This window comes from Silene latifolia, chromosome 2 (genome assembly GCF_048544455.1).
Source record: "Silene latifolia isolate original U9 population chromosome 2, ASM4854445v1, whole genome shotgun sequence".
Lineage (NCBI taxonomy): Eukaryota > Viridiplantae > Streptophyta > Magnoliopsida > Caryophyllales > Caryophyllaceae > Silene > Silene latifolia.
Genome location: NC_133527.1, coordinates 27,461,838 through 27,533,926, shown reverse-complemented (window position 1 = coordinate 27,533,926; position 72,089 = coordinate 27,461,838). Strand labels below are relative to the sequence as shown.

The 72,089-nt window shown below is 38.5% G+C and overlaps 1 protein-coding gene and 1 pseudogene across 1 annotated transcript; one reads left to right on the top strand and one right to left on the bottom strand.

The window, feature by feature from the left end:
• Window positions 1-42,601: 42,601 nt before the first annotated feature.
• On the bottom strand, window positions 42,602-46,640 carry LOC141642524 (inositol diphosphatase DSP4-like). The gene is made up of 5 exons (XM_074451359.1): window positions 46,139-46,640; window positions 45,943-46,036; window positions 43,497-43,554; window positions 43,350-43,393; window positions 42,602-43,115 (listed from the first exon to the last, which is right to left on the bottom strand). The coding sequence occupies exons 1-5, from the start codon at window positions 46,354-46,356 to the stop codon at window positions 42,927-42,929; spliced, it is 603 nt and encodes a 200-aa protein (XP_074307460.1). The 5' UTR covers window positions 46,357-46,640; the 3' UTR covers window positions 42,602-42,926.
• Window positions 46,641-61,802: 15,162 nt separating this feature from the next.
• Window positions 61,803-66,510, top strand: LOC141642523 (uncharacterized; annotated as a pseudogene).
• The last annotated feature ends 5,579 nt before the right edge of the window (window positions 66,511-72,089 follow it).

The following is a 72,089-nucleotide window of genomic DNA, read 5'->3' as shown; positions in this document are numbered from 1 at the left end:
CAAAGACATCGTCTTCCTTGGAGTCGGACATTCCCCAAATGGCTGACATTACATGTGTATTACAAATTATCCAAACTAAAACTCAATATAAAAGTATTACAACTCGCAGCGGAAATAAATAAAGTGATTAACTAATTCATATGATCTTGACTTCTAGGTATACTAGTCGAGTCCTCATGCATCCCATAAGCTCCCAAGTCAGCTAATCTTAAGTACCTGTCAAAACTGCTCCCCAGTTACGGTACGGTTCATCACAGGTGTTCACGAATATACTGTCAACCACGAGGTTTAGTAGGAATAAACACTAACAACAAGAACATACAATAGACAATCAAATTCCATACACATGGGACTACTCCCTTAACAACGTGCTCTTTTTCATGACATAGCACACGTCCCTTAACAACGTGCTCATATCACCATGGTACCCCTCCCTTAACAACATACCGCCATTTTGTAATAGTACCCCTCCCTCACAACGTACGTATTACCGTTCACCATGGATTACAACTCCCTTAACAATGTACATCTGACTACAATACCTCCTATCACAATTCCATATTCATAATCAACAATAACAATTAAACTCACCTCGTCATAATTATGCATCCACAACAATATTAATTGTTAGACCACACTTGGTTGATGATGCAAAGTTTCTTTGTCATTTAATGGTTTGCTTCTTACTTATTATTACTAGCATTTGAAGCTTACAATTACTCCTCAAGATGGTGCAAGAATGATCAAGATGAAGAAGAGCCCTAAGCCTAAGTCAAATGTTGTAATCGAGTTAGTGTAACATTCTCAATTTGTCAAGTGTTAGCAAAACCATGCAACAATGTAACGCATTGTGGTTTCTGTTACAACGTATGGAGAAATTTTCAAAGGAAATAAATTTCGAAAAAACATGCAAAGCTTAAACTTTCATCAGACTTCTTGTTTTCAAAAGATACCATTTTATAAATTTGAAGCACAAAAAGAATATGCTTTCTAGTTGATTCAAAAGATACCAATCTTGTTCTTACAAGTTGATTTTAATTCAAAAAATGGATCTTTTGCTTTTCTACTTTTAGCAAAATTGAGAGTTCCCATGAGAAATTATAGAGAACACTCCATGCATTGAAAATGAATATTACTTGAGCCTTGTAAACTGATTGTTCTATATAAGCATTTCTTTAATGAGAATGAATCTTATTAATCTTGGATAATAGAGTGAAGAAGTGCTTTTAGGATCCAATTGGCAAGAAATTCTCTTGTTTTCAAACGGAAACTCCGCATATAAGAACATCCGTGTACAGGTTAGTTAATACTAGAATTTAATTTTTCATGTCTCCACTATTCTATTTTACGGATAGATTTAGTTTAGAATTTGTTGACTATGATGTCGTTCTACTTACTTTTTTTGTATAGGTGTAACCTGAAAATCGGCTTTGAGGATGAAAGCTCCACTATCAAACTCACTCTTTTTCATGAACTTGCCGAAAAGGTCTTAAAACGAACAACAACCCAGATTTCCTGTCTTTCACAAGAGGTTTATTTTTTTCTTTCTTTTTGGAAAAAAAAAGTAAAAAAAAAAAAGTCTTGAGCACCTTTTTTGTGATTATAAACTCTGCATTTTCTATTTTTTTTTTACGCAGGAACAACTTTCGTTTGTAAAAGATTTTGTTGACAGTATTTGTGCTCGACTGTTTACCATTAAGTTATTGGCAATACAGTTTGGAGATTCCAAGAAACAAATCAAATTTAGTGTCCAGCATGTAGAAGAAGTAGCAGAATAGAAGATATTACTACTACATGTTATGTTGTTGTAATGTACATATTTGTATATAGCCATCGATAAAAAAATAGCTTGATTAACAACTCATTCATTGTATGTACCTTGTCTGTTGTGTTTGGTTTTGAATTTAGGTGTGTGTTGTGTTTGAGTTTGTATTTCGCTGGATTACCTTAGCTAAGTGTTACATATATCAATAAAAAATTGCGGTTTTTATTCATTTTTCATGTATCTTTTATGCGCAACTTTTATATTAAGGGGGTGTTTGGTTGGAACTTTTGGAATGGATTGGAATGAATTCTATGCATTCCAGTGTTTGGTTGGAAGGTTTTGGAATGGAGTTAGATAACCAATGGATTCTAACTCCATTCCAACCCCTTGGAATCCCATACCCATGTATAAACTCAAGTATCTAAATCCATTCCACCCTATTACTATACTCAATCCATTCCAAGATCGAACCAAACACTTGTGAGCAAGTATGGGGTTCTAATTCCATACCTCTATGGTATCACAATCCATTTCAATCCATTCTGATACTTTGAACCAAACGATCCCTGAATGTTGTTTTGCATTACTCTTTTATGGAAGCACTTTTTCGAATTGACATTTCATTCTCGAACGCGTCTTGTACTCCAGATGTTTCTATAATTTCAACCGTTTACTAGTTGTGTGCATGTAATGCAGGTTTTACAAGCATGTTTCAAGTTTTGGCGACATTTTTGACTGTTTTACTAAAGCAATTCACATGTGGGGAAAAAAAGGGAAAAAAAGATTTAGAATGAATATCGAGCAAAAAATTAGGTATGTTACCCTTTACAATAGCCACTTCTTATTCCTTACGGCTACAGAGTACTGCATCGATACATTTACAAGTATTCTACTTCACATGTCATAGATAGGCGTTTCCTACATTTCCTATAAACGAAGTTCTTGAAGTTCTGATATTGTAGTTGATATGGCAACCCAGAAATAATAAGATATTTCGCTTAAAAAAAATAGTATTGTCTTATATCTTTGCGATGTGTCGATATAAGGTAGGATAGTTTCCTACTTTATCTAATAAGTTATTTATTTTGTCTGTACGTGTATCTCAATGTATACATATTATATATCAAAAGTATACTATACTCTTACGTACGTGTGTACTTATATAATTTTATTTGTGCTATTATTGTTTTATATTGCGGAACGAAATTTGTTATGTTAGATGGATTTTGACTTTCATTTTTTGAATTAGCTATTAATTCCTGCTATACATAATACAATAATTACTGTACTTATATAATTTTATGTGTACTATTAATTTTTTTATATTGTGGATCAAAATTTGTTATGTTAGTGATAGCGGGTAGAGGTCGTCGTACCCAATCAAACAAATTCTCAACTAATATAGTAGGGTAGTCGAGGTCGAACCACAAGGAGATCAAGGTCGAGTACTAGTTTGGTCTTAAATTACAAGTTAGCTACGCGAATCATGAAACTGGTTGATATTAAACTAAGAAACTAAATTAATAACTAACTAAGACAACTAAAATAATAAAGCAAGTAATAGAAATAATAATGGTCTAAGCAATAAAGAAAGGCCTAGGATCCAATTTTCTCCACTAACATGTTCATTTACTATCATAAATCCGTCAATTAATTGTCAAGGAAACGTGTTAAGGGGAAACGCCTCTAATTCGCCTACTAACTCCCTCTCGGGCTCGTAATAGGACACTAGTCACCCGAACCTACCTCCCTCTCGGGTTCGTAAGTCGGACTCCCTAATTCAATACCAAAATATCCGAGTATTGATCAAGGTTATTAAACCCGCGTTGGTTCCAAGTCATCCCACTCCCTCTCTCGAGGGTCGATTTCAAACTCAATATTTAAGGGACCCTCCCTCAGTTCTCCCTCTCTGGTTCAACCTAGGTCGACAACTAGTCCAAATGAGGTGGTCTCACTCCCAACCTAATTGGTTCTCACCAATGTTCAAGGGTCAAAAGTCAATCACCAACAAATAAGACTATAACAAATGAAATCCTTCAATCTTCCCTAACCAACACTCCAACAACTAATTAAAATGCAATTTAATCAAGTAACTTATACATGTCGGGGTTAAATCGAATCCTAGTGAAAATATTACTCACTACTCATTATTATTCTAACACAAGACACATTAAAAACTACTCTAAACATAATATTAAGCATAATTTAATAATAAAGTTTGCAACTTTAAAGCTAATCTAATAACCTAACATGAATGAATTAAGACTAAACATACTACCCACTACTCTAATTATAACATTAAACATGATAAAGACAATAAAGATTAAAACTTTAACTAAATAATTGCATAAATAAGGTAATTAAGAACTTAAAATGAATGAAGTAAAAGAGAGAGAGGATTAGTTACCGAACTTGAAATTAAAGGAAATAAGATGGTAGATCTTCATACAAATCTTGTAATTAAAATATTAAACTAAATTTAGACTAAGAAATGTAAAGAAATGAGGGTTTTTGTTTGTTTGGAAAACTAGATCTAGCTACACTACTCCTACCCTATTCCCCTTTCTCGTCTTCTCTGCTTCTCCCCAGCCCTCTGCCGAGACTAATACCCAAAAATGAAGGCTGCTTCCCTCTTTTCCATTCTGTGCTGCGCTTTCCTTTACTCGGTTACATATGGGCCTTTTTTTTTACTCAAGTAATTGAGTCCAACTTTCAAAACAAGTTACCATGGTCCACTAATAATTGTTTTATTCATGTGATGCCATAATGCTAACTCAAAGAGCATGGGAGTCACGTGCTACTAGTTGCAATTTGTAAAGCATTAAAATAGGTTACTCCAAATCATCCGCAAATAAAAAAAGCACGGGTCTCATTGTTTTGACCCGCTTCTCTTCAATCATCTCGACCCTTTCCGGTACCTACAATACCAAATTAACCGAAGCAGTACCGAAATTCCAACACCTATACTAACTTAAGCTATTTATTATGACTAAATAAGAGGTAAAATATGGGTTTAAAGTACGTAAAATATTGCGTTATCAGTTAGATGGATTGCACTTTCATTTTTTTTAATAATACTTTCTGCTATACATGATACGATAAGTGAAAAAACAATTTTTATTTATCATTATATACAATGAGGAATACTATAGTATTTTTTTTTTTTTGATTTTTTTCAACTATTTTAAGACACTGTAATAGAAAAAAAAGTCTCGAAATCGATGCGAAATGAATATATATCTTCTAAATCCGATAAGAATCAGTTTATTAGGGATAGTTTATGAGTCATTCGACACAAAATTCCAAACACACTACTGTTTGACATGTACTACCTACGTGTGTTAAATAGATACTCATTACAATTGACCTGCACATAATGGGTATATCTATAATATTTTATTTTAATTTTTTTCATATGTGTCTGTTTTTTTAACATATAACATTAACTAACGACTGAATTGCTTTGTTTTTTTTTGTTTCTAGAATCGATGGATACATCTCGAGTTTGTGTTGAAGTTAATCTTAAAACCGTGTTGAATGCTATTTTGAATCAGATCACATTAGCACCTGCAGAATATGGAATACACGCTGTCACACATGACGAGATAAAAGCTTATGTTCAGATACATGGAATCGGAAATCCTCCCAAATGTGCTAAATTTATTGGCAGCCCATCAAGACTTATTGGTTGATCAGAGTAAAATTGCACTCGAAAAGCAATGAAATTTTTTTGCGATATGTATGAAATCGATGTTCTTGATTTCAACTTCTATGATCTACAATATGTTAAACATAATTATCATATGTTAAAGCAAAAATACAATAAGCTGAAACGTCAGATGACCTATGAAACAGCCGAGGCAGTGGCTACTTCGAGCGACGAATTTACTGTTTAGTGTACTTTACTAAAAAGCGTTGTCGGAATAAAAGCATATGTATAATTAAAAATTACAAAGCGTGTAATTATACTCCGTATATTACTAAGAGTGTTTGAATAAAGCATGCGTTTATAGTATATAACGTCTTTCACTGGTTTTATCGAACTGTGAATATTATTCAGTTGTTTACCGCAGCGTGCGTTGTATGCGAGCTTCTCATATTACTTTTTATCTTTTTTTTATAAAATCTACATGTTGTCGGATGACTCGGCAACTTGGTTACTGTAATTTATATATTTATTAACAATTCATTCAGAGTGATTGAGTAAGACAACTTTTTACCTTACCCATAAAATTCAGATCAAACTAATACCATATGAATCCATTTTCAATAATACGTTTCGATTGCGTCCCATTTTGAATATTTTCTTTGTACTTTTCACATTATCAAAAAATAAATCGAGGAAATAACATCATAACATAAGAAGATCTGTTACCAACTTTATGTTGCACATAATCAAAAAAGTTGGATGTCACGTGTGTAGCACGTGACGTTCCAACTAGTTAGATGAAAAGGCGGGAACTTGGGGGCATAAAACTCGTTCCACTAGTTCCAGAATAAACCACATGGAACTACTTGTGGAACGCCCAAAAAATATACTACTGTTCACAATAAAGTAGGAATTGATGCAATTTTGATGCATGGAATATGACACACAACATTTTCCATTGATTCATTTTCTACCCACTTGCACTATCCACTCTCATTTTGTGAAAGAGACACTATCTGTCTACAGATTTAGACGGGATTGTCCGTCTAAAATTAGAATTTCTGTTATACATAATGATCATCTCACAGTATGAGACCTTGTTACGAAATAACTACTACTCCCAGTTATTCACTCATTTCTTCCCTCTTTCCGTTTTCATGATAGTCGGATTTTTTTTCCTCTTTTCCTTTTTGGAAGGTTTTGTGTGGTCCAAAATCAATTGTATGTGGGGTATAGTATTTTGTATGGTCCAAAATTATTTTCTTATTTCTTGTGTAAAGTGGAAGGGGAAGAAATGAGTGAATATGAGGAAGTATTATTTATAAGTTGTTTATTTATTTATAAGTTATTCACGTTTTTTTATATTCTAGTATCATGTTGTACTTCTTTTCAAGATAATTGTTTGTTTAAGTTTCTATGTAATCGTTAATTAATACGAAGATATTTTATTTAATAAAACCGTGTTTTTTTTTTCTATTTTTTATCTAGAAAAATTAATTTATATTATTAACCGTAAATACATTTATAATTATTAACCGTAAATACATTTTTTATCTAGAAAAAATAGAAACTAGGTCTGAGTAGGGCTTGATAACATAACAAAAATAGGAACTAGGTCTTGTAAATAGGTTAAGTTATACAAGTATATATTAGTATTTTAATGCAGAAACTAGGTCTAAATAGGGTTGCAGGAACAGCTGATAAACATGGTCTTATATAGAGGTTTTGTTTCTAATTATTATTTAAATGAATTATGAACTAATTAAGAGAACTTAGTAAAGTTATTAAATGTGTTTTATGAATTTTTTTCTTTAACATAAAACTAAGGATTACAAATAATAATTTTTTCTCAAATTATGTTAATGATTTTTTAACGAAGCTAATAATACTAGTTTAATGTTTTGGTTTATACAAAATGTGTCAAGTCATTCTCTAATATGTAATAATACATAACAAAAACTTAGAAATTTACAGTTTATAAATTATAGTGAATTTAGCTTATTTGAATTAAAATATTATAATTTAGATTTTGAAGAACATATTATTATTTGATTAAAATATTATATTTTGATGAAATGATAATAACTTAAAGAAATAATTCTTTTTGTTTATTTATTTAGTTGATGCCTTTTGGACGAAAAATTTTAGAGAGTTTTATTCTCTTGGTATATAGGAGGAGGAGGATGTGATGTGAAATTAATTTTTTTGGTCATATGTGAACTTTTCTAAATATAGTATTTTTTTTATAGAAAGCTATAATAATATTAAGAAAGTAACATATATTGTCAATATTTACAAGTTCAATAGTATTTACGTAGAGTTTTATTACTTAAAACTCGAAACACGTGACAGATACGTTGTACACTGCGCTAATAAAGTATTATTAGGTTGCTCCATTAAAAAAAATCACTTAATTATAGACACATATACACGAGCATTGCTTCTGAAGAAATGGGGTGTTTAGCTTTCAACAAGATATTTTTTTTCTACTGTTGATATACACACCATTTATACCCCGTGTTTTGCACAAGATTTATGCACCACTATTACTGGAATTGTAACGAAGCAAAAATGGACAAAAACAAAGAAACTTTATTGAAAATTTATTGGAACAGAAGGTTGCAGTGTCGTGGTATGGTAGCCACTAACTTGAAAACTATATGGGCACGAGCGTGTTGGTAATAGTCTGGCGCTGGTAGTTTCCCAAGGTTTATACCGCGACACTCGTGTATGAGAGCCTTGGAATGTACATAAACAATATCCAAATATATTCAGTAACAGACTAACAGAAAGGGAGAAGAAAATATTTAAGAGCGAGATCAAAATGTATTGTGTGATTCTAAAATGAGAACGTTGCTATATTTATAGCATAAATATAGCAGTTATCAAGCCAAAACGCTCCAGAGCCAAACACAATTAAGGGCATATTAATAGCCCTTACTCGTAGAGTCTTAGACCATAACAATAATATTTGACCGACTATTAAAAAACAAATAGATAAAGTGAATGTGGACAGCTCACTTCACACATGCCCTAAAGGATAAAAGATAAGCACAGTTCGTGCCGCTTAGGGCATGCCAAAACGCGTGTGTTTGGATCCTAAACCACAAGCTCAACACTTTCAACCAGACTCCTTGTCAAAACTCTTAACCCAGGGGATAAAAAAAAAAGTAATATAAAATCAAGAAAAGAAAAGATAAGAGAAACCCACCCATGAGGAGACAAACAAAAGATGCAAAGTTTGCCTTTTTAATCAAAACGAGATTTTTCTCTTTCTTGAGCATTATTTTGAAAAAAAAAATTCGTGAGAAGATCGGTGAATTGCAACTTCTACTCAATATCTAATGAAGTATCGAATTTAACCGTCTGAGTTTCAGCATTTATTCCTACATTTATGCTTTTGGTATTTTCAGTCACCGAGCTTCTCGTTTCTCTAGCTATCCATCTAAGGCTTTCAAAACTTCTTTGAGCACTTATATTTGATTTTCGTGATTGTCATCATTGCCCAATTTAGTCGTATTGCAATTTGGCAATCATAAAGCTCACAGAGTCGTAAATGAAAAGAGGTGTATATATTTAACTCAACAATTCTCTGAGTGCCAGAGATATTCTTCATTGTATTTTAATAAGTTTTCAACACAAGTGACAATCAATAACAATTAAACTAAGCTTAAGAGTCAAAGTTAGTAAGTTTGTATTCAGTTACCATAGTGTTACCTTGTAACTACTGTTCACTATATAGTCTCCAAAAGTGTATATTCAAACCATTGTAAGTTTCAATTAATTATCAAAAAAACAAAAATCTCCATATTGATCTTGTTTTTCAAATATTCCTTGTCCATTATTATTTGAACATTTTTCATATTTTCTATCTTCGTTTTTACCAGCTCTTATCTCCCAGGAAAAACTTCTGGTATCAGAGCATCAGAAGTAGTAGTAGTTTAAACTGCATTCTTTATTAAAGTGTTGGCAAAGTGTTGATCAGCCTACTAAGTCTGTTGGTAATCTCAAGTTGGTGTTCCCAGTTAAGTGATCCCACTATTCCCATCTTCTTATATACTGCATATTAAGGTATGATCATTTGATAACTGCATGATAGTTCAAAGTTCATAAATTCATGTTCCTGTAGACTTCTCGAACTCGAACATTCCAAAAAAAATCCAAATCTCATATATCATATAACACCCCCTAGATTTCAAAACTGCATTTTCAATTCAAATTTATGAAGAAACAAGAAGCATACAAAATGAAACAAAAACAATAAATCTATTATCTCATACTAGCATCAAAAATATATATTCCAAATAAATATAAATTTAGGGACTTTGGTCTAGTTCAAATAGCAATCAAACAATTGGTTCTTAAATGAATCGACTGTCCTTTTACAAAAACACAAATGATAAACTCAAATCAAATAAATATTCTTTATTAGATGTTGTTAAAACAAATGTATGTAATGGACCAATTTATTTCAAGTGTTATCCTGACTTTACACTTGATCTTTTAGATCCACTAATTTATGATACTTTAATTCCAGATATCCATATTTTAGATAACAAATTCAAAAATTTAGCAAGAAATTTTGCAGTTGTATTCGTAGTCTAGTTTAGACTTATGCCTTCCACTGTCAATCCTACATTCATTCATGAACCTTCTTCAAAACAAGAAACCATATTCTTAGAAGTTCTTATATAAGATAATAATAACAAATCTTGGTCACTATTGCTAAAAATTTATCTTGGGATAAAATTACCATCCTAGACATACTTCAAATTTCAAAATCATTACTTTATATCCTAATTTACTTAGGAAAGACTATTAGAAATTATAAAAGATGATAAAAAGTTCATTTTAAGGTATGGTTCTTTCAGACAAGGATCTTCTCATTCATCAAATTTCTCAAGATTTTCTTATAATTAATCCTCCTAAAAGATCTTTTTTCATACTCAAAATCTATGCCATAACATTTCGAAAATAACTTTAAAATATATTTAAATCTCCAATCCAAGAATATGAGACTCCTATATCTCCTTCTCAATCACCTCAATTTTCAACTGCATCACAGACGCAAAATTTCACTTCAATTAATCAATATCTGAAAATGAAGTTAATATAAAAAAGGAATATCTCCGAAAATATTTTTATTCCCCTCAAAATGAACAAAGAAACTTGGGATGAGTGTGATGTTATAAAGGAACGTATACAGTAGACAAGCATGTGAGATGAGAGAGAGAGTGCATGAGAATCAGTGGTGAAACTTGAGGAAAGGAGAGAGTGGGGCGAACTTCGGGGACGAAGTTCATTTTAAGGGGGAAGACTATAATGCCCCATATTTTATAATTATATAAATAATATTATATTGTATTTTACGAGTTAAGTATGAGACAGAATAATAATAATAATATTATACGATACGCGTATATGTATATGTATACTACACTCACCTCATATACTACTCCACCCCCACCCAACACCCTTATCCTTTCATAATCCAACAAAATCCACCAAAACATGAGAGAAGAAAGAAAGAGAATAAAAGAGACGATTTCGTCCCTCCGCTTCGAGATCGTAAGGTAAATTCGTCTCACACTAGTTTACATATTATTTTAATTAACCCGCCTCGACCTTGACCCACCATAAAACCGCCGTTGACCACCCCTAGACCCGGTTGATCACCCAAATCTTGGTTTGACCGTGTGTTTTTAAGGTGTATTGTTGTTGTTATGTGACCGTCATAAGACGGATTTTTAACCCACATATCATGACTGAAATGGGTTGGTTTTAGGGTGGTTGTGTTGAGAGTTGAATTGGGGTTGTAGTGATTGTAATGGGTGGTGAAATGGGTGGTGCTAGGTGGTCGAAAATGGGTGTCAAAGAGGGGCTTACACAGGTTGGTTTATGGGTGTTGTGTTTGTTGTTGTTATTGTTGTGTCGGCTGCTTGGGGGTGGCTGTCACGGTTGTGAGCTAGTGGTTGGGTCTACCGTGGTTAGGGGAGGCCACTGTGGTGGTGGTGGTGGTGGTCACGACAATGGTGTTTTGTATGTGGGTATTGTTGGAGTAGTGTCCTCCACAATAAGTGCGTTTACATATTAAATCTCGTTAAAGGAATATCAGGGATTTATTTATTTATTTGTCAGCTGGTCATCGTTAATCGGTAATGATTGGCTGACTAAAGTTTGACATTACTGTCGTATGACGGCGGTGATCAGCTGATCCCTTTAGGTCACACCTATAGGATGATGCCCAAATGGAAAAACTAATTATTTGTATGAGATACAAATTAATTAAATCCTTGTAATAATTGACTTTTAATAAGTCAAGTGAATGTATTATTTGATGACGAGTTACGAACCCAGGCCAAATGGATTTATTATTTAGTTATTTGATAATTAATTAATAAATATTAATTGAAATTTAATAATTAATAGTTAATTAATTAAATTTATACCATATGTGTATATGTTTTGAGGTAAAGGTTATTAGCTATTTAAATTTACAAGAGGTTGTAAAATTAGCTAAATGGGGTAGTATTGACATATTGTATGTTGATAAAATGGTCTCATGATTACTTAATAGTTAAGAAGTCATTGGTAGTTAATTTGTATTATTTAAGTGTTAAATATAACTAAATTAATGTTATGTAAGATAATTAAATATAAGACTTATAAGCATTTGTGGGGCAAATGTCGAAAATCGAAATGGACCTATATAAGTCCATTTGACCGATTTTTTAGAGGACACCAAGTGTCCTTTTTAAGTGGAAAATTCCACTTAGATTTGTCTCCCATATTTGGCTATAAATACCCAACTATTCACACCATTTTATAAGTTGGAAAAATTTGAAGAAAAATTGGTCTTTGGTTGAGCACTTGGCCGGTCCATCTTCATCATCAAGAGACCATTTTTTTCTTCTCATTTTATTCATCTTGTTCATCTTAAAAACACATATATAAATTAACTAATAATATTATCAAAGTAATATAGTACATCAAATATACAAAGTACAAGGTTACTACTACTACTACTACTACTACTACTACTACTACTACTACTACTACTACTACTACTACTAACTAGTTATTAATCTTAGTAGTATTTTGGGTTAATCTTGGGTGTCACCTTAGGAGATTACCTATCTTAGTAATTTTGGTGTATTTGGAGGATCATTCACATTTGTATAAGCTCAAGAACAACATCAAGGAAGGAGTCCTTGAGTTGTGCCCATATTTTACCATCAACAATGTAAGGACATTTTGTCTTAAGATGGTTTATACCATCTCTTTTATATTTTTCTATGCATGCATGTAGATTTAGACCACCTAAAATTAATTTGTAATTTTGATATCATTAGATGAGTATTAATTTGGTTTAAATTACTAACAAGTGGTATCGGAACATTGTTACATACATGAATGTTGTCTTAGACGATTTTACTAATTTATGAGATAAATTAATAAAATTGATATTATGTTACTAAAATTAGTTTTATCACATAATATGGTTTTACATGTATATAATCTGGTCTTAGATTGATATGGGACGAAAATTTGATTTTTGTTATATTTTTCCACTTTTTATAAATTAAAATGGCATAAAATTGAGTAAAAATGCATTAAAATTAATTAAGAGTTAATTAAATTGGATTGCATGTTAATTTTATGCATATTTATTTAGAAATAACCACATTCATGTTCTATTTATGAGATAAGTAGATACTTTAAGTTAATGTGATTAATTTAGATAGTTTATTGATTTTTATTTGATAAATATTGGTAAATAATGGTTATTTTGCAAATAAATATTGATTTAATTTTTGGGCTCGAAATTTTTGAATTTTTAGCTCCTGGAAATTGTTCCAAAATACACAAAATTTTAATTTTAAGTTATTTCAATTTTTATGGTTTGATTTAGAATTAAATCGTAAAAATTGTCGTTTTACCGATTAAATTATAAAATCGTTTTAAATAAATTTTAAAACCAAAAATTTTCAATTGCATGTCATTTTTGGAGTAATACAAGAATGTTCATGGCTTTGAAATTTATTTTTCCATAAATTTTATAATTAAATAGAATTTTTCCATAATAATTGTGAATTATTATGTCTTTTTGTCATAATTTGTGTTTTAATCCCATACAAATTCAAGATAATTAGTGAGAATAATTATTTTGATATTAGATCATATTAGTATCATTAGCATATCTAAATTTTTTTTTAAGAATTGATTATGAATTTTTATTGGTAAAAATTCCGTCAAAACAAGCTCAATTGATTGTTGTTGTTAAGTTAGACGATTTGGCATGTCATTTTTCATAATGCATTTTATTATTCATTTAAATTAATGGTTTTTAGCATTATAATTATGTAATTTTCCTAATATGGCCATAGGTAGAAGTTGGTATTTTCCGAAATGTAAGGGAATATCGACTTGTTTTGTAATTAATTGCGATTTCGTATCGTCTAATTTGTAGTTAATTAATAGTTTTTATTTTAATTTTATTAAAAAATGTATAATTGGGTATTTTTATGTAATTTAATTATTAGTAATTAAATTAAGCATCTAAAGACGGAGTTTTTCATGAAGACGGTGTTTTCGGAAAGGTGTTCCGAAATCCTAAAGAAGGAGGCCATTTTTATGAAGATTCTAGGGACCAAGGAGTTGGTTTCCAACGTGTAATAATTTTAGTTAATTAGATTAACTAGGTGGCCATATTAGGACTTGTTTGTTTAATTATGCATTCATGTCAAATCGTCACTACATGTTTTTTATTCTTTGTTGTTATCGATTTGATTGTCAAGCATTCACCAATTTCGTTCACTTAAAAGTGATAGACAATTAAATTGATAAGATCTCTCACATTTGTTGAAAATTGAGATTAGCCTTACCAAATAATAGCACCTATGAATCCCTTCTTCATTAGAGGTAGGTTCGGATCATCGAGGTACACTCTTTTTAAGGTGGGTAAGTAGGGTAATAAAAGTTATTACACGTGAAAATTGGTTGGACTCAACGGGATAAATATGGGTTGAATCGGTCCACCGTGCCCATATTTATTTCTGGGGCTTAAAGATAGATTTTAAGAAAATCCGTCAACCAAAAGTTATAGTAGTAGAATCAGTCAAAATGTTGACTCACCAAATTTATATAAATATGGGTTGAATCGGTCCACCGTGCCCGTGTTTATATAAAATTGGATATTGGAATCGTTTATATAATTCAGTAGGAGATCATTATATAAATGGGAACTTGTTAAAAAGGTTTCACAAGTTAAAATATTTAAAACGATAAATGTTAATCTTTCCTTTATTTCCTTTGTAGTAATCACGATGGCTTCTACTAGTCAAACCGTCACTATAGCTAGAGATTCATGGCTACGTTCATTCATGGACAAATATGTTTTAAAAGCCGGCGGTAGTAATTTTAAAGATTGGGAAGAACAACTACAATTAGTTGTTGCAGGTGATGGGAAATTACGCTACCTTGTCGATCCCTCTCCCCCTTCGCCTAGTACTAGGGCCACTGCCGATGTAAGGGAGACTTTTTCAAATTATCAAAAAGAATCCGCTGCAATTAAAAATGTTTTGATTTTTTCAATGGATCCTGCTTTACAAAGGCAATGTGTCAAGTTTCGTGATGCACATGAAGTATTCTCGAGGCTTTCAACTATGTTTTCTCAATCCCCGAGAATAATTCAATATGACACCGCAGTTCGTTTCTTTGAGGCTAACCTCAAAGATGGTCAACCTGTAAGTTCACACGTACTTAAATTGATTGAGTACGTGGAAACTTTAGAGAGGTTAGGATGTAAGATCCCCGACGAACTTGTGGTGGACCGAGTGCTCCACTCTCTCTCTCACGTTAAAGGATTTACCCAATTTAGGGTAAATTATAATATGACGAACATGATAAAGAGTTTACATGAGCTCCATTCTCTGCTTGTACAAGCAGAGAAGGACATGGGATTGAGTGGGAGTACAAGGAAAGATGTGCTTGCGATTAACGTGAAGGGGAAGAAGCAGTTTAAGAGGAACGCGGGTAAGAAGCCCGTTCAGGTGGAGGGCAAAGGTAAAGCAATTGCGAATTGCTCTACCAAGCCTAAACCTATAAAGGGTAATCCTCTTAAAGATACTTGTAATTAATGTAATAACAAGGGACATTGGAGGCGTAATTGTACGAAATACCTGGATGACATTAAAGCTGGCATTATGAAGCCACCATGTAATTTCTCAACCGAATCTTTTATGATAGACATAAATTATGCTTCAAATACAACTTGGGTATTAGATACTGGTTATGGTTCTCACTTGTGCAATCATTTACAGGGCCTAAAAAGCATAAGAAAGCTAAACAAGGGTGATGTTGATCTCCGAATGGGTAACGGGTCTAAGGTAGCTGCCGTCTCAGTAGGAACTTATGTACTTAGTTTAGCTTCGGGGTTGCAGTTGTATCTTAATAATTGTTATTTTGTACCAACGTTATCTATAAATATAATATCCGTATCTGTGTTAGACACAGAAGGGTTTACTTTTGTAATTAAAGACAAGTGTTGTAATTTTTCCCTTAATGGGATTGTATATAGCTAAGCTATTTCGATCAATGGTATTTATATTCTAGACACTTGCAACGATGTTTATCATTTAGATAATAAAAGGCTCAAAACTGGTGATACCGTCTATCTTATTTATGGCATTGTCGATTAGAACACATTAACGAGAAGCGCATTAAAAGACTAGTGTCGACTGGTGTTATTAAACCTTTTGATTTCGATCATTTGGTACATGCGAATCTTGTCTTCTTGGCAAGATGACTCGTTCACCTTTTCTGGGAAAAGGATCTCGAGCTAGTGAGTTGTTGAGTTTAATACACACCGATGTGTGTGGTCCAATGACAGTCACTGCTAGAGGTAATTATGACTATTTCATTACTTTTACTGATGACATGAGTAGATATGGGTATATCTACTTAATGAGGTATAAAAGTGAAGCGTTTTTATAAGTTCAAAGAGTTTCAGAATGAAGTAGAAAACCAATTAAATAAGAAGATTAAATCATTACGATCAGATCGTGGTGGGGAATATTTAAGCAATGACTTTAAAGATCACCTTAAAAACTGCGGTATTGTATCTCAGTTAACTCCTCCTGGCACCCCACAATTAAATGGTGTGGCTGAAAGAAGGAATAGAACTTTATTAGATATGGTCCGATCGATGATGAGTCAAGCTGAGTTACCTAAGTCATTTTGGGGTTTTGCCATTTTATCTGAATCGGTTATTCACAAACTGATGTGACAGTACATGAAGATGTTCCTTCTACGTCTGAATCGATTATTGTTCCTTCTGAACCTAGGAGGTCAGAAAGGGTTAGTCGCCAGCCTAATAGATACCTTGGTGTTATTGAGGAAGATGGTGACTATCAGGTTTTAATTTTGGAAAGTGATGACCCTAAGACTTACAAAGCAACTATTACGAGTTCTGACTCTAAGCTATGGCTCAAGGCCATGCAATCCGAAATGGATTCCATGTACGATAATCAGGTATGGGACCTGGTTGACTTACCTAAAGATGTTCGACCTCTTCAGTGTAAGTGGATATTCAAGATTAAAATCGGCATGGATGGACATAAAGATGTCTACAAAGCTAGATTGGTGGCAAAAGGTTTCACCCAGGTTCATGGTTTACACTATGACGAAACTTTTGCACCAGTTGCTATGTTTAGATCTGTTCGGATAATGTTAGCGATTGCTGCATTTCATGATTATGAGATATAGCAAATGGATGTCAAAACCGCTTTCCTGAACGGGTTTCTGGAAGAGGAAGTGTTCATGACACAACCTGAGGGTTTTATAGATCCTAAAAATCCTAACAAAGTATGCAAACTTAAGAGATCCATTTATGGTCTTAAGCAAGCGTCAAGGAGTTGGAATCATCGTTTTGATCATGTTATTAAACAGAATGGTTTTTCTCGAAGTGTTGAGGAACCATGTTTATACATGAAGTTTAGTGGGAGTAAAGTTGTTTTCTTACTTCTTTATATGGACGACATATTACTCATTGGGAATGACGTAGATATGCTTGCTTCTGTCAAGAAGTGGTTAGAAAATCACTTCCAAATGAAAGATTTGGGAGAATCTCAGCGCATCTTGGGTATCCGGATCTATAGGGACAGATCCAAAAGGATATTAGCATTGAGTCAAGAAGCCTATATCGATAAGATTCTTGACCGATTCAATATGAAAAACTCCAAGAGAGGTTTTCTACCTATAGGTAGTGGGATTACTTTGAGCAAGTCACAGTGTCCTATTGAGCCTAAGGATATTGAACGCATGAAATCGATTCCCTATGCTTCCGCTATTGGATCGATCATGTATGCTATAATGTGTTCTCGTCCTGACGTCTCGTATGCCTTGAGTATGACGAGTCGTTTTCAGAAAACTCTAGGTGAGAGTCACTGGATAACCGTCAAGAATATTCTAAAGTACTTGAGAAGGACTAAAGATTCATTCTTAGTGTTTGGAGGAGAATCTGAATTACGTATAAGAGGTTATACGGATGCCAGTTTCCAAACCGATAGGGATAATTTGAAATCCCAGGCTGGTTTTATCTTTTTGTTGAACGGAGGGGCGGTCTGCTGGAGAAGTTTCAAAGAGTCCGTGACTGCTGATTCTACAACGGAAGCTGAGTACATTGCAGCCTCTAAAGCTTCAAAGGAAGCTGTTTGGATTAGGCAATTCTTAGAGGGACTGAAAGTAGTTCCGACCGCCGAGGATCCTATCACTTTGTATTGTGATAACAGTGGGGCAATTTTTCAAGCAAAAGAGCTCAAGTCTAGTAACAAGTCTAGACACGTACTTAGGAAATTTCATGTAATTAGAGATTTAATCTAAAGGAAAGAAATTACAGTCTGTAAGGTTGGGACAACTGACAACATCGCTGATCCTTTAACCAAGCCATTGTCTCAAGCTAAACATGATAGTCATGTAGTTTCGATGGGATTGAGACGAATGCCCGAACTGTTGTAAATTATATGATATGTATTAATCAAAATATTGTATTTATTATTTCATATATGATAATTGCATTTATCGTTATATTCAATTTTATGTCTGAATTTTATATACTTTGTTTTCTCCAAATAGGTTGTAGTGACAATGTCAAACCCTATTAAAGTGAACTGGATTAACATTGTCTTTTGTCCCTAGTTACTTAATGGGGTGACGTCTTGGAGTGACTAGATTATAAGGCGATAGATGACAAGTTCGACTGTCATATGGTCACAGTGATGACTGGTCGATTATATAGGCAAATTGTGAGACGATTTGTGGGACAGTAAGAGTTCTTTTGTTGCTGGGTCGTGGCGAGGATTTCTATTTATTCCTTCGAGTCAATTCTTTAGACTGGTGACCATTTGTCTGAGTTGGTGAGGTTTTCTGGTGGCTTTGGTTTTTGTTCTAGGTCGCGCCGTAAAAGGAGGCCGATGAGCATTTACTGGGTCATTGTGATCTGTATCGAACGAAGAAAATAGGTCAACGAGTGTCCATTTAAGTCATATTTTATCTCAAGGCCACTCGAGGAGAGGTGACTGTAAATGCGTGGCCACACACGGATGAGATCTATAGTAGATTATCCGGTCATACAGTCATTCTCCTGATCGAGAAAACCACTTTATGATATGATCACGTGCAAGAACGACCTGAAAGACATCTTGCATTGAGTGGGAGATTTTATTGGACAAGAGAATTGATAACGCATAATTGTGTCGGACAAGTGGGAGATTGTTGGAGTAGTGTCCTCCACAATAAGTGCGTTTACATATTCAATCTTGTTAAAGAAATTTAAAGGGATTTATTTATTTATTTGTCAGCTGGTCATCGTTAATCGGTAATGATTGGCTGACTAGAGTTTGACATTACTGTCGTGTGACGGCGGTGATCAGCTGATCCCTTTAGGTCACACCTATAGGATGATGCCTAAATGGAAAAACTAATTATTTGTATGAGATACAAATTAATTAAATCTTTGTATTAATTGACTTTTAATAAGTCAAGTGAATGTATTATTTGATGACGAGTTACGAACTCGGGCCAAAGGGATTTATTATTTAGTTATTTGATAATTAATTAATAAATATTAATTGAAATTTAATAATTAATAGTTAATTAATTAAATTTATACGATATGTGTATAAGTTTTGAGGTAAAGGTTATTAGCTATTTAAATTTACAAGAGGTTGTAAAATTAGCTAAATGGGGTAGTATTGACACATTGTATGTTGATAAAATGATCTCATGATTACTTAATAGTTAAGTAGTAATTGGTAGTTAATTTATATTATTTAAGTGTTAAATAATTAAATTAATATTTAATTATGTAAGATAATTAAATATAAGACTTATAAGTATTTGTGGGGCAAATGTCGAATACCGGAATGGACCCATATAAGTCCATTTGACCGATTTTTTAGAGGACACCAGGTGTCCTTTTAAGTGGCAAATTCCACTTAGATTTGTCTCCCATATATGGCTATAAATACCCAACTATTAACACCATTTTATAAGTTGGAAAAATTTGAAGAAAAATTGGTCTTTGGTTGAGCACTTGGCCAGTCCATCTTCATCATCAAGAGACCATTTTTTTCTTCTCATTTTATTCATCTTGTTCATCTTAAAAACACATATATAAATTAACTAATAATATTATCAAAGTAATAATATTATTTTGTACATCAAATATACAAAGTACAAGGTTACTACTACTATTAACTAGTTATTAATCTTAGTAGTATTTTAGGTTAATCTTGGGTGCCACCTTAGGAGATTACCTATCTTGGTAATTTTGGTGTATTTGGAGGATCATCCACATTTGTATAATCTCAAGAACAACATCAAGGAAGGAGTCCTTGAGTTGTGCCCATATTTTACCATCAACAATGTAAGGACATTTTGTCTTAAGATGGTTTTATACCATCTCTTTTATATTTTTCTATGCATGCATGTAGATTTAGAACACCTAAAATTAATTTGTAATTTTGATATAATAAGATGAGTATTAATTTGGTCTAAATTACTAACAGGTATGTGTGTTGATTATGTGTTGGTGTTGTCGTGAGAGGGGTAGCCCGTGGGGCCTGTGGTGTTGGTCCACGGTGGCAGCGGGAGTGGCGGTTGTAAGGAGGGAGTCGGGTGTGAGTACAAGTCGGGATTTTAAATAGATTTAGATGAGTTTTTATTTAATTAATTGAATTCGTATTTTATTTAATTAGATTAGTTAATAATTTAGTATATTTAATTATTATAATTAGGTGACGGTTTTTCTGGAAGATTATTATTAGCCGGATTTCTTACGAAGTATGCTAAAAGGTAGGTAAATCCTACTTAGTTTTAATATATTGTATGGTCATGTGAGTCGTGTTTTAGTAGTTAGCGCATTATAACATGTTGTCGTGAATTCATATGTTACGGGAAATGCAATATAACATGATATTGGCTAAGATGATTTGATGAGTCAGTAATTGGCAAATTGTGTGGTATCTGGCATTTATTGTGTTTGTCCTGTGTATTGGAGGGCATGACGGTTTATGTTGGTTACTTGTTGTTGAGGAGACGTGAGGCGGTTGGGAGACCGTCTCACGCTCGGGTCGCGTCTTGAAGCTTACCACTCCAAGAGGGATATTCACATTAATGACTTGAGTGCGGAGGGACTCGTGTGGTTGAGACACGAAGTCTGGCAGACCCGGTACGTTTGGGCGTGTCCCGGTACCTATTTGTGGTTATCGATAGGTCTGGGTGTGTCCCGGTACTGTGATGGTTGTGGATACGTCTGGGCGTGTCCTGGTATCGGAGTGGTGGTTGTTTGATAGCGTTTCATTCGTATTATAGTCATGTTCCATACTCACACACTTTGAGTTGTGTCACACTTTATTTATTGAAACTGACGTTTATGTGTCTGTGTAATTGTCACCTATTTCCGGGGTGGCATGTGTTGATCCATATGATATTTCCGATCATATGGGGAGTAGGTTAAGTACAAGTTTTGCTTTTCGACGCGATCACGATTTGGGTCGCGCCTTGGACTCGAAGTCGAGTAGCGTAGCATAGATGACAGTCGACTTGTAATTTGTATAATTCACTTTATTCATTAGTTTATGTTTCTAATAACTAAACTTGTTAATTGTAATTCCGATTTCACTGCCTCGGGAAACCGAGACGGTAGCATTCCGGCATTCCCTAATTACCTTGGTTGGGTAAGAAGGGGGTGTTACAGTCCAAGTTGGGTTGGATAAGGGGTACGGCTGGTTGACTTTAGTGGTTTACATCACATCAGTCATGCTTCTGTATATTTGTCTTTTGTTTTCCTTATTATCCAAAATAATAAGTTATAATAAGAATAAGGACGGGATGAGTTTGTGTCTGGTCTGTGTTGGCTGCATTCTAGGATGGTTTCATATGGTGTTTATGTCTAGGCGTTTGGTTGAGGAGCAATTTGTATATTGGTTTGTCTGCTAGCGTAGATACTTGGGATATTGTTGTTTGGTCTATCTGCTTTCAACAATTCATTTCTACGTCTTTGTGACATAACTGCATCTTGTTCCCGTCTCTCGTTTGAGCAAATGTCTCTATGGTTATTGGGAGTCCCGTGCTATGTATGTCGTGCATGATGAAGCTCGGGCTCAAGCTATCACACTCCACCAAAATATAACAGTTACCCGACATCTTATCTACCATAGTCAGTTAATAGGAAATCGTACTTTCATTTTATATAATGTAATATGAATAGTTCGTGGACCATACAATTGGATGTACAATGCTATTTTTTTTTTGAAAAGACCAAAAGCGGGTTTAGTAGCTTTCATATAAATCAGCAGCGGCAATATCAACAATACGACTCGGAATAGTCGAATCATCGAAAAGCAAACTACCCCCAAACTTACAAAAATGCGCTAGTTCATGAGCAACAGTATTATATTTCTTACTCCTAAAAGACCAATTAATAGAATTAAAATAATGACATAAAGACAAAAGCTCTTCGATAACTGCGTGGAACTCGCTCCGCCCTATATGACGATGTTGAAGAGCTTCAATGAGTTCTTTACAATCGCCCTCCATACAGACATCTCGCACCATCTTCCTTCTCGCCATTTGTAAGCCAACAAGCATGGCCTCTGCTTCCGCCACTCGAATATGTACAATGTTATTGTACATCCAAGGTTATTTTAGTTTTTTTTCAATTACTTTTGCAAAAAAAAAAAAAAAAAAATGTATCTAATTTTCAATCTAATCTCCCTTCTCTCTACAACTGCTTCCATATTTTTCTAACTCCTCTGCATCTTCTTCCATCTGTGGATATGGGCCACCCTCGCCGCGCGCACCCGCGCGTTGTGTTGTTTAAGGCGGCGGCACTTCTCCCACGGAACCTTGGATAGCCAAAGCACGTGATAGGCCGTTACCGATTTGTGAGGCATTGAAACCGGTGAAAGGTTGAATAAGCCTGCATTTCTGGAGTCGCCACCAATTTTTATGGAAAATTGGAACCATTCGAATACCTCGTGTCATGTCAAGACACAAAGTAGTGACATGAACACTAAGAACTCGTTACCCTTAGCATTCTATGTCTAGAATTACTCTCGTGGATGCCAATGAACATGGATGTTCACAGAGATCTCGAGTAAGGGGTGAGGGTACGTATTAGGAAGTCCTGTTACTGAACACCTAATCCCGCCCGCCTCGATAGCGGCCTCTACTAATGATTAGGAAAATTGTTCATATTTGATATGTCGTCGATTATATGCATGCAATGCAACATCCACAAATTAATCCTAGCATGTGAATTAAACTATGTCGGTGAACAAATAATTTAGCAATTATTAATGTCGAGTTGAGATTTAGAATTGATTATGTGTGAAAGACAAGTAAATAAATCATACATAAATAAACATGATAAATAAATAGCGATAATTGAAATTACAATTAATTACAATGGTTTATTGATTTACGTCAAAAGTACATTTAAGACGGAATTTTGAAGATGAAAAAGAGAAAAAATAAAAGGTTAGAAATTATAGTAACAAAATAGGTCAGATTAAGGGTGATAATACGATTATTAGTTAATTAAACACGTAACTAAAGGCTACGTCAAAGCGAGAAATGAAGTTCAGGGACAGAAATCATCTCAGAACAGGCGCAACATCTGCTGCGTCCCTTGGAAGAGGCGCAGCTATTCCTGCATCTGTTCTTGAGCTGAGCTCTGGCTGTGAAGTCGGAACCGCTATCTGTTAATGTTCGTTGGTATATTTACGATTAATTATCGATGTTAGACTCAAGTGGAAGTGATTTAGCATATTAATTACATCTGGAACCGTCATAAAAGCGATAAACACAGATTAAAACGAGTTAGAAAGAGTTAGAACGAATTAGAACGAATTAGATTTATTTACGGGGTCAGAGTTACGAAAGGAACGAACTTGAAAATCGAAAAGAATTTGATAAACTGAAACCAAACAAAGGAAAATATGTATCAAAGACGAATCCCAGAAACTTGATATGGACAAATCGAGTTTCTACAATCCGGGTTTGATTTGATGACTAAAACCCGCAAATATCGAGTTATAAGAGATTTAAGTCGAAAATAAAAAGTTTTTTTATTGAAAAGGAATATTAAGACATGATTTATGTACTGAAGAATGGAAGAAAAAAGAAAAATAAGACGAAAAGGAACAAAACAACAGAAACCCGAGGAAGAAGAAGAAGAAGAGCAGGAGCAACGACAGCCTCTAGAAAAGGCGCAGCATATGCTGCGACCCTTCGAAGAGGCGCAGCTGCTGCTGCGTTTCTTCTCGACGTCTGGTATCCGCTGTTACGTAAAAACAGTTTTATAAAAAAAGTTTTTTAAGTCGGTTTTAAATATACTTTTGACATAAACCTTACATTAATTGGTGCAAAAATAAAATACAATAAATAAAGATGGGATTTACAACCTCAGACTTACATGTTTGACGAAACGACATTGACTAAGTTAACGTTAGTGATTGCTCGACTCGAATGTATGTAGAAAGTGCCCTCGTTGGAGGATTTTAGATTAATTGATTGATGTGTAGTGGTCAAATTGGTCGGTCATGCAACGTGACTGGTACTCAGAATGATTTGAGCTTATGTGGTCGATTGATCAAGCACGTAGGCGTCAAAAGCTTAAAGCAAGGTCTAGAATGCAAATAGAGAAGAGAAGGGTGGACACTCGTGTGAAAAATATGGAGACCGAAGGTCTCTATTTATACAAAAAAATGTGAAGAGTTTTGGAATGACACAAACTTTGGAAAGAAATCACGGAAATATTCCGTAAACAGCAAAAACGGGCTGGAGAAGAGGCGGAGCAGCTACTGCGGTCCTTTCAAGAGGCGCAGCACCTGCTGCGTCATTTCCCCAGAGGTTTCCTTCTGCGGAAAAAAGATTTCCGCGTTTCTATTATGGAATTGCGGTAGATCTCTACTTCCTTATTCCATAAAATATGATAGATGGGATATATTTTACCAAAAGATATAAAATTTAATTTAGGAATAAATATCTAGAACATCCTAGAACATTCCGACTCGGCATTTTAAACGGTTTCTTAGAAATGAAGCGGTATTTGACCCGGACTCCAAATGAACTCTAATTACTGTCAAAACGACCGTATCGGTGCGTAGATGACGACCAAGGGGTAGAAACAAGTGTCTGATCTATCACCTGACGATAAACTTACGGACTATCATAAATCATTCTGCGTACCAAACATGCGGCCCAATCATCACTGGGTGGTTGGCGGAAGGTATAGAAATGAGGTATCTAAAGAGCCCCCACTTTCACTGAGGCTTGGACAAAGCAAAATTAAAAGTATAGCCATCAGGTCAATCGAAGATTACAACCTGACGACTATGGCGACGCAAGGCGGCTCAAGGGGTCTGAACCAAGGACCTGTTGTCGGGAAAATTTTAGAGTCTGACGACTATCGGGGAGGGTCGTTTAAAGTCCATTACACTATGTAAGGAAGCTCGCCAGCCATAAGAAAAAATCATACCCGAGAATTTGCCTTGGTGAAACGGGACTGAAGGCGTTTCGGCGAAACTCTTTGGGTCTGAAGATAACTTGATGTCTGAAGGCTAAGAATTACCTGAAAGATCTGAAGGATCATCTGAGAGATAAAAGATTATCTGAAAGTACTGAAGGATTTGAAGGGATCAGCAGGACGTCGTGAGAGAACTGCTGTAGAATATGCTTGCGTCGGTCTTCAAGGGAACTCTGCTTCTGAGAAATTCGTGGATTGTGAATAGCAACGAAATCTCGCTTGGGAAAACATATAATGTCTTGATTGTCAATAACAACACTGCAAAATATTGCTGGAGAAGCATATATCGACGACTAGGAACATCTTGGTCGTCATGAGCAACACTGCAAAATATTGCTGGGAAAATATGGATGACTCTATCTGGATTGAGTCATCCCCAGGAGATCTGCTTGTATCTGCTTTCAAACAAACTCCGCTTCTTGAGAAGTACATTGGCTATAATGAACTCTCGCTGGGAATATAAATGTATTGATAAAGGTGTGTATTAACACCATTGAGGAAAACGAAGAGGCTTGACAGATAGTGGCGCGTCTTAAGCACCGTTGGAAATTCGCTCGGTTGTTGCAAGCGAAATCCAGATAAATATGGATGAGCTCGTGAACTGCGTTCAAAAGATCCTTACTGGGAAACAAAATATGACGGCTCTGCAGTCCGTTCAGAAAGAATACGAGTCTGGACGATAAGAATGCCCAAAAGAACCAAATGTATGATATAAGACGTCGGAGAAAAGGCGCACAAAACTGGGGCCCACAAATAACAAATTTATAACGAATTTTCAAATTTTGAGCTGGAATGTCGTTGGGGAATAGGCGCAGCAGAAGCTGCGGCTTTTGGAAAGGGCGCAGCTAGTGCTGCTTCTTTTCTTGGGCTTGTCTCTGTCTGGGTAAAAACCCGACTAAAACCGTGTTCTATTTCATAATTACAAAACACAAATTCTTCTTAACCCCTCTCAAATTATAAGCAAAACCAGTGAAAACTTGATCAATTCGTGCCATAAATCATGACCAATCGAGGTATGTATCTTATCCTTGCCTTAAATTCGTGTTTGTGCTTGAATTTGAGTCGAAAAATTAGGGTTCTTCCCCATTTATGTCGAAAATTTGGGGGTTTTGCCTCAAATGAATTTGCTTGATAAAATTGACATTATAAATGGATAATTGGCAATGTTAGGAACATAACCATGTATTTTTTTGAATTTTCGCCAAGTATTGAGCATTTGGGCGAAAAATGAGACGATTTCTCTGCTGTTTAGAAAATTGCTTCAAAAATGATCTTAGGATTGTCTATTTGTGATGAAACTTGGTGTTTTGGAACCCTTGTATAATGGGTAAACTTGCTATCATGTCGAATTTTCGATTTGTGACAACTCTTTCAGGACACTTTTTAGGGCATAAACGCCATTGTAGCGAAATGCTGCCGAAATTTCGACTCAAACCCGCAACTAGGCTTGAACTTAGACTTGACTTACCCTAACCTTCAACATGTGTGTCGGGTTTTGAAAGAAATAGCCAAAGATAGCGAGAAAACCACTCTTTAATGCTTGAAAATGCTTGAAACGACCTCAAGGAGGCTTGTGATGGCTTGACACGGCCTTGTTTATCTTAACTTTGCAGGTGACGTGCCTTCTACGTCGGGGAGGAACCCCATGGATGTGTACTTCGACCTTTCTCGTGCTCTTGTGGGGGAAGAGAGGCAGGAGGAGATCGAGGAGGAGGTTAAGGAGGTCCCGAGGAGGGCTAACGTGGGACGAGGTGGTCGCCAGCTCTTGGGTGCACCTGAGTGGGCCGAGAAATGGGATGGTAGGCATCTCATTTGGGTGGCAGAGATCCACCTGTCTTACAGGACGGCGAGGAGTTTGGTAAGTTTTGAGCTTGTCATTTTCCATTACCTTTCCTATTCGTCTATTGTTTCATATTTCTCATTCGTTTTATGCTAAAGATAGCTTTTGCTTTTGAAATGATACAGAAGGCCGAGAACATGAGGTCCTTTTCCGGTTACACGACGATGATGGATGCCTTCGGGAGGCTGTCGGAGGAGGAGAAGGCCATCATCGAGTTGGGAGCCTTCGGGGCTTTGGTGGGAGCTTGGAGGGCGATTAGGGAAAGGAAGATTCGGGCTAACCTTAGCCTGATTCGAGCTTTCCTTTATCGGTACTGGGACACGACTTCGACTTTCCATATGCCTTTTGGAGAGTTCGGGGTCACTTTGGAGGACTACAACATGATCTCAGGTCTGCCGTGCGGAGATGAGACTTTGGCGTGGCCGTTGACGGCCATGAGAGTTGACTCGGCCGAGGCAAGGAGGCTGATTGGCTGGAACCTGGCGACAGGTGCTGCCAGCGTTCCCGGGTTGGTGCCGAGTTCTAACATCAGGGACTAATTTGCAGGTAGGACCCCGGCGACGGTGACGATGGATGGGAGGAAGGTGCCTCATCCTCCTTGTACTGCTGAGCATAGGGCTCGTCTGTAGCTGTGGTGGTTCTTGTCTTTGATTTACCTCAGAGACAAGAGGGAGAGGTTATCGACGAAGCTTCTTCCTTTTGTTGCTGACCTGAGTAGCCTAGGTCATTGGGACTGGGTTACCCCTGGCTTTGCGGTGCTCACTCGTTACATGAGGGCTATGGTATGTCAAGAGTTGATGGAGAAGGGGACTTCTCCTGCCACTATCGGTCCTGGACTTCTGTTAGAGGGATGAACCTTTCCTTTGAATTATGAAAGATCATTATTTCTTCATTTTCTTTATTGCCAAAAAATAAATGATTATCTTGTCTGCATGCGTGGGTGTACTCCTACTTTCCCAGCTTCACGCCCAAGAGGACGGAGCCTGAGCCGATGGCGTACCCTGTGATAAGGGACTAGGTGGTGTGCCATAGGAAGAGCGAACGCTCTTCTTACGACGTTTGTCGGAGGGGCATGAATGCTTTGACGTTGGACAGCGAAAGTGCCTTCGATTCTTATTTGACTACTTTTCTTTTCCTGTCTTTTATTTAGAAGTGAATCATAGGAATGACCCATTTCCCATTTAGAGTCGATCATAGGAATGACCCCTCATTTTCTTATTTTAGTGGGTGCCTAGACCTTGGGAGAGCTACCCTGAGGCTCCAGCTTTCGTGGCTGAGGTCCTTCTCCTAGGAGCTCGAGTCGGCTGTTGCTGAGGACGCCCATGGGACCTGTGTGGTACTTGAGCGAGCGTTTGACTCGGCAGTGCTCTCGTGACACCTTTACGGTTCCCATTGATCCTCCACAGACGATGTTTAGGGAGCCTTTTGAGGCCGAGAGAGAGGCTGACTTGGCCAACGCGGGTGGTGACGCCCTCCTTCTTCCTGGCGAGGAGTACTCTGAGTTCGTTCACCGGAGGTTGGCGTACTGGCCGATCATGGTAAGCATTTTAACTTTGCTACTTGTTTTTGAATTGATTTGACAAATGATGAACGATCGTCAAATAAAGAGCCATTTGAACCTTGTAAGAGATCAAGGTGGCAGGCGTTGAGCCCCCAGCTTACCCCGAGGTGTTAGAGTACACTGACGCGGCGGGCATGAAGATGATCTCAGAGCTCCGCGACTTTGGCGAGGAGGTGACCGACACTGGTCTGGACGAGTGGCAGCACGTCGTGAGGAGGGTAAGCCCCCAGCTTTGGTTGTCCTTATTATTTTATTGCATAGGAATGCTTTCATTCCTTTGAACCTTCTTTGTATTCGAATGCAGGTGGCACCGTCTCGGTACGTGGCGTTGTGGAGAGTGGCCAACCGGCTGCGGTCTACGGCCATCGAGGCACTCGTAGGTGGTCGAGGACGACAGGTTTAAACCTCCCATTCCCTATTTTATTTATTTCATAACATTTCAAATTTCGTTGCAACGAAATGTTTCTTCACTTTATCGAAATGATTGAAATGAAGCATTTCTCCATTTGTATGAAGAGAGAGCGTGACCTAGAGCGCGAGCTGGCACAGTCCCGGGAGGAGACGGCTCGTTTGTCGAGGGAGCTTGAGGTCAGAGACGCCGAGGTCGCTGCTCTCGAGACGACCGTAGCTGAGTTGAGGGGCCACCAGGACTAGTTGTCCTTCTTTTTTGTTGTTGTCTTGTATATATCTTGTACATTTTGGACTTTTTCGGACTCTGTCTCGGGCGAGAGCCCCCAGTTTGATGTATATACTGTCTTTGGTTGTGCACATAATGGCCTAAGTGCCTTTGCTGCTGGGTGTTTGATGTTCGTGCAGGTTAGCTTAAAAACAGGTTTGGTAGGTGACGGTTTGTGCCGTCATGCTGCCGAAATTTACATAGAATTTACACATAAAAAATATAGCATATAGGTGGCCTAAATTGGCGTAAAATGAAAAAAAAAGTAAAAAAGTGCCCGAAAATGAGCGAAAATGACAAAAATGTCCAAAAATCAGCAAAAATGCGCAAAAATGCCCAGGATGACCGAACAGTAGGGAGGGATACCCCCTAAAAAAATTAAAAAGAAATGTCTAAGTGTGAAATGTATTGAAAAAAGAGGAGTGAAATGATTCCCTTAAAAAAGAAAAGAAATAAAAATGAGTATGTGTGCGCGTTTGGCGAGAATGTCGATTTTGTCTCGAAAAGTGAACCCGAAAAGATTTAGGAAAGAAAAACTTGGTAATTTTGACGAAATTACCAAATTAAGATCTTATAGGAACAGGAAATCAAAGCTAAAAGGAAAATAGGAAAGATCCATGGCTGAAAACACGGAAAAGTACATGGGGAAGAGGCGCAGCAAGAGCTGCGACTCTTCGAAGAGGCGCAGCAGATGCTGCGTCATTTCTCCAGTTTGTCAGTCCTCGACATAATTTAGGAAATAGCGAATAGTATAAATAGAGACGTCGGTTGAGCTTTTATTCACACAATTCCTTCTCCTTTCTTCAGTTTATTACATAAAAACTCACATATCCTCTCAAAATAATTTCCAAAATTATGGATGCCTTTGAAAACCTTCTGAATGAATGGACAAATTAGTTTACAAACATTGAGAAACACGACATGGGTGCTTTCAATTTAAGATCGATCTTGAGTCTCAAATTAGTGAAAGTGGTGAAACCCTTCTTGGATGCTTGTCTTGAGTATTGGGACCCAAATTTTCACGTATTTGCCTTTCCAGGAGGCGAAATTTGTCCTTTTCCTGAAGAAATAACTGCTGTTGGAGGATGGGATCCAGAAAATGTACCAGCTATACCCCCTAGCTCTCAAGGATATAAAAGTAAATTTACGGACTTGCTTGGGTTGACCAAAGCTGAGGTGGACCGTCTTGTGACCTCGAAGGGTGTTCGTTTGTTTGACTTTATTGATCGATTTATAAATAGGGAGGACCCTACTATTTCCTATGTTACGAGGCGCAGGGCTTTCAGGTTTTGTCTACTTCATTGCTATGTCCTCCGAGGGCATGTTGATGAGGATATGAGAGGTGGTCCTCGTTTTCTGAGCCTAGTGGAACAAATGGAGGTGCGCAAGAGCCCATCATGCCTTTGCTTAGGGGAAACCATTCTTGGTTTGGATAATAGAAAGGCTAACGCGAGCTTCCTTATTTGGGGAGTCCCGTCATCCTGCAGGTAAGAACCCATACTTTCCTTTTTTTCGTTTTTCTTTTTTTTTTCTTTTTTTTTCCTCTTCTTTTTTTTTTCTTTTTTTTGGCCGGCATATGGGTATTAATTCCCGTCCTTTCTTTTTTGCAGGTTTGGCTGATGGAACGGATGCGGTTGATCAAGCCCACAGGTAATGTGCGACGATATCATGATCGATCAATTGCAATGAGAACTAGGCTATACATGGTGGACTTCACTCGGGTATGCAACTACTGGGAAAATAAGTTGAAGAGTGAAGGTGGTCCCTTGATTCGATGGATTGTGCCATGGTGGCCTCTCAGGTCAGTCACTGGAGTCTCATCTTTGGATCTGACACGGTCAGTTCGTGTCCCCGGCTTGGAATTCATGGTTTGCATCTTTCCGGAGAGATTGATGAGGCAAGTGGGCCTTAGGCAGAAAATTCCGAAGTTGGATACCGTTCCGCAAACTGCCTTGGCACATACTTCGGAGTCTTGTCGGGAATGGGTAATCCGGTGGGCTCAGAGAAACATGTGGTTCATACCAGTTCCTATTGGCTCCTTATGGGTATCTGACTCATATTTGCAGTGGAGGAAGTCTGGTACTCCTGAAGAATGTGAGAAGCTGAGGAAGCACGAACCTGTGGATTATAAGATCCGCGAAGTAGTAAAGGAGAACCAATAGTACTTGACTAAAGAGGAAGAAGAGACCAGATTCCTAGTTACTCGTCCGTCGAAGAAGCCGAGAGCTGCTCCTGCTGTAGAGATAGTGATGGATCGAAATGGCAAGGCTAGACCGCGAGAACGACCGTTGGTGATTGGAGACAACGCAAGAGCGCCCGACTTGTGGTCGAGACAAGAAATATGACAAGGGTGACAAAGGCAAAGGGAAAATGGAAGAATAGCCTTAGTCATGTATTATAGTATTATTTATTATTATTTAAGTTGTAATAAATGGCGGGGTTTTTAGAATCCTAGCCTAGCATTTATTTTCAGCATTACTATTTTTATGTATTTGGCATACTATTACTATTTATGGAACAATGAATAAAAGATTTATTAGTTAAGAAACTGTTATGATTTTCTTTTATTATTCTTGTCGAATTTCAAATGCAAATGTCCTTCTATTTACATTTTTTTTAATAATGGGTTGTATCCTGTGAAGGATTGCCTACGTATTCATTAGAAAAAATGAAATCAAACCCTGTGCGTAGTTCGAGTAAATGTAAAAGAATAATTGTTCGAAGCAAGAGCTTGTAATGAACTTTAGAAAAATGAGCATGTGTTTTACTTACTCCTAAGGGAAGTACAATTCAATTTATTTGATGATATGAGGATGTCGAAATGTCAAAATACAAGAGCATAGTGACGTAAGATTTAGCTAGCCAGGGGCCGGTTTTATTTCGTTTCGCATGAGCGACACGTGAGTTACGCGAGGCGCATTTTTCTGTCCCATGCTAAAGATAGTATCGTTTCATTGGTCTAGGTTGGTAGGATCATAAAATTCATTCCCATCTAGGTCTGTAATCTTAACCGCACCCCCCAAGAGTATGGACTTGACTAAGAAAGGTCTGGCCCAGTTAGGATTAAACTTTCCTTGTGGATCGACAGGTAGGAGAGCTCTGACTGATTTGACCACCAAATCCTCTTCTTTTATGTTCCTAGGCTTAACCCGTTTATTAGAGGCTCATTTGATACGCGCCTGATATGTCTGCACATTATGCAATGCGCGCAACCTTCTATGATCCAAGAGGATGAGTTCCTCATATCGATCCCTATTCCATTCAGCTTCTGGGATTTGACTTTCGAGCAAAATGCGTAGGGATGGAATTTATAATTTAACTGGTTGCACATCTTCCATGCCGTAAGTCAGAAAGAAAGGAGTAGCCCCAGTGGGCGTCCTAACTGATGTGCGATAACCCCATAGCGCAAAAGGTATTTTGCTAAGCCAATCTCGATAATTGTCGATCATTTTCTTGAGGATCATGACGACATTTTTGTTAGATGCCTACACAGCGCCGTTAGTTTGGGGTCTATAAGGCGAGGAATGGTGGTGCTTGATTTTGTATTTGGCTAGAAATTGTGCAGCTTCGGCCTGGAAATGTGACCCGTTGTCGCTGATGATCTCATGTGAGCAACCATATCGACAGATGATATTGGTTTGTATGAACTTGGCCACATGTTTAGCTGTAAGAGCAGTGTAGGATGCTGCTTCGACCCATTTGGTAAAATATTCGATAGCTACTAAAATGAAACAGTGACCTCCCATTCCGGCTGGAGTGATATTCCCAATGACGTCTATTCCCCAAGCAGAAAATGACCAAGGAGATGTCATGGTGTAAACTGTAAAGCATTGAGGGAGGGACATATTCCACATTCCCGAAGATCTGGCAATTATGGCAATGTCTGACGTATTTAATACAATCTGACTCCATTGTCGTCCAGTAATATCCTAGACGCGTGATTTTCTTTGCCATCATGGGTCCGCTCATGTGAGGACCGCATTCTCCATCGTGAATTTCTTCCATCACTTTCTCTGCTTGTGAATGATCAAGGCAACGCAAGACGACACCAAGAGGTGGTCTTTTGTACAGTTCTCCCTGCATGAGGAGGTATTGAGAGGCTAGTAAGCGTATGGCGCGTTGTCCCCTCTTATCCATATCCGGTAGGTAGGTACCATTAAGTTTGAAGTTTAGAATGGCTTGGAACCAAGGTTCCTCTGGCCTTTCTTCTTCATCTGTAAGGAGGTGTACATAGGATGGTTCTAATCGCCGTTCGATGCATAAAGGCATTTCAACCATGTTGTCTGGCATACTAATCAAGGCTTCAAGTTTTGCAAGAGCCTCTGCAAATTGATTCTCCTCACGAGGTAGGTGTAAATAAGTGACCTGATCGAAGAATTGAGCAACTTGATTTATCCTAGCCTGATAGGGTGCTAGACTTTCACTTCGGATCTTCCAAGATCCTGTAACTTGGTTAATGATCAAGGATGAGTCTCCGTGAACTCGAAGATTCTTAATGCCTAGGCTTACTGCTGCTTGTAGACCAATAAGGCAAGCTTCATATTCTGCTGCGTTATTGTTCACCTCGAAGTCGAGTTTGACAGAAAGTGGTGTATGCTCGCCTTCAGGTGAAATGAGCAACACTCATATTCCAAACCCTCTTAAATTCAATGCCCCTTCAAAATAAAGATCCCAAGAGTCTATGTTGGTCTGTAGGATGTCTTCCTCTGGAAATGACCATGTGTCTATTGCTTGGGTATCGTTGATAGGATTATCTGTGAAGAACTCGGCAACGGTGCGCCCTTTTATGACTTTCAAAGGTACGTACTTGAGATCAAACTCTGAGAGCATTAAGGTCCACCTTGCCAAACGTCCGTTGAGAATGGGTTTCTCGAATAGTTATTTGACGGGATTCATTTTAGAATACACCTTGACAGAGTAGCTAAGCAGGTAGTGGCGTAGCTTCTTTATTGCCCACACTAAAGCAAGGCATGTCTTTTCGAGCGGTGTGTACTTACACTCGTATTCTAAGAACTTCTTACTAAGGTAGTAGATAGCTCTTTCTTCTTTTCCAACAGTCTGTGCGAGCATAGCCCCCATGGCTGTTTCGGTGACTGTGAGATATAAACCAAGAGGTTGATCTCATTGGGGAGGCATTAGCACTGGTGGCTTAGCCTGTATCTCCTTAATCCTGTCAAACGCCTTTCGACAGCCGTCATTCCATATGGTATGATCTGTTTTCTTGAGCTTTTTGAAAATAGGTTCGCAGATCATAGTGAGCTTTGATATAAAACGGCTTATATACTATACTTTGCCTAGAAATCCTATAACCTCCTTCTCTGTTTGGGGTTGCGGCATTTCAATTAAAGCTTTGATCTTGGATGGATCAATTTCTATCCCCCTCTGGCTGACGATGTATCCCAGAAGCTTGCCTGACGTTACTCCGAATGCACATTTCTGAAGATTGAGCCTCATGTTGTACTTGCGCAGCCTTAGGAAGAATTTGCGAAGGTTATCGATATGCTCTTTCTTATCTTTGGATTTGACAATCATATCATCCACGTACACTTATACTTCTTTATGCATCATGGCATGTAGCAATGTGGTCGCGGTGCGCTGATATATAGCTCCAGCATTTATTAGGCCGAATGACATAACAGTGTAACAATATGTGCCCCACTGAGTGACGAAGGCTGTCTTATGCATATCTTTTATGGCCATTTTGATCTGATTATATCCTGCATATCCGTCCATGAAGGATAACAACGCGTGATCTGATGTATTATCTACCAATATGTCGATGTGTGGTAGAGGGAAGTCGTCTTTGGGACTCGCTTTGTTCAAGTCTCTGAAATCAACACAAACCCGGATTCGGCCATCCTTTTGGGTACGGGGACTATATTAGCCACCCAGTCTGAATACTCGGAAACTTTGATGAACCCGGCTTTGAATTGTTTATCGACTTCTTCTTTGATCTTAAGAGCCCAGTCACTCCTCATCCGATGAAGCGTCTATTTTACAGGTTTGAAACCTAGTTTGATTGGAATTCGATGTTCTGCAATATCCCTGTCGATCCCTGGCATGTCCTTGTAAGACCAAGCGAAAACGTCTTTAAACTCGTGTAGGATGTCGATGAAATTTGCCCTTTCAGTTGGGTTAAGGTCGTCCCTATCCTAAGTTCTTGGAGTTCTAGTTCGGTTCCTACGTTGATGGGTTCTATGTTCTCTATAACTGGTGCCCCTTCCCCCTCTTTTATTATCTCTTTAGTTATATAGGGAGGTAATTCGACTGAGTCTGGGTTAGGATCATCCTCATTATTATCATAAATAGAATTGCATTCAGGAAAACACAAAGAGTAAGCAGAATCTGATTTATTCATATTAAATTTTGAAAAGAGCTGAAACAAAGAAGCCATCTATTCAGTAGTCAGTGGCGGTAAAGGGACAGCTGCTGGGACATTTCCCAAGCTGATGTTACTATGCGATGTTATGCTAGGAGAAACAACGGGATGGGGAGTGACGACAGAAGAAAACTCTCTAGCGACTTCTCTGGACTCAGACTCTGATTCCGACTCCGACTCTGACTCTGACTCGAATTCGTTGTCTTCAGGTTCTCCTTTGAACATCTCTCCTTCTCCAATAGTGACCTTGAAGAGCTTTCCTTGGTTGTTAGTCCATTTGATCGACTTTCTCCATCCTTTCTGCTGGTTTGAGCTAGTGTCGGTAATTAGCGTTGTTGGGTTGAAATGGTCATCTTGAAGTATCATGGTAATAATCTTATCCTGCGTTGCTCTGACAAATCGGTCTTCTCCAAACAGAAGGCTAACATATTCTAGTGCATTGACCTCATCTTCAGCTAGAGAAATGAGGTGCGAACAATCCAGGGTGGATTCCTCATCTGTGATCATCAGAACTCCAAGAGGATTCTGAGTATTGTTAGGCTTGCTTGCGGGAGGTATGGGTAGACGACCATCTTGAATCATATCCTGGATGACATGTTTCAATTTGAAGCATTTCTCCGTGTCGTGTCCCTTGCCTCTATGATATTCGCAGTATGCATTCTCATTCCGGAATTTAGACTTCTTCTATGGGTCAGGTTTAGGTCCTATGGGTTGGAGCTTACCTTGTTTCATGAGCCTTTTCAGAGCAGTGGAGTATGATTCACCAACATAGGTAAATTTTATCTGTGGGTTATTCTTCTTAGCAGATGATTCGACTAGGTTAACCTCATCGGTTTTGCTAGTGGAGCCATAAGAACGACTCCTTGAACCCTGATATCCGCGACCTACCGTTTTGGACAAGAGCCCCTTTCGAATGTCGTCTTCAATTCTCGTTCCTAGAACAGTCAAGTCTTTGAAAGACTTTATGTTTTGGTACCTCAAATGGTTTGCATAAATAGGTCTCAAATTATCCACGAACTTTTCCACAAGAGTGGCTTCGTCTGGGCATTCAACAAGTTGCGTGCTAGTCTTTCTCCACCTACTTAGGAAGTCGGTGAAGCCTTCTTTCTCATTTTGGGTAAGTACCTCTAGAGTGCGCATATTGACTTGGATTTCAGCATTATCCGCATATTGTTTAGTGAACTCAATTGCGGCATCATCCCAAGTGGCAATTTTCTTGTGCTCTAAAGAGTAAAACCATTGCTTTGGAATAGTATCGAGAGATGAAGGAAAGATCCTTAAGAACATCTCTGGTTTAATGCCTTTGATAAACATGTAATCTTTGAAGACACGAATGTGGTTCAAAGGGTTTTCATGCCCCTTGAACTTTGGAATGCCAGTCATGTTGAAGTTGGTTGGCAGTTGAGCATTTACCGCCTCATACTTGCGATTATTTTACCTGTAAATATCATCTCCCTTAAGGTACATTAGTTGCTCCTCCAAATATTGGAGTCGCTTTTCAGCTTCAGTAGGACCTGGTGGAAGGTTGACTTCTGGTTGTCCAAGAAAAGGTGGGAGGTTATCATGCACGCTCATGTCGGAAATATTATTCTCTGCAGGAGGAAGTCTAGTTTCTACAGCGACTATCCGGTCTTCAATAGCATTGAGGCGAGCATAAGCTTGGTCTTGGCTTGTTTGGAGACGGACGAGCGCATCTAGGATTAGATCATTACCATTTTCGGGCTGTCCATTAACGCTTGCGTGACTAGTTCCGGGCATCTTGGAAACTGGGGATAAAAGATCGACGGCGAATCAAAACACGATCGACCATTTTAGCACACTTACTCAAAAAGAAGACTTGACTCGTGAAGTGGGAGTGTGCCACTATGTCAAGTGAGGTTTGAAAATGACAAATTTTGAAATGTTTATCCTAGGCAACTGTAGTGTAGCTGTAGGAGTGCTGACTCGAAGTGAGGTTTTAAAAATGGGTTTTGAGGCCCGAACTTTGACTGGACATTTGGACAGAGTTTCGACTCATTTTGCGCTATTTTAGGCCACTTTTGAAATATTTACATTTTGAAAAGGATTTTATTTTACAAAATTTCGTCATAGTTTTGTTTACAAAAGGTGATCACGTATATGATACAAATATTCATACAGGCATTATAACGGTATGCTGAGTGTATTTAAAGGGTTTTGGCTTAAAAGGTGGGTTGTCATACCAAGCAATCAAACCCTGGTCTGTGGAGAGGTCCGTGCCAAACATGAGTAAGGTTGGTTCCTAATCCATTTCCTCGAGTAGTGAAAGCCCTTGATACAAACAAGAGTATGCACCACGGTATGGTTGACGTCAATCGTTATCTATCCTTAGGCCCAGATAAGAATTTAGACCGTCCAGACGGAAAGATTGGCGAATGGGTTGGGTTGAGCCTAGGAAGGCCGAATAAAACGACCTAAGAAGGTCTAGTAATGAAAACCGACAACTGTCTCATATAAACTATTGCCTAACCTCGTTCAAGTTTCACCCTGGGTAACACGTAAGTGTATCATCCCCAGCGGAGTCGCCAAACTGTGGACATGGGCCACCCGCGCTGCGCGCACCCGCGCGTTGTGTTGTATTAGGCTTGATTATGCACTCCTCCCACGGAACCTTGGATAGCCAAAGCACGTCATAGGTCGTTACCGATTTGTGAGGCATTGAAACCGGTGAAAGGTTGAATAAGCCTGCATTTGTGGAGTCGCCACCAATTTTTATGGAAAATTGGGTCGTTTGAATACCTCGTGTCATGTCAAGACACAAAGTAGTGACATATATACTAAGAACTCGTTACCTTAGCATTCTATTTCTAGAATTACTCTCGTGGATGTCAATGAATACGGATGTTCACAGAGATCTGGAGTAAGGGGTGAGGGTACGTATTAGGAAGTCCTGTTACTGAACACCTAATCCCGCCCGCCTCGATAGCGGCATGTACTAATGATTAGGGAAATCGTTCATATTTGATATGTCGTCGATTATATGCATGCAATGCAACATCCACAAATTAATCCTAGCATGTGAATTAAATTATGTCGGTGAACAAATAATTTAGCAATTATTAATGTCGAGTTGGGATTTAGAATTGATTATGTGCGAAAGACAAGTAAACAAATCATACATAAATAAACATGATAAATAAATAGCGATAATTGAAATTACAATTAATTACAATGGTTTATTGATTTACGTCAAAAGTACATTTAAGACGGAATTTTGAAGATGAAAAAGAGAAAAAATAAAAGGTTAGAAATTAAAGTAACAAAATAGGTCAGATTAACGGTGATATTACGATTATTAGTTAATTAAACACGTAATTAAAGGCTACGTCAAAGCGAGAAAAGAAGTTCGGGGACAAGAATCATCTCAGAACAGGCGCAGCATCTGCTGCGTCCCTTGGAAGAGGCGCAGCTATTCCTGCATCTGTTCTTGAGTTGAGCTCTGGCTGTGAAGTCAGAACCGCTATCTGTTAATGTTCGTTGGTATATTTACGATTAATTATCGATGTCAGACTCAAGTGGAAGTGATTTAGCATATTAATTACATCTGGAACCGTCATAAAAGCGATAAACACAGATTAAAACGAGTTAGAACGAATTAGATTTATTTACGGGGTCGGAGTTACGAAAGGAACGAACTTGAAAATCGAAAAGAATTTGATAAACCGAAACTAAACAAAGGATAATATGTATCAAAGACGAATCCCAGAAACTTGATATGGACAAATCGAGTTTCTACAATCCAGGTTTGATTTGATGACTAAAACCCGCAAATATCGAGTTATAAGGGATTTAAGTCGAAAATAAAACGTTGTTTGTTGAAAAGGAATATTAAGACATGGTTTATGTACTGAAGAATGAAAGAAAAAAGAAAAATAAGACGAAAAGGAACGAAACAACAGAAACCCGAGGAAGAAGAAGAAGAGCAGGAGCAGCGACAGCCTCTGGAAGAGGCGCAACACCTACTGCGTCATTTCCCCAGAGGTTTCCTCCTGCGGAAGAAAGATTTCCGCATTTCTATTATGGAATTGTGGTAGATCTCTACTTCCTTATTCCGTAAAATATGATATATGAGATATATTTTACCAAAAGATATAAAATTTAATCTAGGAATAAATATCTAGAACATCCTAGAACATTTCGACTCGGCATTTTAAACGGTTTATTAGAAAATGAAGCGATTTTTAACCCGGACTCCAAATGAACTCTAATACTATCAAAACGACCGTATCGGTGCGTAGATGATGACCAAGGGGTAGACACAAGTGTTTGAGCTATCACCTGACGATAAACTTATGGACTGTCATAAATCGTTCTGCGTACCAAACATGCGGCCCAATCATCGCTGGGTTGTTGGCGGAAGGTGTAGAAATGAGGTATCTACACCATCGTCCAGTTAATGAATCATCTTCTCTCTTAAATTATTATAATTAATTGACTATGCGGAAGAAATCATATGACGTGACTCGTGAGCATCATCTTAAAGGAATTTTCTTATCCAAAATTTCTAATACATGAAAATGGTTGAAGCTCGTATTATTTTTACATTAGCTCGTATTCTTTTACATAAATTCGTATTCTTATCTTAAGAGCTCGTATTCTTATGTGCTCATATTTTAAAGCTCGTGATCCTTTTAAGCTCGTATTCTGTTTACATCAGCTTGTATTCTTATCTTAATAGTTCATGTTCTTTTTACATTAGCTAGCTTGTATTCTTATTTTAATAGCTCGTATTCTTATGTGTTCGTATTTTTAAGTTCATGTTTCTTTTAAACTCGTATTCCTTTTACATTAGCTCGTATTCTTATCTTAATAGCTCGTATTCTTATGTGCTCGTATTTTTTAGCTCGTATTTTTTTAATAATAGCTTGTATGATTGGTGTAGAAATTTACCTCAAAGTATTTATATATGCATTTTTCTTTCTTGATGATGATGTAAATTGTTTCTCGTTCACCGAAATATTGTTAGATACGTTTTTCCTCATTGATGATGATATCAATTGCTTTTCTTTCACCATTTTAGAATCAGAATTAGGGAGAATGGAGGTTTGCCAACTATCGTTTAAGAGAAAACTAGAGAAGGGAAAGAGGAGAGGAGGGTTTGTCGATTGAAGAGAAATAAGAATTAGGGAAAAATGAGAGGTATAGATTTTATTTTTATTTTTATTGGCCTTTAAATGGTTTGATATAGAATATATGAGCCTGTTGTGTAAGTAGAGCTGATCATCTTTGGGCTGGCCCGTCCAGCTCGGCCCGTCCGGCCCGCTACTTAAGCGGGTTTGGTCACATAATTTTTTTTAGAAAAATGGTTAATGGACAAGGAAAACTCGGCCCGCTAAGTTAATGGGCGAGTATGGACTAGATAAAAATGTTCGTGGACAGCCCGCTAGGCCCACTAAGCTTATAATGTAATTTTTACTTCATTAAAACCATTTACCAAACTAATTAATTAACTAAGTCCATGTAATAATCCAATACCCAATTAAATTAATGAAGAAAAATGACCTTGAAATCTAGAATTACCCAAACCCACGTACTGAATGACGTGAATGTTGACCCGATGTACACTTAATTTGTGCATTTGTTATGCCTCTTGGTGTTAGTATGAGGACGTATTTCCGTTTGCGCAAAGATGCACTCTAGTACTCCTGCTTATTTTCAAGGGAAAATGCAGTGCCCTTGAAGTTTCGATTTTTGCCCGAAATACCCAATTTTATGTTCCGGAAATCTTTAAGAGCTATAATTCGTGTCTACGAGTTCAGAAAATGATAATTTTTTTTTTTCAAATCGATTATCTTTTCGAGAATTACGATTTGAAAAAAAAAATTATCGTATTTTGATCCTGTGGCTAGGAGTTTTTGTACGTCAAATTTTTTTTTAATGAACAAACTTTGAGTGACCATATCTCTCGCTCACGAATTCCAAACTCGACAATTTTTTTTTTCAAGTCGTAGTTCTCGAAATGATAATCAATTTGAAAAAAAAAAAATCATCACTTTCTAAGTTCGTAAACACGAGTTATAGTCTCTTAAAGTTCTCTAGATCAAAAAATTGGGTATTTCGGGCAAAACATCAAAGTTGAAGGGCACCGCGTGCATTTTCCCTATTTTCAATGCTATGTCGTCGTGAATTGTAACGAGATATTGCACTGCTAAGTTCTTGTAAATTGTTTACGCAAAGAGACTCTCTTAAACGAAGATGACTGTTGTACAGCACCAAGACTCCAAATGTAGTCAAAGACCTACTCCGTTAATAATTTGGTGTTTAATGTGGCTGTCATTTCTTGAGTGGCTGGACATTGGAACTAGCATGCCCTCCTCGAACACAAGTGACCCTGGTCGGCAAGGTGTTGATCAGAATTCTGCCTAGGATTTCTCCGACTTGTCCGAGATATGGCAATAGCTAATCCAGATGGCAATGTAAGCCAGAAGATATCAGGCTTAGTGATCTCGTTTCCCTGGATCCCATCCCACGTATTTTTGAACTAAAACATCTGAACTAAATTGAATTATAGTTAACTCATAATACATGTACTGAATTGATCAATTGTCAACCAAACAGTAAAACCTGAACGGAACTGCGTGAACTAAAATTAAATCCAAACGAACATGGCATTAGTCTCTTGCAATACACCCAAATAATAATATTACCCAAATAATAATATACTTGACCATTCTAATGGAATAGGTTGTTTACATGAATGCAGTTCATTGTTAGAGAAAACAATGAGCCCTACAAAATAAGCAACTTTAACTATCGTTACATTTCCCAGGGCAACATAAAAATGCAGATACCAAATCTACGCAAGTATTATACCGCTAAGTTATTGCAATTAGTAAATAGCACCTATTACGGAAACTTGTTTACTTGACAAGCCTTTGAGCATATGTTAAACATCTCTATGAGCAACTTCGAACTATGAATTGTACGAAAATGTAGATATATTTGATCATCTCTTCTTTGAGCATGAAAATTGGAGTGAGGTGTTCTTCAAGCTCGATATGTCAAACATCTCTATGAACCTCTGATCTGATATCCTAGCTTTCACACCAGCAAATCGTTGGTACTCGTCAAAGATCGATGATAGGCACCATTTTTGCAACTTTCTTAAGCATCCTACAAGACACCCGGTTCGATGCTGCATATATATAACCAAGTGTTCAATACCATATAACTAAGAATCGGAAAACAAGCACAGATAAACATTTGCTCCATTCATTTAAATTCACCACCTTTCCACATATTTTTCATCTCCCTAGAATTGTGGTCACCTATTTTCCCTCATATATTTTTCATTTCCTAAACATTGGTCCAAAAGCAAATGTAGTGAATTTAACTAAACAAAGCGAGTAATACTGCTGAGAAAGCATACCTTTCCGCCTTTGCAGTGTATCAGGACAGGGTGGTTTCTTGTATCTGTTGTTACATAAGTTCAGGAAAAGATGGTAAGATTTCAGAATCACGCAGCACCTAAATAACATGATTAGCAATCAGTATTGCACAAATTCAAATAACTTACCGAGAGTTATCTTCATGGCTTCACGAATCATATCTGGAGGAATGTTAACAAACGGCTCCTGCATACAGCCAAATCACACCCATGGTAATCAAACTAATCATGATTCTGAAACTGAGGAGCTGAGATGAACATGTTATAGTAAAGCGTCCTAAGCCCGACAAAGCATTGTGTTTCCGTTGTTTACTATTACAGTCTACAAGTCTATAACATTGGAGCCTTAATCACAGGTCTAATGTTCCAACTTCTACATTTACGTCTTCGTCAATCAGCATGCAGTTGTACTCATAGTCCTTCGTTTTAAGGATAGGAAAAGATCATAGCATAGTCTGTGGCTCTTGATGCAAAGGGTACTAATCCTTCCTAGTTACTCCCTCTATTTTAATCGTATTTGTTTTTTCTGGCCTCGCAAAAAAAAATCAAATGGACTTATTCACTGAAATAGAGGGAGTACTACATTACATTTTGATCACTGATATCATCATATGAGGTATATCAGCAACAATGAGTACCAGACTACGCAATTCCGGGTTCGGATGTGGTGGACAAGTTGAAGCTTTTACAGACCATTAGAAATAGCAAACTTTACGCCGCGTAGAGGTGCACTACACCACAAGTAGAAAAGATAAACAAAAGGAAGCAAACAATTGTTTGAAAGATTCTCTTCACTTTCCACTTTATTTTATCTTTCGAGTTTCCTTTACTCGGAAAACATAACGCACCTAAACACGTACGACTCGAGTGATGAAAACATTCATTCAAAAGAATCTCCATTCATAAGCATCTGCCGCATTATGCGGATACAAATCCAAGTTAGGTTATATGTGGTGTAAGGCGGGGAAAAAGAGGAAAGAAGAAGATTAAGGTGGGGAAAAAGAGGAAAGAAAAAGATTTTGGACCCCAGATGGAAAGGTGATAAAAAGAGAATATATGAGGCATGGCTAACACAGCAGAACAATGAAGTATCAACAAAGATTTTGCAGTCAATATTACAAAGGCTTGAAAGCCCTTTGATGAAAGACATGGACATTAGACTCTTGACTCTTCAAGTACACCAAGTCACAACGCACAAAGTTAGTATGCAACTTCATGAAGGCTTTGCGATGGCAAGCAGCCAGCTATTCATAATCCAAATGGAGTATCATGTTTTCGACTACCCACTGAAATGTCATAATAAAGCGACATCAGATCAGAATTAACATTGGAACCTAGAGGATCCATTTACACAAGTCAAAACCATTTATATGCAACTTCGGGAAGTTCACATCTTTTGCTAAGCAGAGTTCTCTATTCATCAACCACTTTCATGATCCACAAGCTCAGAGATGAAGCTTGCAGATAAAGAAAAAATTACAAGAATCAGGGTACCAGTCTCGATTCCCGACCAAGGTCATGCCTATAATACCGAGGCCCATACCATACCATCATTCGAGTAACAAATTATACTTAGTTACTTACTCTACTAACATTTACAAAGTATTCATAAACAAAATTGTAGGGGAGGCCCCCCTGCTCACACCTACTAAGATCAGACAATATACAACTAGACAAGCTCGTATATTTGAAACAACAACATTACTACCGTGCCTCAAGGGAACCCGCAATTACAGAACAAAGAAGTTAGACTGAGTTTATTTCAAGTCCTACATTTTTCTGAATCGACAATTGTTTAATTTAATCAACGAGAACAGAATAACAAAGTGAACGACTAATCTTTTATTGTCTAAAGACTACACATTAGACATTTAAAACCAGTAGGCAGTAGCATTTAGCTATTCACATTTCCGTATTTTATCCGTATCCTTTTAGATTCCCGATAATAATATGATTTCCCCCTTTTATAATCAACTTTATCCAACAAAGTCATGTAATCTACGAATATAAGATGAATAACCATGCAGACGAGGAGTGATAACACCACTCGAAAATCAATCGTGCCACTCAATACATATGAGAGTGGGATTAAAATAGCTTAAATTTCAAGGAATAAATAGAGTGAAAGAAGCATTTTGCGAGTGGCGTTATGTGTTAATGTGTACCCATACAGAGTAGAGACTACTCACATTCCCATAATTTTCTACAATATTTTACTATACAAGAATTTCTCACTACAACGCAAAATCGCCACTAAATTTCAATAAACCAAATGCTCAAAAAAAGAAACTCGTTCAGTTTTTTGGGCGTAAACCAGGGTATTCACCGCCGACAACTCAAAAGTTATACTCCCTGTGCCGGTCAATTGTTGTCCTTTGTTTTTGGCACAAAGACCAAATTGCTCATCAAGTTCATTCTTAAAATAGAAAGGACAACAATTCACTGAGACCCAAAAATAGAAAAGGACAACAAATGCCCGGGACAAGAGGAAGTAAATGACAGTTCCTATGATAAGTCCAAACTCCAAAACGCATAAATACAGAAATACTCAAAAAAATTCAAAAAATATGCAAACCTTGCACATCTCAATGGCGTACTGGAAGAGATGAACTCCATTAGCTTCTAAAAACTCCGTAATCGCTTTCGGATACGGCTCCGGACACAAATATCTACACATTTTCACCATTTTTTCGCACATGAGGTAGTAATTACGTCAAAATCACAACAATTACAATAATAATAAATGAATTAAAAGTAGAATGATGAATTACATGACTGATCGAAGGCCTAGGGTTTGAAGGAAGGGTAAATTAGTAAGATCAGGAAAACCAGACCGGAAAATACCGTTATCAACCATCGCGAAATTGAACGGCGGCACGTAATACACCTCTTCAATTAAGCCGCCGGAGACGGCGACAGTGACGGTGGTAGACGGATGAGATACGGCGGCAGTACAGGTGTCGTCATCGGTTGAATTTTCCAGTTTCATTATTTGTGGCGCCAAGTGGAAGGGAATTGACCAAATAAAGTAGTTAGGGAATGAGATGGGAATTTAATTGATTAAAAAAATAGGGTGGTGAAAATAAAATATTGGGAGTGAAATGTGAATCGCAGAGGATATTGGGTTACTGTTTGTGGATCACTGGTGGGTTGGAGTAGTTGATTATATAAAGGACTCCGAGAAGAGGGAGATGACAATATCTCGGGTTGTTCATAGGTTTTTCCGGTCTATTGAATTTGATTCGCCATGCTCGTCAAATAAACGGGTATGAATAAAGCATTTTTAAAAAATTACAAAAGTCTGATCCACTAAGCCATACTAAACCCGCTTGTCCATTGGCCATATTTTTTATGGATACAAGGTATTTAAATCAAACTGAAACCTCTTTTTTATTGGATTTAATTTTTGTTCAAGTCAGTTCAATTTTATAAGTTTAGTTTATTTCAACCTTACTAATTTCAAGGAGTCTTGCTTATCACGGTATCTTCAAAGAGACCTCTCACATCCCCTCCTCATTTGCGCTTTGTCCTGTTTTGTTCTTTACTTCAAATTCGTTCGTACTTCAGTTTACTATAATTCATGTTCTGCTCAGTTCAAATAGTTTTGGGCTAAATATTGGTAACATGTGTGTTAACTTCAAATGAATCGTGATTGTCACGTACTAGTAGGGCTTTGATTTAGAGAAAGGCTAACTATGTTGACATTCTTAAATGAGTGATGTTCATGGGATGCTTTTCCAGATGTAGATAAATGATGCAAACAAAAATTGATAGTACAGGAAATATCATCCTTTAAATGAACGATACCACCATCAACGGTCGCCTACATCTCTGTCTATGACGACGTTTGAATTTGTTTAATATTCTCCTGAAACTCCAATGGTATAGGTAGCTTTGAAAACTTAAATTCATTTTTGTGTACATATGAGATTTAAACTTCAAAATTTAAGATCTCATTAAAAATTGGTGTCACGGGGGTGCTGGTTGCAGGCGTTCATGACGGTGGTTAAAAGGCAGATTTGGTCGACGGATCAAATGGTGGCCATAACTTTGAGAGAAAAGCAGATGGTGGTCCGAGGTGTAACACGGTGGTCTGGGAGAGGTGGGAGAGTGGTTTGGGAAAGTTGGTTAACACAGGTTCTAATCATTTGATAATGTGGTGTTTAAGTTTTTATTGAATAATTTAGATTTAAACATAATTTTTTTCTGAATTTTTTCTGAACTGAATTTATAGTATTTGAAGTTTTGAACTGAACTTATAGAATCTGAACTGAATTTATAGAAATTAAGATTTGAACTGAACTTAAAAGAAAGTAATTTTAAGTCCAAAAAAACAGGAATTAATAGTGAATGAAAGAGTACACAGAAATCACAAATATGCAATTATACACTAAAAGTTGTGGTGTTGTTATTGTGTTAAGGAGTGATATGACATTGACACTGAATGTGATACTCCTATGAGTATTTCGTGTAGGTAAAGATGAATGTACGTGAAAAGCTAGATGCTGATTTCCCAAATTGGCAAAACCACATGTTGAAATCATAGTCGCACATTAAAGGGTTGGCCAAAAACCCTTGAGTACCATCGACCAACAAACAACATTTACGCCAAGCATCAAGCATGTGTATTACGACGCTTTCATTGATTTTTGATACTATATTTGTTCCGTATGGGCTTAGGCCGTTGTTCTTTCATTGAGTCTCTATAAAACTGATAAGTTTGACCCAACCCGAATCCTACTCGAAGGATCTCATTATCAGCTCTTAAGACTAATTTTAACCTTGTTTATACTCACCTTCACCATCCATAGTGGGTAAAATTTTTAGACAAGTATTCGTCCCACCTAGACCTGTCAAACGGGTCAAACGGGCGTGTTACAAGTTCGGTCATTTTGGATTCGGGTAAAATACGGGTCGAGTCTATTCGGGTTTGAAAAATACGGGTTTAGGCTGGTTTCGGGTCGGGTTTAAGGTCAGAACGGGTCAGATTAACGTCTTTTTAAAAAAAATTCATTTTCTTTAATTCTACTTATAAATACATAATTATCTTAAATTTTATTATTATCTAGTTTAATTTATGATATTGGTAAGATTAAACATTTTTTTTCTTAATATTTTCAATATCACACTGTTATACGAACGGGTTGATACGGGTTTCGGGTAAAAAAAACGAGTCAATCAACATCTCTTTTTTCTCCTCTTGCTCGTCTGAGTCAATTTAATTATCATCATTCTCGCCATCACCACCTCGTCATCATCATCATCATTACCATCACTAACTCGCTAAGTAAGACAATGAGACTCAAATAAGATGACAATAATGACATGGCATGTGATCCGAGGTGATGACTGGTGAGGTTGTAGTGCTGGCGTGGAGTGCGGTTTCCCGTAATACGATAAAAGTGACGGTGTGACACACACTTCAAAGTGATGATGTGGCATGCGATTGAGGTGATGACGTGACAGTGCCGACATGCAATGCGGTTCGATGCAACACGGTGAAAGTAATGGCGTGGCACACCCTTCAAGGTGATGACATGACATGTCGCCTGAAATGATGACATGACAATGCTGACGTAGATTACGGGTCGAGTTACGGCCGGTTTTCGGATCGGGTTAGATTTTAACAGGTCTACTACTCCCACCACACGCTCTATCCTCATAGGCTCGGATGAGGTACCCTTTTTTCCCGGTAATACCCACTTACAGTCTTATTTAGGTTATGCTTTATGGGCTTCTAAACTAGTATTGTAAATTTTTGGGCTCTGGCACAACTAGCTGGGTTATGCTTTTTCGGCTGTTCAATAAACTAGTTGCGCGAGGGATATGATGCAATTTCCGTTGGGTACAATAATGTTTGAGCCCATTTGGCTGTCTATGATCTACAAAGGCCAACATTTTTCTATGCAAACAACTCCTATAGAGTTGCTAAAATTAGGGCTGAATAAAAAATCTGATTATCCGAATCCCATCCGATTTTTTTGGATATTCGATTCAAAAGTTGAGTTTGGATCGTATATCCGATCCGAATCTTTTGGTATTTGGATCGGATATGGTATTATCCAATCCGATCTGAAAATATATTTTCCTAGTATTTACTGTTTTTTCTTGCCATTTATGACCAATTTTTTTAATTAAATGAGCGTGTTTTGGTTGTAGTTCTTGTACTAGGATGTTTAGAATTATCCTACATTGCAGTTTGGACTTTGGACTATAATTTTAAAATCGTTCCATTTTTTTCGTGTTATTTTTTTAACTTTTAGCGATGTTTTAACTATACTTCTTTAATAGCACGCTTTTATTTGATACAACGTTAAAAAGTACCAAAATTATGTTAGTTGTACCTAAATTTTATGTCGAGATCATTGGGAGTAAGAAAATAAAAGAAAATCATCATGGAAGACGATGAATTCGATAGTGTCTTAAACTCAATTTTCAAGTAAATTTAAAAGTATGGATATCCGATAGATATCCGCATCCGATCCGATTATTTTGGATACCCGAAACATTTGATATCCGAAAGATTTAGATCGGATATGAATATTTGCCTTCGGGATTTTCCAATCTGGATATCCGATCCGAACTAGCACTTTGGATGGGATATCCAATCCGTGCTCTGCCCTAGCTAAAATGGTTTTACAGCCCCGTCTCAATCATTTGTTTACCTTTGGTTTTAGCACAAAGACCAAAAAAAGGGGAGATAATCGATTATTTGAAGATAAGTGGCTCAAATTGAGTGTGGTGTATCAAATCTATAAAATACTATTAAAAGGCATCCTAAAAAAATGTCAACTAGACAAAGCCACATAGGATGTGGAAAAGTCACATAGACATTCACATTGTCACCTTGGTTAAGATAGACATACGCCTACCCAATCATTCTCCACGCAGACCTTTATACTATAGTTAAAAGGCTACTTATACCATTTAATTTTATTCCACATGTCATTTTTAGATTGGTTAATATTAATTAATTTTAATTTATATTACTTACTTGATTAATGACAATTGACAACATAACATTAACTTATAAAATTAACATTTTAATTGAATGTTTTGTAATAAAACATGTTAATGAATTGATTAAAGTTTTTCGTAGTTTTTTTTTTAATTTATTTTCATATGATGAAATATTGGTTGAAAATGTTGTATATATTTTTTTTTTGGTAAATAGTTAAACTTAACTTTCCTGAAATTGTACCACTTAAAATTTACACCTATATCTATTTATTTAAGATCGTTATACAAACCCTTTTAATTAAAAATAAAATAATTGTGAAGTTTAATAATATTCTTAAAAGTAAAGGTATGACATTTTATTTCTACCACTCTTTAAGATTACTAATAATAATAGTAATTTTCATTAACATTTTTTACCTATTTGTTTTACCTCTTGAGCTCCTCACTAATAAATTATTTTGTTTAATAATACTCATAACTCAAAATTAATGAAAAGACAAATTAAAAGATGGGAATCAATAGTTTACAATGGCTATTAAACCTACAATAATTTTCATTCACTAATCCTCCATTTAACAACTATTACTCATGAACTTCCAAATTACAAACTATATTTCATGGTTGAATTAAAAAAATTCAAAAAAAAAAAAAGATGTAACTTACCAAAATTCACATCAAAATTTCTTAATTTACATTTAAAATTCCCATTTTACAATAAAAAAAATGTTAGTGAATCGATTAACATTTTTCATAGTAATATAGCTCATAAAAGTTATACATTTATTTATTTATTTAAAATTACACAAACTTGAAAAGAAAAACAAATGGGTAGCTTAATAATATTCTTAAACGTAAAATTATGGCATTTTATATTCAACCATTATTTAAGTTCAACCCACGATAATTTTCACATAAGTCCAATGGTTCTCTTAAAAGCAACGTCGAATTTTCTCACAAGTCTCTTCTAACTCCCTACCCTAGCCTAACTGTTACTCCATTTAACTCTCATACTAATTTTGCAATAATTTCTACCACTATAAAGATTATATAAAGCAACCCATTATATACAACCCTTTGAAAGCTTTTGTTTTTTTCCTAATTAATATTTATGTCTGTTCCGGGTGTAATTCCAGAGCAAGTATTATTACCACCCGTGGCTTGTAGAATGATGTCTCGAGTTGGATTCCTCACGTCTCTATCGTTCCTCTCGGTCTCTCCTGCAACAATGAACGAACTGAGGGCTTGGCTTTGTGCCAAGCGTACTCACTCCGACGCTCAAGTCAGTGAACTTAGTGGGATAAGTTGTTATTACTCGGCTAAGGATATATTGTAGAGAGATAAGGAAGATATTACCAGATGAATAGTGCTTCTTAGGTTAATTTATGGATCCTTTCCTCAATGAAGGTTGAGGAGTATTTATAGACTTTCACCTTTTGTCACGTAGTGGCCAAGTGGCCAAGTGGCTTAGCAGGTGGAAAGACCGTTCTACCCTCGACCGATGGACCCATGTCAGGCCGGCCGAGGGTCTTGGATATGAGTACGCGGATATGTGTCCCGGTGATCGCAGCAGCCGAGACCAGTGACAGTCAGATGGGTTGCATCGGCTAAGCTGTCTGAGTCGTTGACTTGTTGTGGATATCCTTGACCTTGCTCAATATGTTGACTTGGTCAGCGGTGCAGAATATGCCCCATCAATTTGCCCCCAGCGTAGTCTATGCCGTGGTATGGGCTCCGATGTATGCTGAGCGTATATTCTGCGAAAGTAATTTTTGAAACTTTTCTGTATCGGTTTCTTCTATCTCGGCCTGGTTCTTATCAGGCCGTACCATATATATCCCCCCTCCGCATGGATGTGTAAAGGGCATCCGATGTGGAAAAAGGAAGTGACGCTGGCCGAGACCAGGGTTGGGAGTGCCGGTTGCTTTTGATTGCCCCCAGGCCGGTGCTCCATAGCATGATTGATCGTGTGGCCGGCGGAGATCAGATACCTAGGAATTTGTTGAGGAAGATGAATAGGCAGAGATATGAAAGGGCGTGTTGAAGACGCTTGATCACTGTTGCGTTGATTGACGTTTAACTGTTGCGATGATTGACATTCCGTGGTTGCATGTCCGACACGTGTCTCTGTTGATTGGCGACGCTTCATGGGTCATTCCCGATTGGTCCTTCTTTATGGGCTTTTTTCCTATAAATAGGGCAGTTGTTCCGTGAAATTGGCCACCAATTTCATTCTCCAAAATTTTCTTCTCTCTAAACTTCCAAGGCCTTCTTCGTCTTCTAATTTTCAGAGTTGCTACTCCGGCGAGTGTTTTTCTTCAAGGTAAACAAACAAATTTCCTTTCTTCTCTTGTTAAATAATCATTGCTATCATGTCTTCTCGCGACGACGCCGGGACTAGCGCTTCGGCGGGGGGTTCCCCGTCGCGTCTTGATGGGGAGGGGATACTAGAGGCCATCCCGATAAGGTTTGGGGGTCCTAGGTCTCCCTCTCCCGTAGTTGATCCACCAATTTTGGAGGAGTGGGAGGATGAGGATGATGATGCTGATGATGATGAGAGGACTCCTTCTGATGGTGAGAGGACTCTTTCTGTTGTTGAGAGGTCGTCTATCCCGGACCATGGCGAGGCCTCGCACAATCGGTCTTGATCGCGCTGGACTAATAAATTCGCCACTGTTCTCCGGGGGACTCTTTTCGAAGGCCATTTCTCATTCGGTGATGGGTACAAGATCGTTATCCCGAGGAGGGTCAGGGCGGTCTGTTGCCCTCCCCCCGGTCACATCGGCGTGTATATCGGGCATCTGGAGTATGGGCTCCGGTTTCCTCTGAATGAATACGTCATGGCCATCATCAAAGCTATGAACGTTCTTTGGCCCAACCGCATCCGTTGGCCATGAGGACGATAGTTGGCTTTGTGTGGCTTTGTCTCTTTAGGGGGAGATCCCAACAAGAAACCTATTCCGCCGCCTTCACCATCTACGGCCTTCGATCGCCGGTAAAGTGGGGTGGTACAGCGTGCAGACGGAGCCAGGCGTTGTCTCCGTGTCCAAGCTTACTTCTTGTAAGGACTGGCAACGGCGGTGGGTGTACGTCCAAGTGCCTGAGGACTACCCATTGCCTCGGTCCTTCCAGAGCCTTGTTTACTTACGGTGTGAGAACCGGGAAGAATATGAGAAATGTATCTCCCGGGGTAAAGTTAAGATGGACGCTTCGATGGTCCCTCTTACTGCGGAGGAAGAACGGGCGATGCAGTTGTTTGATGCTGAGAAGGGATGGCTGCCCCCGACTCAGATTATCCTGCAGGATGAGCTGCTTTGCCGCGTCGGCCTCATACCGGCCCTCAATCAGGGTGAGTGGGGTCGGTGTGAGGCCCATCTTTGCCTATTGTATTCCTGTTTTAGAGCTTTGTTTCGCTTCCTTTATGTAACTCTTGCTTGATTTCTTGCAGACCGGTTTGGCCAGGGTCTGTCCGAGAAGACCTTAAAGAGGTTGGGGCTTGATAAGGACGGGAAGGTTGTTCAACGGCGTCCTACGGCTAACAAGCTTGATCGCAGATCGGCTCCCAACGAGCGATGGACAGCAGGTGAAGGCTTTGATCCGGAGGCGGCCCGCACGGTTCTCGGAGGCGTGCCGAAGAGAACGAAGAAGGCGACGTTCAAAACGGCGGCGGCGTCGGTGCGGCCCCATCTTCGACTCCGCGGTCCCGAAGGATCATTTGGAGGTCGTCGATATCACCGGTGGGGTGGTGACCGTTGCTCGGTCCCCTCTCCTCGAGGAAGAGGAAAGTGCCACCGTCTCGCTTCCACCGTTCTTTGGGGAGAAGATCGCCCCAACCGGCCCTCCGACTAAGAGGGTCCCGACTGTACGGACCTAACTTGCGGTTCGGACCTAGGCTGGTTCGTTGGACATTCCCGATGACCGACTTTCGATGTGTCGATGCGTGTTGACGTGGATGCTCGTGTAAATTTTTGTAGATCCGCCGTCGGCACGCCGTTCTCACCGAGCGGCGGCTCGAGAAGCAGCCTGAGAAGACAGGTGATAGAAATGTCACCGTTGACTCCTCGGTCCAGAAGATTTCTTCCGACGAGCTCGTGGCGGAGGGTGAGAGAATATATAAGAGTCTGGCGAAGTGGACCCGTCTAGCCGGCTCCCACATCATGGAGCAGGAAAAGAGCGTGGCCCAATCTGCGCCGTTGATCGGGAAGCTCAAGCTTGATCTCTCCGCTTCAAGGGGGGAAGCCGGGAAGGCTAAGCTGGACCTCTTTGCTGCCAAGAGGCGTGTAGAGGAGGTTGAGAAGCTGCTGGTGGCCGAGAGAGCCAAAGTTGAGGATGCTGATGCTGCCACCGCCAAGTTGATGGAGGAGCGAGACCGGTACAAGGGCGCTTATGACGTCGTGGTTGCCAAGAGGGACGAGTGGAAAGATTTGTTCCATAACCAGGCGGAGGCGCTTAGGGATACGCGGGCTTCCCTTGCTCAAAAGGAGAAGGATATCGAAATGCTTCAAGATAATCTCCTCCCTAAACTGTGCGCCCAATACCGGGACCAGGCCGAGGAGACGACCAGGGCGGCGATCAAAAAGCTCGTCCCCGACGGCTCCTTCCCGTGGGACAAATTTGATGATCACTGGATGAGATGGCCGAGGTCATGAAGCAGCGGCTGCAGAGAAGACGGAGGCAGCGAAGGCGGCTCAGATAGCTGAGGCCAAGGCGGCCTACGATGCAAAGGTGAAGGAGGGTGAGAGGCTGAAGTCACTTGAAAATGTCGAGCCCTCTTCTGAGCCGGCCGCCGAAGATGCTGCTGCCACTGATGGAGGGCAGCAACAGGCATAGGGAGACGGGCGGTCGTCACCAGACTCACCCGGCATCTCGGATAGCTTTAGCTGTTCGGGGGCCAACTATTGAGCCTTTCCTCCCTGCCACTTTTGGCGCTTCAAATGATATGTTTGTAACCTTTTGCTTTTCTTTCCCTTGTTTTGTTAGTAAAACTCCTGGTAGGTTGTGTTTAGGCTTATCCCTATGGGGACGGCCGTCGTCTGTACTTTCTCTGTAATTGTTTTCAATAAAGTTCGTCTTATCGGCCTTTGGCTTGGCCAGGGCTTCGATCACAATTCCTCGTTTGTCTTTTTGCGTTATTAATTGAGTGCCTTCGTTTTTACCCTCAGCATGACCGAGGCAGTTTGAATGCATTTCCCAACTATGTTTAACGTCTTTAGCGTGTCGACCGGCGTGTTCCCCGTCGCTCTCGGCTTTGACCGAGGTAATCGGGGTTGCGGCTCCGACAGCGTTCGTAACTGTGTAGGCATATTGATCGCTAGATTTGCGTCTCAATTGCACTGAGTATACGTCTCTTTTTTAGCGTATCGACCGGCGTGTTCCCCGCCGCTCTCGGCTTTGACCGAGGTAATCGGGGTTGCGGCTTCGACAGCGTTCGTAACTGTGTAGGCATATTGATCGCTAGATTTGCGTCTCAATTGCACTGAGTATACGTCTCTTTTTTAGCGTATCGACCGGCGTGTTCCCCGTCGCTCTCGGCTTTGGCCGAGGTAATCGGGGTTGCGGCTTCGGCAGCGTTAAATCGAATGTGTAGCATATTGATCGCTAGATTTGCGTCTCAATTGCACTGAGTATACGTTTCTTCTAGCGTATCGACCGACGTGTTCCCGTCGCTCTCGGCTTTGGCCGAGGTAATCGGGGTTGCGGCCGACGCGTTCAGAATCGTGTAGGCGTATTGATCGCTAGATTTGCGTCTCAATTGCACTGAGTATACGTCTCTTTTTTAGCATATTGACCGGCGTGTTCCCCGTCGCTCTCGGCTTTGGCCGAGGTAATCGGGGTTGCGGCTTCGACAGCGTTCGTAACTGTGTAGGCGTATTGATCGCTAGATTTGCGTCTCAATTGCACTGAGTATACGTTTCTTCTAGCGTATCGACCACGGAGGAAATAAATACTGACGGAAAATTTGGATGTTTCTTCACTAGATATAAACACGCGCCGGGGTGCCGACAATGGTTTTGGACACCTCCGTCGCTTATACAAAGTATTTTCTTAGGTTGTCGGTGTTCCAAAGGCTCATCAAAGGCACGCCCCCATGTCTGTCGGCCCGGTATGTACCGGCCTCATCTCTTCAACTACTTTGTAGGGTCCCTCCCAGTTGGCCGTTAATTTTCCATGAATATTTCCTTTGTTGGTGGCGGCCGACTTTCTTAGGACCAGATCTCCTGTTTTTAAGTCCCTTTTGTGGACTCTTCGGTTGTAGGCTCTTTTCATCCGGTTTTGGTATACTGCCAAGTTGAGGCGTGCCGTATCTCGGCTTTCTTCGACCAGGTCTAGGGAGGCTCTTAGGCCTTCCTCGTTTTCAATCCCCAGGTTAAAGGTAGCCGTTACGAATGTTGGCACCGCCGATTGATCGGGACCGCTTGGAGCCGTAGACTAAGTGGAAGGGGTGTACCCGTTGCTTCTTTTTCCGTGGTCCGAAGGGACCACAAGACACCGGGTAGTTCATCGGCCCACCTTCCCTTAAGGTCTTCAACTGTCTTTTTCAAACCGTTGAGGATGGTTTTGTTGGCCGCCTCCGCTTTGCCGTTGCTCGTGGGTGACAGACGGAGGAGTATGCAAACTTGATGCCAAGCTCTTCTAGCCGTTCATTATCGTCACTCCAAAACTCCCGCTGTGGTCAAATACCATAACTTGGGGTAATCCAAACGAGTTATAACATTTTCCCAGTTACCTTTCGACGACCGCCGTGGTTTTTGCCGGTACTGCTACAGCTTCAACCCATTTGGTGAAGTAGTCAACGGCGACGATCAAGAACTTCCTTCCTCCGGAGGCCGTTGGGAATGGCCCTAGCATATCCATCCCCCACTGTGCGAAAGGGAGGGGATTAAGCACCGGTTGTAGGTCCCGGGAAGGAGCGTGTATCACCGGAGCATGCATTTGACAGTTCGTGCACTTCTTGGTTTTAGCCTTGGAATCCGCAAGCATGGTGGGCCATAAGTAGCCGGCTCGGAGAGCTTTGTGGGCCAGCGTTCTTGCCCCCATGTGATGACCACAGATGCCTTCGTGAATTTCTGTCAAAATTAGCTCTACGTCGGCTGGGCCGACGCATTTCAAAAGTGGTCTTATTACGGACCTTCTGTATAATTCTCCTTCAAACAACGAGTACCTGGCGGCGATCCTCTTTATCTTGGCCGAGAGATTGCGGTCCTCCGGCAACTCATTTGCAAGTTTGTATTTCATTATGGGAGTCATCCACGTTGTCACGGCCTCGATGTTGCCCACCGTGCAGAGTGCGTCAGTGATGCTTTTAGCGGTCCTGATATCCACTAGCACGGTTCGGCTGATATTCTTGATGGTTGAACTGGCAAGTTTTGAGAGAGCGTCGGCCCGATTGTTCTCAGATCTGGGAACGCATTGGATTTGGAAAGATTTCAATTTCGCTATGTCGGCCTTTACCCTTTCCAGGTACCTTACCATTCCGTCGTCTCGAGCCTCAAACTCCCCTCTGATTTGGTTAGTAACCAACAGTGAGTCTGTCTTCAACACAATGTGTTCTGCTCCAGCAGCCCTAGCTAGCTCGACTCCGGTTATCACCGCCTCGTATTCGGATTCGTTGTTCGAGGCCGAGAAGGTGAATTTCAAGGCATACTCAAACTCGTCCCCGTTTGGGCTGATGATAAGGATGCCGGCTCCTGAGCTGTTCGTCGTGGAGGAGCCGTCGGTGTAAACCTCCCATACACCTGGGTTTGGCTTTTCTTGATATGTGCATTCGGCCAGGAAATTTGCAAGTGCTTGCCCTTTTATCGAAGGCCTTGGTTTGTACTGAATGCCGAAGGCAGAGAGTTCCACTGCCCATTTGATGAGCCTACCGGATCGTTCGAATTTTTCCAAAGCTTTCTCCAATGGCTGATCGGTTAGGACCGTCACGGGGTGTGCGTCGAAGTAGGGTTTTCACTTCCTCGCGGCAACGACGACGGCGAAGGCTGCTTTTTCAATTAGTGTGTAATTTCTCTCGGCGGGCAACAGCGTATGGCTGACAAAGTAGATTGGGTGTTGCTGTTTATCCTCTTCCCTGATGATCACAAAGATCGACCGTGGCCGAGGTAATCGCTATGTATAGGTATAGCGTTTCCCCGACCTACCGGCCAGACAGAGTTGGGAGAGTCGAAGATGAGCTTTCGATTGTTTGAAAGCTGTGCTCTGTTCCTCCCCAGTGAAATCTTTGTTCCCCTTCAACACTTTGAAGAATGGGGTGCTTTTGTCGGCCGACCGAGAGATGAAACGGGCGAGAGCCGCCATTCTCCCGGTCGATCATAACCTCTTTTTCGATTCCTTGGTTCCGGCAGGTCTAGGATTGCTCGGACTTTGTCCGGATTGGCATCTATGCCTCTGGCACTGACAAGTACACCTAGGAATTTACCTGCCCGGACACCGAAGTTGCATTTCATTGGGTTGAGCTTCATCTTGGTAGAATTCGGTTTCGTCGGTCACGAATGCCTCTTGTTCTTTCGACATCTTCTTGGCTTTGGGGGTGGGTTTTTTGTGTGTATATTTTTTTTTGTTTGGGAATGAATGTGACTAGCTTCTAGTGTCTTTTCCCACAGACGGCGCCAATTGTTCCGGGTGTAATTCCAGAGCAAGTATTGTTACCACCCGTGGCTTGTAGAATGATGTCTCGAGTTGGATTCCTCACGTCTCTATCGTTCCTCTCGGCCTCTCCTGCAACAATGAACGAACTGAGGGCTTGGCTTTGTGCCAAGCGTACTCACTCCGACGCTCAAGTCAGTGAACTTAGTGGGATAAGTTGTTATTACTCGGCTAAGGATATATTGTAGAGAGATAAGGAAGATATTACCAGATGAATAGTGATTCTTAGGTTAATTTATGGATCCTTTCCTCAATGAAGGTTGAGGAGTATTTATAGACTTTCACCTTTTGTCACGTAGTGGCCAAGTGGCCAAGTGGCTTAGCAGGTGGAAAGACCGTTCTACCCTCGACCGATGAACCCATGTCGGTACGAGGGTCTTGGATATGAGTACGCGGATATGTGTCCCTACCGATCGAGCTGTGCAGGCGAGACCCAGGTGACAGGCCGATGGGTTGCATCGGCTAAGCTGTCTGAGTCGTTGACTTGTTGTGGATATCCTTGACCTTGCTCAATATGTTGACTTGGTCAGCGGTGCAGAATATGCCCCATCAATGTCATTTAAAGTTTGTGAACACTAATTTTAGTGTAAATCATTTAACTTCCAAATTAGCATTATTTAGTCTCTCCTATTTAAGATCGTCTTATTTGTTTTCCTCCAAAACAATCATTTGGAGTGGTAACAATTTGCATTATTTTCATTAACTTGAATTTGGAATGACGAATTACTAATTTGTGTATTGTTTTTTGTTGTACTTTTGTTTTGTAGGCGGTACGGAAGGAAGACCTTGTGGTGAAGTCGTATGGTTAGCAGCTAACTCTTGATGTCATGCACACTCCAGAGGTAAATTCACTTTTTATACAACTACAACTTCAATATTTCAATTTGATTTTAAAGTTTTCTAATTCGTACATAATCAGATTCTAAAATTTATGAATTTTTATTAGATGATGATCAAAATTAAAGAATAGGAATATGTATCAATGATGAAATAAAATCCGATTTCATTTGATATTCAAAAACAAAATCAACTATCTAAATTTTTAATTTTCCTAGAGATAACCCGTGATTTTCACGGGTAACAAAACTAGTTGTTCATCAAAAGCAGTTCCAAAATAGAAAGATAAACTGTCAAAAAATAAATAAAGATAAACAATTGACTAAGACGTCTTAAAATAAAATACGTAAACAAATGACCGGACATAGGGAGTACTAACTATTCAGTTCCACTCAATTCTTAAGCTCCTTTCCAATTCTTTTATTTTAAAACAAAAAAGTTTATAATCTTTATTTTTTCAAATATTTGTGTTGTATGAGTAATTAAGATTCATGTAACTGTGACGGTGTCGTCCGATTGGACAATTTGTGAGAATAGTTTCGACATTTATTTGAAGCCACCTGGCGTATGTAGTAGACTAATGAAGGTTGAATAGCACTTTGGTTAGCGTTTCACGTGTAAAATCCTCGTAATGGTTGGAGTTGGAAGCTAAACTTCACATTAATCTACACTTTTTTTAGGTGTCAAGGGTAGTACTTGTCAACTTTAACTTAGCTTGTGACACATAAAGCTAATATTACTAATCCAAGATGTCACATGATATATATGTGGCTTGCGCCTTCATTTTCTCTACAACAACTACTTGACCACTAAAAACAAGGCTACTTCCCATCATTGGGGAGTACAATTGTTATCAAAATAAAGAAACAAAATTTTACAAGGAGTTGGGTCAAGCTTAATAGGTCTATGAAATCAAATTATTTAAATTAGGCTTAGACTAGGGCATAGTACACGATAATTGATACGATTATAAAAGCACGATCATTTGAAACTGGCACAAAATTAGTGGGTTAGTTAATACGTGTAAGTCGGCTAAGTAATTAGGTTTTCATAGATATGATACATAATTTATTGGGTCGGGTTAGAGTTGTGGTCTTTTTGACATGAACCTGTCAGAAATGGAAAGCCCATTTCCTTTTAATGCTCCAACATGTACCGCATCCTACAACATCTAACAATTCTAAATTTATGCATAGAAATAAAGGGATAATAATGAAGGTTGTAGGGAAAAGTAATCTCGAAAGAGTTTGAGAGAGAAAATGTATAGTAGAGGTCATTTCCTAAAAGAAATGGAGAGAATCCTAAAGCAATTAAAGGAGTACAACCTTTAAAAAAGACGTATTATTCATCACGTTTTGAGTCAATGAGTCGTATGTACTGGTTAGTTGGGTTAATAGGTTTACGGATTTTGCAGGTTAAGAGGGTTAAAACAAGACTTGTTTAAAGACAAATGAGTTAAAGTTAATGCGTTATAGAAAAGATAAAAAGGGTAGGGTTAAGGTTGAGAGATAACTAACCAGTTTGTATAATTAGGTAACTTTAAATTGGTAAGATAATGGGTCATTTTAAATTCACAAAATATGAACCAGACTCGATACGACCAATTTACCAGCCATCTTAGCTAGATTAAGGTCTTAAAGACCCCATATTTACAATTTAGTACGTCTAATACATATCAATCGAAATTTGTAAAAGATCAAGAATTGAAGTATATATATTGAACCCAACTCTCCAAATTGTTTCATACTTAATAGTTTCAACACAAATTGTCAAACTAATAAGATCAAGGTACGGTAACAACAACCTTACAATCCTGGTGTATCTTGCTTCTTACTATTAATGTATCGTAAGCTAAATGTAAATAAATGACCAGGATGAAACGGAGCGAGTGTATGTGAATATGGTCTTAAATACATACAATTTCCCGATAACATACGTGGCAATATACTATTCCCTATATAAGTAGTTAGTAGTTACTTTGACAAACTTACAAGTAACCACAAAAATGAACACACTAGCCTAAACCTCAATCCACATACATGATCAATCATAGTACAAAACCCCAATAACACTCATTAAAATGGACGACCAAGAGAGACAAAACTTGATATCCCTCAAAACACAAAAGAGTATCATAGACTATGAACTTGATGAACTCAAAACATTTAGAATATTCCTTAATTGGGCATTTATTGATCAATCAAATCCATGGAAAGCAAGCTTATCTTGGTCCCTTTTCTTCTTGTTTTGCATAGGAGTTCCAATTATTTCTCACTATGTGATTTCTTGTTCTTCTTGCAATGATCGAGATCATGAACAACCCTTTGATTCTGTTGTCGAGCTTTCGTTGTCTTCGATATCTGTTCTATCGTATTTTTGCCTCACTCATTACGTTAGGAAATATGGTTTAAGGAAGTTTCTTTTTCTTGATAAACTTTGTCAAGAAAGTGAGAAAGTTCGAGATGATTATACCATTCAACTTCAGGTTTGTTTTTCTTCTTAAACTCGACTTTGTAAAATATATGATCATCGAAATCATGTTGCTTGATTTCGAAGTTTTGATCTTTCTCTGTTTTTTGACGCCTAAAAGTGCTTTTATTTTCTCTTTTTTTTTTTTTTCCGGTTTTTTAATTATGAAGGACTTGTTAATCATTATCATTATATTGATAATTGAGATTATTACTAGTGTATAAGTAGAAAACCAATTACAAAATAAAATGTTTCATTTGAGACCGTTGTAACTTATAAGTTTATTATAACAACGTTTTCATACTATGCGATTTATTTGATGACATACGGAAGATAACAATGATTATATGATAAGCTTATAGAGTCTTAAATTAGCGAACATATGGATTATAAAAAGTTAGGAGCAAAATTTATTTGTTGTTCTTTCTTATTTTAAATGCAAATTTACTCTAATCTCACAATTTTGAAATTATGTAATAGTAAAGGGTTGATTTATATTAAGTCCAACATCGATACATTATGAGCTGGTCGTTTTGTTGGCGCAAATACTTAAACATACTTGGTAAAATATTAAAGCAAAAGTCTCTCAATTTTGATAGCTATTTCAATAAAACAATATTTCAATAAATGCTTTAAGTTGATTGATGCCGGAAAATGGTAGAAACTTTGGAATGGAGTTTCATAAAAATCTGTTTTTTTTTTTTGCATAATATTTGTTAATTGCAACAAATGGATTAATTTTTACATTGCTCTTTTATGTTATTAGAATTCAGAGAAAGTGCTTTTTATGTATATATATATTAAAGTTTTAAGTATATGTTAATATACAATCATATTTTCGCATTTAATTACACCATCTAATACAGCTATTACGCAACTTATTAGCAATGTTTCTTTAAGATCATAAGTTTTTTTTTTTTTTTAAAATTTAGAAGTCAAAAACGATAAGTTATTGTAAATGCCCCTGTCAAAAGCTTTTGCAATACGGGTATAAGATGTGATACCATGGACCCAATGAATTTGGGTTTAGGCATCAAAGACAAATGCCGCGAATCTTAGCAAAAGAAAGATGGAAAGATTAACGGGCACTAATTATCCAGGCAATTTATGCTTCATCATTCTTATGCTTCCAATTGATCAAAATACGACAAATTTTTTAAGTATTAAGTATCAACATGTGTCCTTAAACATCTAATCACCGGTGAGAAACCACACAATTATTTAGGTTATTTATCATCATTTGCAAATTATATAATTGATACACGACCGGTTATGTTTTAGCCTAGCGGTAGTAATGAGGTAATATCATAACTAGGTTATATTCCGTTTATTAAATGCACGACTTATAAAGTTTTTTTTATTTCTACTAAATTAGATATATAATAATGGTATTTTATTAGTTTTTTTATTTTTTTCCATCATTGTATTTTGCTTTGAAAAATAAAAAGCTGAAATTGAAAATTAATTTAAAGAATTAAGTTTATAACGCAAAGCTAATGATTCCAATTTATAAATTTTCTCAATTTTTTTGTCTTGAAAGTAATTAAGACGATTTATAATTTATGAATTAAGTCATTCTCAAATAATAGAATTAGTAAAATATTTAGTAAATCATAGTTTGATACAATTTTTTTATTAAAATATTTTAACTAAAAGATTATAGATTAGAGTTCAAACTATAATTTGATGAAAAGATTAAATTAAATGAAAAGATAATAAGTTAATGAAATAAATTATTATAATTATTAGTTACCTCACTTAGTTAATGTATATTTAGGAGTCGTTTGGTTATAGGTAGGAATTTCCATTGCCTAGGAAGTGAAAAATCACATGATTTTAGAATTCATGTGAATTAGAAAATGTTGTTTGGTTGCATATAGAAATTGGAATTCATGTAGGCATTCCCACTTACCTAGGGACCTAGGTAAGCAACTTCCTTCATTATGGAGGAATTAGAATGCATGGGAAGTTCCAATTCATGTGAATTGAAGTAACCAAACAAGTCACTCATTTTGCAATTCACATGAATTGTATTTCCTGTGTTTTTTAGTGGGTAACCAAACAACCCCTATCAGCTACCTTATTTAGAAAGATGCTTTTTAAGGGATAATTTGTGAGAATGCCTATTTATCTACTCCCTCCATTTTTTTATATATATGACGTTTTACATTTACGAGGTAAGCCTTTGACTTTAATATTTACAAAAATATATTTGTTCAAAAAATATAAAAATGATACCATTAAATTCCTTACGAAAAACTCTTTCATATGAGTATACATATCATAATATTTATTCTTATATTTTAAGTGATATTGAAGAGAGAAGGGAGTGTCTCGAAATGTGAGAAAGCCATATATAAAAAAATAGAGTGAGTAGTAAATAGGGGATTCCTAAGGTAAAAAATGAATTTTTTTACTAATCTTAAAACTTCCTCTGTCTAACAGGGAGAGTGCCCCTCCTACTGTACCTAGTACCCTTATATCCGCCACTGATCGAAATGTTTGTTTGTACTTCTAATACATAACAACTTTCTTTGTTGTTCTTAAGAGACTAATTATATTTTGTCCCAATGATCCTTGCAGAAATCACTCAAAATCCTATGCATATTCGTACTACCATGTTTCGCAGCCGATACAGCATACAAAATCTGGTGGTACACAACAGGAGGCAATAGAATCCCATACTACGGCAACATGTTCCTTAGCCACACTATATCCTGTATATTGGAACAATGCTCTTGGCTCTATCGTTCGTCCATCTTTTTCTTAGCCTGTGTCCTCTACAGATCAAGTTGTTACCTTCAAATCCTTCGACTCGAGGATTTTGCTCTCGTCTTCCAAGTTAAAACCGATGTAGCCTCTGTTTTGTCAGAGCACTTAGAATCCGAAGGACGTTGAGGATTATTAGTCATCGGTTTCGTGCATTTCTGTTGTTTATGTTGCTCTTTGTCACGGCTAGCCAGCTTGCTTCTTTGCTTGTTACTACTAAGTCTGATAGCAAGGTTAATATCTACACGGCCGGTGAAGTTGCGGTAATTCTTGTTCCTCTCTCTTGCTTATATTCATCGGATTGACTTCACCAAAAAAAAAAAAAAATATATTCATCAGATTGATTTTCGTATAAATTTCAACTGAAGGTTATCTTTCGCAAAAAGAATTGTATAATCATGATTTCGTACCTAAATACATGAAACCGTTTCATTCAAAATTCACGTAAAATGTCTAGTGCTTGCAGTGGCGGAGCCAAAATCTTTAATCTGTGTGGCCTAATTTAATGTAATTGTTAATCATTTCTTATTATGGGATCTTAAAGACATAAAATTTTCAAAATTGTGCTTAATTAAGTGCGAAATTCACATTTTACGAAAAAAAAATTATTGTCATTTAATGATCGTTTCAAATCGTCATTGACATTTTACTCGTAAAATTGTAGCTTTGCTCTGTAACATTGGTAGCGGGAGTGTGCATATGCCTCAGGAGTGCGGCAAAAATCACACATAGAGCACAAGCCATCACGGCGTTGGCTTCTAAGTGGCATGTATGTGCTACCATTGACGTTTTTGAAGATGCAGCCGATGGTGAGCCTCAGGTTATCCACTCTTTGTCTCCTCAAATTTCTTCTCAAGTATTTCCGTTTAGTACGAGCTCTGAATCTGATGATGAGGACGGGGATGGTGAAGACAATCTTGATAATGCTAAGATGGTGCCTGCAATAGCTAATACAATCTCCTACCAACGGAGGCAAGCCTTAGGTAAATCGTAAATATATATACTTTTATTTTCTAAGACATTGGCATCGCAAATTTTTCTGTAAGGCGGTCTCATAATAACTTTGTTGTAGAACCAGCTATGTTGCTGATTTTCTATTTTAATGGTTACTGGTTAGTTTCTAGTTCGACAATAAGTTTATTATGAGACCGTTCGTTTAAATTAAGAAATTGCAGACCAACTGAGATTTTGATTTGTGACATTGCAGTGACTTATCTAGAGAACAACAGAGCTGGAATCACAGTGTTTGGATTCATGTTGGATAGAACATACCTTCATACTATTTTCGGAGTTGAATTATCCTTAGTACTTTGGTTGCTTAGCAAGACTGTCGGCATTTCTTAATTCGTTTATTCAATAAAAACGAATTTACATGAATCTCATTCAGTTCATACTGATGTAAATTTCATGTCTTAGAGACTAGAGTAGTAATTATGTGTTAATACCAAATATAGACTATTGTATAAGCAATTTAGGTAGTGGTTGGAAAATAGGGAATTTGTTGAGCAAGTTTTACTCTGTGAATTGTATTATCGTAGTCAGAATCTAAGATAGTCTAGTCAAGAGAAAAACTTCATTACAAACTTAATTGGGACGGAGGGAGTATATTGCTAAGGTTAACCGAGACTCATGGTCTCATGGACTTCATCGTGGTTATTTCGTCATTTTAGTAGGTGAAGTGTCAAATGTAATTTGATCTTACTTTCTTAGTTACATGGTCGATTCTCAATACGACTTTGAACGATGAGTTTTAAAACATTAAGCATTTATATGTGAATGTAACCCATAGGAGTACAAGACCAGTCTTTCCTTCAACTCCCTCCCTCTATACTTAGAGATCAAGGCATTATTTATTTCAACATGTTATTCAACTCGAAAATCTACAAAAAATTTGTCTCTGATACTCGAGAATCTAAAAAAATTACTCCACTAATATGCCGACTATAAGTTATAAGAGGGTGTTTGATCATAGTCATAGACCATTCCGGTATCAAGTCCTCACAATGACAACTTTTACAAATTCACTTTGAACAATCGTTAATGCATATGAGTAATCGGATTTCTTTCCGCTATTTTATATAGCAACGTTTTAGTCCGCAATTTTCTCACTTACACTAGCTAAACATTTCATTTTCTCACGTACACCCTTTTTTCCTTTTTATGAATATAAGTGACTAACCACAAGGGACAAGCCTATATTGTTGGTTACGATTTTTTTTTTTTTTTTTTCAAACCAAATATCCCGTAAAAACAGAGAATTGTTGTAAACACAAAGTCAAGGTGAAAATCTCACCTCCGGGATTTACTCAACCATCCTCCCATAAGTCTACATTTACTACAGTAATATGGCAAATGTCTTTGGTGCATTTAATGTATACACACCGTATTACGTTGTATAAATACCGTACTCGATGAATGAGAAAACACACAACTTTCACTCTCAATCTTTCACTCTCAATCGTAATCTTTAACACGTTATCAGCACGAGCTTGCTCCGAATTCGCAAGGTATCATTTTCAAAATACTCGTAATAATTTAGCTCTTAGAAATTTTTTTCAAACAATTATATTACTAAATAATATTTTTAACATGGATCAACAATGTCATGGGATCACCACTATTTTAAGTTATATCTCAAATTCTAACATATATTTGATCACCGAACCTACTAATGACTTACCTATAAATATCCCCGTTGCTTGCCCGCAACCGCAACCGCAACCGCAACCACAACCACAACCACAACCGAGTGAACCATCGGTTGTTGCCCCACTTAATCAACACTTATCAAAACCGATTCGAACCAACCTCATTAGTCAAGTAGACAGAGAAACCAAAAAGTGTCACAAAACCCGACAATTTTTTCCCGAGAATATAGCGGGAACGTCTCGCTTGAAAAGACCAAGAGACGAACAAGTGTCCTCAGAGTCAACCGAATCAACCGACTCCATCTGCGAAAAACGCCCCAATACTAATATTATTACTGAACCATCTACCCCAGCCGACGGCCTCTAAGGGCCACCTAGGCCGGCAACATCGGCCGAGAAACGTCAGATAACGACCACCATGCATGTCAATCGTCTGAAAGTTTTTTTTTTAAAATCGTTAGCCATGGTAGTAAAATATTTTATTTTATTTTGATGATATTATGAAGGTTGTTATTTAATAGAGCTTTTGGAAGGAAGCATTTTTTTTTTTTGTCTCTCAAAGAACAACGAGAGACTTGGAAAAATGTAGAAATGATGAAGAGAAAAATGAAATTGTCAGTAGTAGTATAGTTGCAAAAGTCATAGTTAGGTGTAGCAAAAGTCATAGTTAGGTGTAGCAAAAGTCAAGTTTGTTGGGTATAATAAGTATAATATAAGTATAATAATTTGAAAATAGACGTTGTAATTGCATGTCTAAGATAGTATTAATATCATATGTAGTATGCATTAAGAGCCTAATATCCTTCCATATGTATTACATCTTGTTTCTAATTTTATTTGAATATCTCATTAATAATCGTAAACATTTTCTTTAAGTTTAATATTTTTTTTTTCCTTTAATATTATCACTATTACCACCGACGCTACAGTATTTTTAACCCCTATAAAACCCTTATAAACTCTATCATTTTACTCACTTCTTATCTTATCCAAAATCTTCTTCCCTTATCCAAAATCACGAAAAAAAAAAAATTGGATAATAATAAGGATACAATACCCGAAGACGAGCTCATGCGCTCTATTAAGAAAAATCTTCGTGAGTTAGAAACCCGGCTTAGTTGGTTAATGATAATAATAATTGTATTAGTTGCCCTTTTCGCTATGTTTTTAGCTCATATTATGAATAATAAGTAAGTTTTATGCATATTTAGCTCTTGTTACATATTGTTATTTATGCTTTTATATTAATTTTATTGTAATCTTTTGATTAAGCTAAATTATCTTCCCTTAAATAATCTTAATCTATGACCAATTTGAATTATAATAAATGAATAACAAGACCACTAACCGCAATAAGGTAATAATGTTGAATTAATTAAGGTAGAAAACTTGAACATAACTATTCTTGTTTTCTAACAGTTTTTATTTTTATTTTACGTTACATAGAAAAATGTCTCACATTGCCAAAAGAGACTTCGATATTCTTGATTTATCTGGGCATAAATTCCTGCTATGGAAAGACGATGTCATAGCCCATTTGGGAGCAAAGGGCCTCGATCATACTGTTGAGGTAGGTAATTTTGGTACCTACCAAGAAAAGCAACAGACTCATATATTTATACGACATCATATGGATGAAGGGCTAAAAAATGAGTATTTGCGAATGATGGGGCATATTCTGCACCGCTGACCAAGTCAACACACTGAGCAAGGTCAAAAATATCCACAGCAAGTCGACGACTTAGACTTAGATACGCCTAGCCGATCGTCCCATCGGCTGTCACACTGGTCTCGGCCTAGCAACCGCCACGGTAGGGACACATATCCGCGTACTCACATCCAAGACCCTCGGCCGGCCGCCATAGGTCCATCGGCCGAGGGTAGAAAGATCTTTTCCACCGATAGCCACTTGGCCACTTGGCCACTACGTGACAAAAGGTGAAAGCCTATAAATACTCCTCAACCTTCCTTGAGGAAAGGATCCCACAACTTAACCTAAATACACTATTCATCTGGTAATATCTCCCTTATCTCTCTACAAGACATATCTAGCCAAGTAACACTGCTTAATCCTTTAAGTTTACTAACTTGAGCGTCGGAGTGGGTACGCTTGGCACAAAGCCAAGCCCTCGCCTTCGTTCATTGTTGCAGGAGAGGCCGAAAGGGACGATAGAAGCAAGAAGGGTTCAACTCAAGACATTATTCTACAAGCCACGGGTGGTAACGATACTTGCTCCGAAATTACACCCGGAACAATTGGCGCCGTCTGTGGGGAAGACACTAGAAGCTAGTCACATTCATTCCCAAACAAAAAAAAAACAAATCAACAAAAACCCACCCAAAAAGCTAAGGAGATGTCGAAACAACAAGAGATAGTCGTGACGGACGAAACCGAATTCCGCCAAGATGATGCTTTCAACAACTCTGGAGTCGTGCAGCCCTCCACCGGCGGAGTAATCCAACCAGAGTTCGGGATGCCAATAATACCCGACACGCCGCCGCCAACAACCAGGTCACCATCATGGGACGGTGGTTGACGTAGCGAAACCGAAAATGCTCCCGGACCTAATCGCAATACGCCCGCTCACGCTCACACGCCGACAAGAGCGGCGGAAATCATCCGGGAGACCAGGGCCCAAAACGTGACTCCGAGAAATTTGAACGGAGCACTAGGAGAGGCCGACCCAGTCAAGATGCCGGGGGAGCCCAAAGTGGGCGCGGTAGACCTAAGTCCTTCCCGCACTCGTGGGAGGACAGCGTCCCCGCCACACGAACGAGGCTCACCCCGAAGGAGCCAGAGGAGTCCGACTCAGCAGAGCTGGAGAAGGAGTCCGAGTCGGAGAAGGAGCCCCTCCCGCTACGGGGGAAGGAGCCAGGTTAGGGATGCGAGGAGCCGATCGCCGCGTGTCGTTCGACACGTGGTCAGGCAACCCCTCAACGCCTATGTCCTGGAAGTCCCGGTGCCACCTAAGCTCAAGTTGCCACCTATTTCATACAAGGGAGATAGTGATCCAGCCGACCACGCTGAGGTTTTCGAGTCTTACATGTCGGTATGGGAGCAGCCCGATGAGGTCTGGTGCCGAATTTTCCCAACAACTTTGCATGGGATGGCTCAGAGCTGGTACAAAGGGCTTCCCGATGGCTCGGTGTACCATTACGCCGACCTAAAGGGCGCTTTCCTAGCCCAAAGACTCTCCGCAACAAGAGAAGAGCCGTAGAGACATCCGACCTCCCGACTATCGAGACGGGGGGAGGCGAGTCCCTGCGGAGCTATGTAAAAGATTCGACGGAAAGGTCCAGCAGATTCGGAAATCAATCCCGAATCGCGGCAGCTTTCACTAATGAAGGGCCTCCCAAGGGGAGATTTAAAAATGAGCTCATCAAGTGCGGAGGCCTCGAGCATGGACGCCGCCAGCAGCGGTTGGCGACCAAGCCATCAAGGTAGAGGACTATCACAAGACCTGGGTAGGCCCAGCGAGGCCGAGCACTCGAAAAAGAGCCGCCAGAGGACAAAATGGAGGAAAGGCGCCGTGGCAACAACAAGTCACGGTCCGACGAAAGACGCCGTGGGAACGATAGGTCACGGTCAGACAAGCCTGCTTGGAAACAAAGCTCGGCGGATGCCGGAGGAAACTCGGGAGCATACTACAAAAAATGGCACGAAGATCACACCCCCTAGTCGTATCGCCCGCCGGTTTTCGCTTTGAGCAAGAACGAGGGCCAAAATGGGAAAGACCCCTAGGCCGAGGAGTGACGGTGACACGAGCGATCGTGAGTACCACGCCACACCGACACCTAACCAACGATTGCCGACACCGAAGGATGCCATCGAAGAACGATCCGAAAGGGAGCCTCGGCAAATATGTTGCCGAGGCCAAACCGGATGCTTGGCGGACCGAATAGCAAGTCCGCCTCGAGCGGGTAGGAGTAATCAATGTCGTCGTCGGGGACAACGAGAGCAATGGGTCCGCTCATAAGCACAAACGGCCCCCAGGATGAACCTTATCCGCCATCAACTTTGTGCCCAACACAAAGAACCCCCGCTCCCAAAGATCCCGGACATGACCATCGGACAAGGGGACTACGATGGAGTCGCCACTTTTCATAGCGACCCACTTACAAAATCCGCCGGACATAACCAACCACTTGGTGAAGAGGTGCCCGATTGACACAGCGCCTACACAAACGTCATGTACAGAGAGAGTGCTTTCTCGGCCTCGGGCCGGGATCGAAGATTTGAGCCCTGCGCCAACCCGTTGTCAAACTTTTCCGGGACGGCCTGGTACCCCAGGGTCGGCCGATTGCCGGTAATGTTCGGCGAGGGGAGTGCGGCCAAGAGTGTTATGTCTGAATTCATAGTCATCGACGGCACGTCCGCCCACAACGTTCTCATAGGCCG

What these genes read in the sequence shown, in the direction of transcription:
- LOC141642524 (XM_074451359.1), bottom strand. Translation starts at nt 46,356, where the DNA reads ATGAAACTGGAAAATTCAACCGATGACGACACCTGTACTGCCGCCGTA. An exon ending in ACGCCATTGAGATGTGCAAG is followed by an intron (nt 43,555 to 45,942) that starts GTTTGCATATTT and finishes GGCTGTATGCAG; the next exon opens with GAGCCGTTTGTTAACATTCC. An exon ending in AGCCATGAAGATAACTCTCG is followed by an intron (nt 43,394 to 43,496) that starts GTAAGTTATTTG and finishes ATGTAACAACAG; the next exon opens with ATACAAGAAACCACCCTGTC.